General features: G+C 51.9%; 2 protein-coding genes across 6 annotated transcripts; one reads left to right on the top strand and one right to left on the bottom strand.

The window, feature by feature from the left end:
* The first annotated feature begins 14,748 nt into the window (after positions 1-14,748).
* CIBAR2 (CBY1 interacting BAR domain containing 2) lies at positions 14,749-24,796 on the top strand. Of its 5 annotated transcripts, none has more exons than XM_019803989.2 (9): positions 14,749-14,912; positions 15,938-16,172; positions 17,840-17,908; positions 17,983-18,084; positions 18,201-18,296; positions 18,970-19,074; positions 21,703-21,816; positions 23,571-23,672; positions 24,482-24,796. In XM_019803989.2, exons 1-9 carry the CDS (start codon positions 14,893-14,895, stop codon positions 24,593-24,595), a joined length of 957 nt encoding a protein of 318 aa, XP_019659548.1. In that variant the 5' UTR covers positions 14,749-14,892; the 3' UTR covers positions 24,596-24,796. The 5 variants fall into 5 exon arrangements, with proteins under 5 accessions (XP_019659548.1, XP_034495593.1, XP_034495590.1 ...); XM_034639702.1 differs by having other exon boundaries at positions 15,923-16,172; positions 18,201-18,206; XM_034639699.1 differs by having other exon boundaries at positions 15,923-16,172.
* Positions 24,797-29,190: 4,394 nt separating this feature from the next.
* KIAA0513 (KIAA0513 ortholog) lies at positions 29,191-48,805 on the bottom strand. The gene is made up of 10 exons (XM_011229772.3): positions 48,316-48,805; positions 46,142-46,241; positions 45,013-45,086; positions 41,677-41,747; positions 39,629-39,836; positions 38,706-38,746; positions 38,093-38,171; positions 36,714-36,794; positions 36,137-36,231; positions 29,191-34,907 (listed from the first exon to the last, which is right to left on the bottom strand). Exons 1-10 carry the CDS (start codon positions 48,642-48,644, stop codon positions 34,858-34,860), a joined length of 1,128 nt encoding a protein of 375 aa, XP_011228074.1. The 5' UTR covers positions 48,645-48,805; the 3' UTR covers positions 29,191-34,857.
* Between the last annotated feature and the right edge of the window lie 21,479 nt (positions 48,806-70,284).

Here is a 70,284-nt window from a genome sequence, read left to right as displayed (position 1 = left end):
AATTTTGAATTCCGCATTATTTTATGTTCAACAGTTTATACAGAATGCCTTTATGTTTGGTATACTGTTGTTATTGAGAATATAGTACAACTTAAACTCTTTCTAAGGAGCCTGGGCCAGACTGTTTGCCTCTTTGAGCCTCAGTTTCCCTGTCTGTCATGAGCCTCACGGCCTGTCCCTTGCAGGGGGTGCTAAGGATTCGGGAGTGTACTGGAAGTCTGTGGTGCACCGCTGGTGCTCAGCAAGCGGTACTGATGCTTACTCTCCTTAGACACACAGCCCTCCAGGAAATTTGCTCTGCAACATGGAGGCATCTTCGTGCCTCAGTTTACCCTCCCAAGAAGCAGACGCAGCTCTCCCCAGGATCACGGTTGCAGGAGGATGCTCTGCTCCTACACAGTCCTGTTCCGCCTGGGCTGAAATTCTTGCCCCTGAGTATCTCCAAATTTGGTCCTGTCCAGACTCTTGACCCCGTTTCCTGTCCCCCGCCCCCGCCCCTCTTGTGCTGGCCGCCAGAGGGACCGTCATTGATGGGGGCCCTCCCCCGGAGCCCCCAGAAGCTGCCCAGAGAGGAAATCCTCTTCCTCCTCTTACAGGCTGGAAGCTACAGAATGTTTCTTTCGGAATTTTTTGCCTTCCACGTTGCAGAATGTTCTGGCCTCATCAGCCACAGGTCAGCCACAGTCTCCCCCCACCCCACCCCTTCCCTCTGGGCTGGCAATTCTTTGGCCAAAGACGTGCTTGGCCCTTACCTCCCCTCTTCCACCCCCCCACCCGCCTCCGCCACCCCTTCTCCTATGTTTGTTGCAACCAAAACAAAATATGCCAAGGAGCCCAGAAGAACCGACCGGAAATTACCCAAACTCGCCCACAGCTGATCCTTTCCAAAACTAGAGACGCCGGAGTAGCAGAAACATGACAGCTTGTGGCCCCCAACGTGACGAAGGGGGGGGGGATGGGGGAAAATCCGAAGGGCTAGATCGGATCCTGCCTTGGCCTTTGAAAAGAAAAATCCAGTTCTTTATTCATTTAGCTTCTAACCCTCCCCTCTTGGCAGCAGAATAATTAAATATTCATGCATTTTCTCCTTCCCCTAAGTAAGTGATAAGTCAGATTTCTGCACACACATAGAAAAAGTGCCCCAAGGCGAGGGGTTGGAGCCAAATTTCAGTTGAAGACAAAGCCTCCACTTAAATTTACGAATGAAAACACCCTTCACCTTTACTGCTGTGAATTTCCCAGATACACACGGTCAAGACAATCGGAGAATTATGAGGCTCCAGGACCAATTATGGCTGTTTGTGTTGACGTAAAGTCTGGGGGAATTTTTTCTTCCCCTTGCAAGTATTTATGATACTGACAGATGCAACAGGGGAAAAAAAAAAAAATCCCAGAGCAGGAATAAGCCTGTAGGGGCCACGTGGATAAGGATTCAATGTGAAAAGCAGTCTCTGGTTCTGTGCAGGCCGCCAGATCTGTCTGCACCCCAGTTCGGCCACTGCCGGGGTCTCCAGCCTGGGAAAGAAAACAATGAGCATATGCCTACTGTGTGCTGACCCATTCCCAGGCATGGGGTGGGAAGCAGGCCGTGGAAGTCACACGCCAGACCTGAGGGCAAGCTGTCCAACGCATTTTGCAGGTGAGGAGACCAAGATCTCAGGTACTTTCCTCAAGGCGGCACAACCGGCGAGTGGGAACTGGAAAACTGGCTCTTGCAGCTACAGAGACTCCTGTGCTGCTGGGAATTCCACTCCACTTAGGGCCTACTATGTGCCTTTAGGTCCTACTATGTGCATGGCTCGGTGGGGGGAAGGGACGTACAAGTAAGGCTCTCAGTCCTACAAGGGGCCATCCAGCGGGACTCTGTCCAGTAACAAGCCTCTCCTGGGCACAAGGAACATCAGGGGAAGCCGGGGAAGAGAGGAAGGGCCCCCACCAGGCTCAGAACTGCGTGGAGAGGTGCTTGGCCGCTGGCTTTCGTGCACCCGCCACCCTCAAGCAGGCATTTATTCAGCACCTACTGTGTGCACAGGGACAGTGCAACAGTGTAAGTATGGCTTCCTTCACACTGGGCCTGGAGCTCTGGACAAACGCCTGATGCCTCTGACGTCAGGGTCCCATCTGGAACATAGGCACAACGAAAGAAGCCCTGGATGGGTTGTTGTGAGGACTCCCTGAGATGAAGGAGCACGGGATTCTCAAGCGGTTATGTAGCCAGATGCCTGGGTTCAAATCCTGCCCCTACCACTTACTGGATGATCTCAGGCCTGCAATTTACCCTCTCTCTGTCTCAGTCTCCACATCTGGAAAATGCGATGGTAAAAGTGGCTACCGCACAGGGCTGCTGTGAGATTTAAAAGTGTTTATAATTTGTTAAACAGTATATACACGTTTTATATTGTTTTCTGTATACGTGTTGTGCTTCGTAATATAAAGATTGTGTGTGATGGTGAGGAAGGAACACTGCATACAAACTCCCTTAGCACAGTCTGGCACATAGTGAGTGATCAGGAAATCTGTTGTTATCATCATCCTATAGGTCAGCGAGAGCCATGAGGAGTGAGGAGGTCACCCTTAGTCAAGCTCTGTTTTAGGCATATTAGAAGGAAGAGGAGCCAGCATCGCTAGCCCGTGCAGTACCGTTGTATGTGAGGGAAAGATGGGGTAGCTGGGTAACAGAGCCCCATACCAGGACACAGGGCTTGTTGGAGTGTACCTGCCTCAGGTACTCTCACAGAGTGAACAACCTGCCCAACTATACTCAGCAACCCTGGCCAAGAAGAAAGGACAGAATGATAGTTGATTAAGGCCTTCACCTCTGAATTTCTTGGCCTTCCTGGCTCAGCCCCTACAGCCCCTTCCACAGAGCGGGCAGCTCTGAGACTAGAAGCCCACGCAGCAGATGGAAAGGCTCCCCAGCTGGCATGTGTGTGTGGGTGGGTGGAAAGGGGGAGGACATAGCGATTTCCTGTGCCCCAATCCCAGCTCGCTCGCTCTCTGACCACATTTTTCCACCTCACTTTTTTCCCCATAATGCGCTCACACGTCTGAAGATCTAGATTGTTTTTTGTGAATGGAATGTAATTTGAGAGCTGAAGAGGCAAGTCCTGGTGAGGCTGTACAGACGGAGAAGGTGCCCCTCTCCATGTGAAAGGCAAACTGGGCGGTCCTGCAGGGTCCCTGGTGGCCAGGGCAGCCAGTGAGACGGACAGGGCCAGGTGGGGAAGGTCACGGCGCTGGCAAGGCCGGGACGGGAGAGGCCAGAGCTCCCCCTCGAGTTCCCCCACTGCGCGGTGGCCCCTCCAGCCACATTTTCTAGGCTTTGTGCTGATCAAACTGCAGTGCAGGACCACCCACGGAGAGCCCGACCTCTGCCCAGGCGGGGGCACCTGGGGGCTGTGGCCTCTTCTACCAGGGGTCTGGTGACTTCCAGAGGCCTATCCTGCAGTCTCAGGCCCATACCCTGCGCTAAGGAGAACTCACTCATTCATTTGTTCAAAAACTATTAATTTCAGGCTTCCCATGTGCCAGGAACTGCAGGGGGCACTGGGTACCCCTGTGAACGAGACAGCTGAGCCCCCTGCCCTCGGGGACTGGTGGTGAAAAGCAGCCAACATGTGATTCTGAACATTACCATGGACTGGGGTTTCTCCGTCTGTGTTAAATCGTTCAATCCTTACAGCAACTCTAGAAAGATCTTATCACTGCCCACTGTATACAAGAGGAAATAGAGGCCCAGAAAGAGTGAAGAGCTCCCAAAAGAATAGAGCCAGCAAGGCTGGACCAGGTCCTGCTGTCCTGTTGATGTCTGACCTGAGCGGTTCACCACTGCCCTTCCCAGCTACAGGCAGGCTGCAGGCTCCCTTGGTGACCTGGGGTGGTAGAGAACTCCCAGCCCCTCCTGGTGGTCAGGCAGGACCTGCTCTGCAGGAAGGCCAGGCTCCTGCTGGAGTTGCATCCCTCCCAAAGCCACTGTGAAAGGAGGATGAATTTGGGGGAATCGTTAAACTTCCCAAGAATCCTGTCTTCATAAACTGAGGATAATAACTCCCTCACTGAAGGGTGAATGGGAGGATTAAGCAAAGTTCATCACAGGTAAAGTGCTAAGTACAGTTTCTCGTATATAGCAATGTTCAATAAATGTTGCACAGTAGACAACCTGTCCAACAGTACCTGGCAGTACTGTCTCTATTCTCTTTCATGAAAAGGCTATACATTTAAACTGAGAGGAGCCAGCAAGGGCTAGCTTTGAAGGGCAAAAGGCTTTTGCTGGCGTTTAGACCTTCAGAGAGAAACAAAGAGGTGGCCATCTCAGACTTCCCTGCTGTTCCTCACATGCCTGTCTTTGTGGATCACTTAACTATGTTCAAAATGCACCAGCCCCTTCCTGGACAGTCCAGGCCATAGAAATAACCCCCAGCAAGAAGACCTTGAAGAAGAGGTTGCAGTCATTGGCTTTGAAGGCTTGGGAAGTTTCAAAGACACGAATATTGTATATACTTTCCGGAACTTATGAGCGGAGAGAGCTGTGAGAGATTGAAAGCCCCCGTTTCCCAGCTGTTTCCTTTGCCTTGTATTTAATATTAAGGCATAATTTATATATTATAAAATTCTCCATTTTAAAGGGTACAATTTAGCAGTTTTTAAAAAAGATTTTATTTATTTATTTGAGAGAGAGCATGCTCACATGTGGAGGGAGGGGCGGAAGGGAGAGGGAGAGAGAATCACTCAAGCGGAGACTGCACTGAGCACCTAGCCCGACCCTGAGATCATGACCTGAGCTGAAATCAAGAGTCAGACGTTTAACCCACTGAGCCCCTGAGGTGCCCCCCAGGCAGTTTTTAACACATCCACGAGGGTGTGCAATCACCACTATGTAGCTGAGAGCGTCTTCTTCACCCTCCAAAGAAAGCCCATGTCCTTCAGGCTCACCCCGCTCCCCCTCCCCCAGCCTGGCAACCATTAATCTACTTCTCTCTCTGATGTCCCTATTCTTGACATTTCTCATAAATGCAATCATACCATATGTAGGTCTTTTAAAACTGGCTTCTTTTACTTAGTAGGGTGTTTTTAGAGTCCGTCCACGTCATAGCCCGTGTCAGAGCTTCATCCCTTGTGAGAGCTGAATGACATCCCGTGGTGAGGTCAGGCCGCACTTGCTCATCTGTTCATCCACGGATGGACATGGGGGTTGTTGGCACTTTCTGGCTATTGTGAACAGTGCTGCTGTGAATGTTCGCGAACACGTTTCTGTGGCTGTTTTGCCCTGTCCTGGGCAGAAAGCTGGGAGGGAATTGGCTGGGTCACATGGTACGTCTGTTTAACCCCTGGAGGAAGGGCCAGGGCGACTGCTCCTGTTTCCATGCCCGTGGGTGGCGCACCTGGGTTCTGGTCTCTCTGAAAACCTGCCCACGTGGGCTATTGTCCGTTTTTCTGATTCCAACCATGGTAGTGGGGGTGACTCCTCTCCTCTCAACTCCCTTCCTAGCTGATCTTGCTAATGTAGTCCTCACCCCCCAGAACTAACCATGGTGCTCTGGTTAGGGGGGCTCCCACTAGCCTGAGATTCGGGGAAGTCAGGGCGCGCACCTGTCCTGTTGACCACAGTCCCCAGGGCCCAGCCAGAACAGCTGCTCCACACAAATGCTATGGAATGAATCCTCACTGCGTGCTGCTTTGATCTAAAGATTTTTTTTTTTTAATCAGTGGGACATCCGAAAGCCAGAGTGACAATGGTGTCGTGTGGAAATTTCCAGGTCCTCAGCAAGCTCTGCTCTGACAACTTGCCGCGGCTTCGGCCCAGCCAGGGCGGACCCCGTCCTCAGAGTGACCGCCCGGGGAGGGACTTGGTGTCGGGGCGGGGTTGACGGCCGGGCCCCAGGGCTGCAGTTTTGCTCCTGGATGGCGCCCTGGCCTGGCTGGGGCCCAGCCCCCGCGACTTGGCCTCAGAGGTGGTCATCTTGGCCAAATGTGGCGGGATGTCAATTCATCGGGGTGGATGTGCCGAGGCCGCCCTGTGAGAGAGGAAATGCAAGCGCTCGGCACTTACTGTTTCAAGAAAGAAGTTCTGTCCAGCGACACTGAGTCGTCCCCATGGGATCGGGGAGCCTGCAGGGAGGTCACCCTTGTTCCCTCTGACAGAGGCAGATTGGACGGTGGCCGCGAGTTTCAGTGGAACTCTGATGTCAGCAAAGTTGCTCTTGGGTGCCTTCCCACTTTCCTGGCTCACACCCCCTGCGCTCCCCGCTCTGCCAGGCAGCTCCTACCCCAGGCCCCGCTCCTCCTCCTGCTGTGGGACACTTGGGAGCCCTTCCTCTGCGCCAGACCCCATCAGAGTGCAGTGGTGGTATTTACTCTCCCACAAGGAAGGGGGCTGTCTTACTATTCCCATTTTACAGGCGAGGACACTGAGGCCCGGAGCAGATCAGAACTGGTCCACAGTCATCTGACTGGGAGGCGGAGGAGCTGGGATTTGAACCAAGCACTTCGGCTGTGGCAGTCCCCAAAAGGTGGGTTGGGGGTCAGTGAGGAATAGGCTGAAGTTACCAGGAGCTCAAAACAGAGGCAAAAAGTTAGGACCCCACATGTTTAGAACACATCTGTGGGAGGGGACAGCTGTCTTCTGAGCTCAAAGCTTTTTTTTTTTTTTTTTTTTTGGTGTTACAGCATCCTTTATTTGAATAAAATGCTGTGATAGGAAGACCTCCAATTTGGGGAGCTTTTAAAAAATATTCTGACTTGGCCAAATAGCAAGCTGTCAAGTCTGCATGGGTTTCCCCCTGATTATTATTATTTTTGTGTTATTTTTGTATTTGTATTTTGTATTTGTATTATTTTGTATTTTCCTGGTGGAATCAGGACGCAGTGGAGAGGGGAGGCTTGGGCTTTGGTGCCGGCTCTGGTCTTCCCAGGCACAGAACAGACCATTCCCAACTCAGTTTCCTCCAGGTGGAGAACGGGAATGAATGTGCCACATCGCCTGTCCTACGCAGCCAGATTCCTGGCACTGAGTGGGGTTTCCCCACCCCCTCACAGACCCCCGTAGTTCACCTGTGTCCCAGGTGGTTCTCCCGGTGGACCCTGGGACAGGCTGGGCAGTAAGAGACTGACAAGATATACCAGATGGCAGTCCCCAGCCTTTAAATGCCATACGTTAGTGATTCTTTCTTTTCCTCAGTTTTGGGGACCAACAGAGGGTTGCCAACTTTGTGTTTTGCCAAGTGAGGACATTTTTCAAAATACCACTTTCAGCCACTGCCATTTTGCACCGAACAGGAGACATGTGACCCCCAAAAGCAAAGGAAATCAGCTGTTCGGGAATTTTTTTAAAAAACTGGGATCAGCCCCACTTTGTGAGTACGTTGTTGCATTTTCCATGTTCTTCCCCGTTTGTTTGCTTTGGACCGTAGAAATGCCAACCAGGCCCACTTTGGCATGTGGCCGAGTGGGGGCCATGGGTGGGGCCCCCCTGGTGGTGGCGTCCTACCCACGGCCAGTGACCATCATGGAGATGTGGCTGGAGAAAGCGTGGGAGCACTCGGCGCTGGATTCCCACTGGTGGGAGGGGAGGGGGGACTCCCTGGTGATTCCCTCCCACTGAGGGAAATGGTCCCGAACTGATGGGCCACAGGCTCCTGGAGACCTTCCCCCACCCTAGAGGTGCCCTGGGTGCCCAGCAAGGCTGCTGGGATGACTTTTGCACTGTTAGAAATTTGACCTCTCCCAAACCTCGATGGTAGATAGACAGACTACGGTGTCCTACTGTTTCCTGTTGTTCTACATATTCAAAATCTTTCTTAATAAAAAGGTGGAAAATAACAAAAATCACACCAATGTGGAGTTTGTACTGAACAACCTGGGAATGCCTGTGACATGCAAAGAGTAGAAGACTGCAGATTATTTACCAAAAAGATGGTAAAGAAATGTTTCCACATGTTACTAATGGACACGTCTGGATGGCGGAGTATGGGCTTTTCTCTCTACCTACGTTTCTGGATCTTCTGTAATTAGGGAAAAATGCTTTGTAAAAAATACGAGTAAGATGTGTCTCGGGGTTTTATGCTCTGCACCACCCTTCCCTGTCTCTCTTCCCTAGGGAGCTGCTAATTGCTCCTCCATCGTCTTCCCTTTGGCTAGGAGGGATAAGGCTCTCCCGTTCTACAGAAATGTCTATGTGTCCACAAGTCCAGCAGAAGAAGGAAAGAGAAGAACTGGGGCCCGGCTCCCAGGAGCCAGGGGTTCCAGGGATGGTGCTGAGCTAGGAGGGGAGGGCTTGCTCTTTATCGGAAGGCTATATGAGGGTCAGAGTATGTGGGGCTGTGGGGTGCCGGCTAGATCTCCAGCGTTGCAGAGATGGGAGGAGACGTGATCCTGCCCTCATACAGATCAGAACATGAGATTCAGAGAGGGAAAGTGACCTGCCCCCGGTCACACAGCACGGTCTCCCCAGGGCAAGATTTGATGACTCCTGAGACCTCCCCTCTGAGGGCCCTTCCCCACAGCACTCCTGGACTTTTCTATCTGGTGGGCCCGGACAGCAGTGACTCCAACCCCTTCCCGAATTGTGCATCATCAGGTTTTGAAATCATCCCTGGGTTTTCCAAAGGAAACATATTTTGGGTTTTCTTTCTTTTCTTCTGCTCATTTGAAGAAATCTGAGAGTCCTTTCTAATTGTTTGGTCAAGACTGCAAACAGGCAGTGAGGCATGCCACAAATATGATCTTGAGCCCAGGGAACCCGCTGGCCTGGAGAAAGATAGGACATCGGGCCTGTCACTGGTGCTTGGTCAGCACATGAGCTCTGAGTTCGAGAGAGTACAGGGTGTCTGCCAAGCCCTGGATCCCTAACATTGGGTCCCCATCAGGGAAGGCCAAGGAAGTCTACATCAAGCTTCCTGAGGCTGGGGCTTTTGTGGGTGTGAGTGCCAACTGAGCCCATGGGGAGTTGGTAGATGTAGGTCCTTCCAAAAGTGGAGCCCTGTAGCCTAGACTACATTCCCTAGCCTCCTTTGCAGCTAGGTGTGGCTGTGTGACTAGGTTCTGGCCTGTGGGATATGAGCACAAAGTGATGTGTACAACTTAAGTAAAGAAAGGGGCATGGTTTTCTTTGCCCCTCTCTTCTTACTGACTAGATAGATGGTGGATGTGAGAGCTGGAGTCCCAGTAGCCATTTTGGACCATGAGGCAACTCTAGGAATAGAAGCCAATAGAAGAATAAGATAGGAGAAATCTGTATTCTAACATCATGACTTCACACAAGTGAGAAATAAATGTCCATGTTCTTAAAGCCATGATTATTTGGGGTTTCCTTTTACTTGGGCCAATACTATTTCTAAATGATGTACCATTTTTTGGTTGGGGGTGGAGTTGTAGTCAGGTGCAGAGGGGCTGAAGGGGACCTACTATGTGTGAGGCTGGGGGAGACTCTGAGATGAGACTGAAATTATTAGGCATAATAGCAATTGTGACATGTATCAGTGTGTATGTGTAAAACATGTAGCCTAGTGCCTGGCCCAGGGTAAGAGCCCGAAAAATTTTATCAATTATATTGTCATTATAGGTGAGTAAACCCTATATCCTGGTACATGGAATCCAAAGGGCTGTCTGCGGTCAGAGGGAAGAGCCCAGGTGCAGGAGGCATTTGAACATGGCCTTAAAGATGGGATAAGAAGAGCAAGTGACGTCATCAGGTACGGTGACAAAGAGCTTCATAGACATTATTTTACATGACACCCTGGGAACGCAGAACAGACGCATTCCATCCTTATTATACTGGTAAGGGAGCTGAGCCTCAGAGAGAGTAAGTACCTCCCCAAGGCACCCAGGAGGGCTGGATTTGGACTTGGACACTCTGGCTCCACAGTCCTGCTCCCTGTGGGTCTGTGGGCTGAGAATCAGGGCTCAGGCAGCGGAAAGAACAGGAGCACAGTGCCAGGGGTCAGTCTGCAGCTTAGGGCCCACGTCCAGGAGGCGGAAGCGTGAGAAAGCCCGTGAGGGCTGTGGGGGCTCCATGGTCAGGGCCCCCTGGACAGGTGCCCCCACCATTCTCTGGTCCTTCGGGGTTTGTATTACTTCTGTGTCCTCTGTGGCCAGCTCCAGAGAATGAATAAGTGTCCAGGCTTGGAATTTAGAGGGAGTTTCCTGTGGCTGTTGCAGCAAATAACCACAAACTTAGTGGCTTAACACAACACACATTTATTATCTCATGTCCTGGAGGTCAGGAGTCAGAGCAGGAGGCAGAGTCTGGGGGTGTGAAGGGCAGGCAGGAAAGCAATCCCACCCCCACCCCTTCCAGAGGCTGCGCATCATGTGGAACTGGGACACTCTGCTTCATTTTTTATCACTCGTTGCCAATTCAAGGCCCAGCACCTGGGGAAGCATACTCTGCCATCTGCTTCCCCAACGCCCCTACGAGCCATACCCCTCCTGGGCTGGCCTGATGTCCCCCAGTGCATCCCCATGTGGGATGGAGCTATTTCCCGGGGGTCTGGACCACCCTGCTGCTTTCACCAACCAGGACCCAGCTGGGGGGCTCTACCCAACCCCACTCCCCCTGGGGCCTCTTAGCATGACCCCCAAGATCCCTGCACAAATCCCCCAAGCGAGACTCAGAGTCAGAAGAAATGCTGGGGCCTGGCAGGGTCACAAAACCGCTGCCAATTGTGAGGTCTGCAGCAGCCCCGAACTGAGCCCCCATCCTGAGTCCGTGCATTACCCTGTTGGCTTTGCACAGTCTGTGAAATGTCAGCACAGTGTAATGTGGCTGATGGAAAAAAAACAACTAATTCAATCTTTGGCTGCGCTGAAAACGTCTGAGGCTTGGATCCTGGATGGGAAGGGCTCCCTGAGTCCAGCAAGGTTGGACTACATGTGGGGATGGGGCCCCTCCAGGCCCTGGCAGGCCCTCTGCCCATTTGGACCTGACACCTCCATCCTGCTCTGGGTTACTATGGCCAGACACCAAGGGTCCTTCCCAACATCTCCCCAAAGTGACCTTTTGAGGGCAGACGATTACTATCCCTACTTCACTGAGGCTCAGTCAGGAGTCCTGGCCTGTCCTGGGTCCCCAGCCAGGAGCCCAGACTTGGCCCCCTGAACAGAAAGTTCCATAAGGCAGGGATCTGTGTGCTCATGGAGGGAGGTGTCCCTACCGGGAGCCCGGAGCTGGGGTGGAGGGGACCCTCAGCAATGCCTAATCCCAGATAGAGGATGGATTGAGCCCAGACCAGGACCAGCTCTGACTGCTCCTCCCAAGTGTGCAACCTGATGTTCCAGGAAACATCAATGACCCCAAATGGAACAATCTCCAAAACAAGTGGCTCGGAGTCCACAAAAATATCTGAGTCTGGCCCGCTAAAGACAGCAGGTAAGCCTGGATCAGATCCTGGAGCAGGAGAAAATGACGTTTGCTTATCGACTAAAACGACATTATTAGGACAAGTATGAATTCTGAACAAAGTCGGTAGATGAGATAACAGAATAAAATATGTGTTAGTTTCCTGATTTCGCCATTTGTCCTGTGGCTGCGTAAAGGCCTGTCCTGCTCTTAGGAAACACCCATGAAGTGTCTGGGTAAAGGGGCATCGGGTCTGCAGCCTGCCCTCAGAGAAAAACATTCACGCACAGAAAGAGAGAGAATGGTGAGACAGACTCAGTAAAATGTTCCCAGTTGGGGAATTTGGGTGAAAGCGTTCTTGCATTATTTCTGTACAACTGAAATGATTTCAAAATAAAAAGTTACAAAATAGAAAAGTCAGTATCTTGAAAGCAAACAAGGTTGAGGAGCAATTCCCAATTTAAGGAGACCAAGTAGACTCAGGCAGGAGTTGCAACCCCTCCCGCATCAGCAGGAAAGCCAGCTCTCAGGGACATGTGTGGGACCGTAGGGGACACGGGAATTTCGAAAGCAGGTATTGCATCCGGGTTAATTTCCTGGGTGTGACAGTCCCATGAGGGCTCGTAGGAGAATGTCCTTGCTCTTTGTAGGTGCACGCTGGGGTCTGGGCAAAGGGTGAGGATGTCCGCATCCCTTGCGGGGTCTGGCAGAAATATTTACAGGAAAGAGAGAGTCCACGGGCTCTACACCTGCCAGTTCCAGAGGTGGTGTTCAATGTTTCTCAAGGACTCAGGGCAGCCCACCCCTGAGAAGGGGTGTCCGGTGGAGCAAGGCAGCGGGAGACGGCAGGAGGGGGCCTCTGCAGCCCCGCCCTTCCCTGTCCCCCAGCTGTTCTCTCTCTGGCCGCAAGAGGTCTCCATGTGGCCCTATGTGAAGGGGTTTTCATTTTTCAAAGTTCCTTAAAGTTTCTAAGGAACTTCTAAGGGTAATTAAAACATCACCCTTTTTCTCCGACACCCCCTCCCCCGCTCCTTCTGCCATCCGTGTTAGGTGGGGTTTTCTGGGCTGTGCTTCCTGCGCTGGGTTTCCATGTCCCTGGCTACGCGGCCCGCGCTCTGGAAGTCCCCATGAGGGGGTCTCTGCTGCCCTCCTGTGGCCATTGCTGACAACACAGAGGCCCCTCCTGGAGGGCAGAAGCCTGCAGAGCTTCACAGAGTCTCCTCGTCCTACAAGTCCTTCAAGAGCTGCAGTGTCCAGAGAAACGGAACCAGGCCCTCAGAGAGATGAGGGGCTTATTCTAAGGAGATGGCTCGTGGCATTGTGGGGACTGGCAAGTCCAAAATCCATCGAGCAGGTGTTGGCCTGGATGCTGCTGGCAGGGGACATGGCTGAGGAAGGGCACTGGATTTAGTGACAGTGAGGAATGGAAAGGCATGAGGGAGTGAAGGGAACTGCGAGGGAGGAAAGGCCACTTGTCTGCAAAGTTTCACAAGGCGGGGAGTAGAAGAGAGGAGGGATGGGAGTGTCAGTTGGGGAACATTTCTCCATAAGGACGAAAGGCTTGCTCACGTTGAAGCTGGCAGGAAGGAGAGTGGAGGGACAGGGACACAGAGTGGGGACGCTTGTTTGACCAGGGACCGGATCCAGAACCCGTCGTGGGCACCTCTCAATATGGAGGAGACTCTCTTTCAGGCTTGCTCCGGGGGGGATTCATCAACCAAAGGGATAATCAAAATATAGGGTGCAGGTGTGAAGTCAGAGGACCCAGAGAAACCAGCCCCTGTGCCGAGAGGGGCTGATGACATGAGAACACAGTGGCACTGCGGGGAAGGAGGGGCGTGTGCCAGTGTCCTGGGGCCACGATACCAAACAGGTATTAACATGACAGAGGCTTATCCTACAGCCTGGAGGCCAGAAGTCCAAAATCAAGGTGTGGGCAGGGCTGAGCTCCCTCTGAGGGCTCCAGGGGAAGATCCTTCATGCCTCTCCCAGCTCCTGGTGTTGCTGGCCGTCCTTGGCCCGTGGCCACCTCCCTCCAGTCTCAGACCCTGTGTCAGATGTCCCTCTCCCTGGGTCTCTGCTTTCTCTTCTTATAAGGACACCGATCGTTGGACTAGAGCCCATCCTACTCCAGCATGACTCATCTCAGCTACTTCTATCTGCAAAGACCCCCTTTCCAAATAAGGTCACTTCTAGAGGTTCTAGGAGGACATTTGGGGGAAGACTCATAGCAGCCCCCAAGAGTGAAGGGGGCCAAGAACGTGAGAGAGATGGGACCAGGTGTGCTGCATAGGGCAGGGGCACAGGAGACCCTGCCTGCCCAGCGTCCTGCAGGGAAGAGCCTCATGATTATGGAGCTGCCACACAGAAGGACGCTGAGTCATATTTAGGCACTGCCCCGGGCCTGAAGGGCACACAGGGCACAGAAGAGTGTAGGGAGCCAGCAGGCAGCAGCACAGCGTGGCGGGGCGCCCAGGACCAGCCACAGGGGAGCCATCACTACCCTGGGCCAATGCGCACGGAACTGCGGTGGGTGTCTTGCCCTGCCCTGTCCCCCTACCCTCACACCAGAGACTTCTTTCTCTTAATGAGGACAAGGCAAAGAGATATTGTCAGGATCCCATTTTACAGGGAAAGTGACTTGGCCAAGGTCACACAGCAGGGCTGGGGTTTGGGATTTAAACTTATTTAGCTGACTCTGAAAACCTGCAGACGTACCAAATGAATAGACTCGTCCGGGGAGTCCCGCCGCAGCAACAGTTGCCAACGTTCTGCTGTGTGTTTGGTCCACACCTGCCCCTCTTCCCACCCCATCTCTTACAGTGTTCCTACCTTCATACTTCTTTAGGTAAAATGTAGACACAGTGAAAATACACAGTGCACACTTAGTAAAATGTGTTGTACTTTAGTACAATTTCATCATGTGGTCTTGGATTTTCTGTGTCTTTACTTTCTTAGTTTTCTAACAATAAGCAAGAACCGTTTTTATAAATAAGGGGAAAAATAATAAGATGATGTTTGAAATGTTAAAGAAGTCCCTTTGGGCTGGGGTTCTGACCCCTCCATTCAGCTACAAGGCTTCAGGACCCCCCCCCCCCCATTGACTCTGTGCTTTCCCATACTGCCCTTCCTGAGTAACCAGGTATCCTAGGACCCTGCCGGCTGCTCCCAGGCTTTTGGGGAAGGCTCGGCGGCAGCCCCTCATGGCCGAGCCCCAAGCAAGTTGTCCTAAATTCTATATCTGTCGCATCCTAGGGAACCCCCACACTGCCTGGTTTCGCAGAACTTCCACCTTCAAACGAAGGGTAGGGGGCTCTCTGGGACCCCTTCCCCCAGCCAATGCAAGGCTGGCCTGGGGAGAGGTTGCCAGGCAACCAGCTGGGGCTCCTCCCAGGGTGGCTGTGGGTGGCCACGTTGCCTGGCAACCAGGTGGCAGCGTCCCTTGAGCCCAGACCACACAGCTGCGCCCAGCCCTGCCAGAGTCTCCCTAGCCTGTGGGATCCCTGGGGCCTTGTCCTTATTCCCCTAGCCTAAGACAGCTGGTGCCTCCGGTCACAATGAGCATTGTTCTCTCCAGGTGAGTGGCCCTGTGCTGGCCTTGGCTGGGAGGGAAGGGGAAGCAAGGTTTGGGGGCCTGATGCACCAAGAGAGATGGGCACAGCCAGGCCTGCTGGGGACAGGTGGTAGTAAAGGGTGCTCTCCCTCCCACACCACCCCACCTCCAGGTCAAGGGAAGCCCAGGGAAGCTTCCTGAATCTGACCTCTGCTTCTCCAGCATTATTGCCCACAGCTCTGGGGTAGCCAAATTCACAGGATCCATACCCTTTTTTGCCTCATTCAGCTCCACCTGGAAAACCTCTCTTGGAACCTCCAAGCCGACCAGACACCAAGACCCTCTGGCATGGTCCTGGGCCAGATCTGCCTCCGGCCAGATCCTATCAATGCTGTCTTGCAGCTTGCCTGCCCCTTACCCATTTGTTTTGGCGACTGGTTCCTCTGAGCGTCGCAAACTCGAGGGTGCCTCTGAACCCCTCGATGTGTTTCTTTAAAAATGCAGCCCTTATTAATAATAACAGGGAAATCGTGTGTACCCTGAGGCGAGGGCATATGGGAGCTCTCTGTATTTTCCACTTAGTTTTTCTGTAAACCTAAAACTGGCCCCCAATAAAGTTTATTAATTTTTTTAAAAACCTTCAGGATTCGGAGAGGGGAGAGAATTTCAACAGCTGGGCGGGGGGAACGGGGAGACAGAATGAGGGGATTTTGGAGGGAAGGGGCCATTGCAGCTAGGGATGGCTGGAATACAGAAAACTCCGCCAGGAAGATCAAAACCCCAGGAAGGGTCCCAGGGAGGGTAAGACTGGATTTGGAGCCAAACTAGCCTTTGCATTCCTGCCAGTCATTTGACCAGCCTTGTGACCCTGCTGGTTTCCCAAATCTGCCTTGACAGAACCGTGAGCATTATCAGGGGAAGGGGAGCAGACACCTAGCAGGGTGCTCGACAGCTAGGTGGGGGGTGATGCATGGGTGACCCCTATGTCGCTGTCCTGACCTGCCTGGGTGTCATGGCCTAGAATAGCTTCTCAGTCCCCTCCTCCCCAGGGACAGCCAGGTGAGGGTGATGGAGAATACCGTGACCAATGCCGAGAAGTACTTTGGCCAGTTCTGCTCGCTCCTGGCCGCCTACACCCGCAAGACAGCTCGGCTGCGGGACAAGGCTGACCAGCTTGTCAAACAGCTCACCGACTTCGCCAACACCGAGAACCCGGAGATGCGGGCCACCATGAGGAACTTCGCTGAGGACCTGGCCAAGGTGCAGGATTACCGACAGGCTGAGGTAGGGGGGTCGCCCAGGAGGACTCCAGTCCCCTGGCTGGGGTCGGGTCCAAGGGTGGAAGCCACAACACGGGGACCACAGCTAAAGAGCATGTCTCTGCCAAAGGCATCCCTGAAGGGTGGACATACACCACTCCATCCCCAGGGCCATGCCGCCCTTTATGGGACTGAAAGCCTGAAAGCTTTGCAGTGTTAGGCAAAGGCCAGATAAGGCAGGGGCCCCAGGAACCAGGCATAAGGACTACAACTGTGGGCAGGAGGCATTTTCCAGGGCCCAGGACCCGGAGCAATCCTGGCGGATGAGGGCGAGGAGGCAGTAGGGTGTTAGGGAGAGGACTAAAAATAAACGTCACCTGCCAGCCCAGGAAAGCACTCTGTGTGACTGTTGACAAGATCCAACCAGCTTTTCTTTTGAAGAAGCACAAAACAAGACACACTGTGGGCAATGCATAGGTGACAGCAGCCAGAAACCTCATTCCCCGACGCAGTGGGGCAGAAACACCCCTACGCACACTGCCTCAGGACAGGGGACCAGACGACACCGTTTGTCCCACGGGACTTCCGAATTCCACCTGGTGGCTGGTTGGCTGCCTGTGTCAGCAAAATGCCTCTCTCCCAAGGAAAAGTAAAACTTCTCCTATCTCTGTGAACAGCAGGTCTTCAGAGCTTGGAGCCAGGCCCCAGAGCCAACTCCCTGGAGACCTGTCAGTCCTTGATGTTGACGTTTCAAAGAGATGCCTGCCATTCCCAGCTTGTAAACCATCAAGAATCTTATTTAGCTTTTAAAGCGTTTACATAAGTCCCAAAGGGACAGAGAAAGGGATTTACAATTGCAGGTTTCCTAAAGAAAATGCTGTAAGGAAAGCAACGGGGAAAGTCCCTTTTCCTTTGACTCCTGGGAAAATTATTATTATTTAAGATTTGGGTTTACCCAGCAGGGTCATAAGCCTTGACATGGAAAAGGAAGGGGCTTGGTGGGGATTCCAGATCCCCTGGCCCATCTGGGAAGCCAAAATTTCAGGGGATCCCCCCTGCCACTGGTCCTCAAGGCATCAGCCTCACCTGCAAACTTGTTAGAAATGCAGATTCTTGGGCCACACTGAGGACCTGCTGATTCAGAACCCCTGGGGGTGGTGGCCAGCAATCAGGATTTTCAGGGGCCCAGGGGAAGGATTGGGGGCTCCTACGTCTGGCACTTAGGCACCGACTCCGGGGTGTGAGGCATCCCCCTCACAGGCCCTATGTCCTCAGGAGATGCAGAGCGTGCTCAGCTCAGTCAGCTCTGGATCCCAGGCTATTTCGTGTTCCAAGTGAGTCCCTCTAGTCCCCGCAGTGAGGTTGTAAGGCAGTCTGGAGAACTGGAATCTCAGCGGCTCCCAAAAAACAGTCATGACACCCTCAGTGGGCATAGTCATTATACCCATTTTACAGGTGAGGAAACAAGGCTCGGGAGGTGAAATGTATTGCCTGAGCCTTCGGAAGGCAGAGCCCTGAGTGCAGGCCGGTGCTCACAACTCTAAGGGGTGAGGGAGGGTGTCTCGTGCTTCCACAGCCCCCCACAGGCTCCTGTCACGCAGCACTCTCTAAACGCAGTGGGACGCCCCACAGGCTCCGCGCACCTCTCTGTTTCTGCCTGCTCTGACTCTCTGCGTATCTGTGCTCCCCCAGGTCGAGAGGCTGGAGACCAAGGTCGTCAGCCCCCTGAAACTCTACGGGGTGCACATCAAGCAGACACGGGTGAGCAGGGGACACTGCCTGACGGGGTCTGGCCTGCCCGCACACCTAGGAAACAGCCCTTCTCTTTCCTCTAGGCCGAGATCAAGAAATTCAAGCAAGTCCAGAAGAATGAGATCAAACAACTGGAAAAGCTGGAGAAATTGAGGCAGAAGTCCCCTTCGGATAGGCGAATGATCGTATCCTTCCCTGGAGGTTGGGCCTGAGGCTGCCGGGCCGGGGTGGCCATTTCTCACAGGGGTCCTGTGGGTCGGGGCTGCTGGTTAGCCTGGCTCCTTAACAGCACCTTTCTCAGTCCCAGGTGAGTGCCCCAGGTCTGTCTGGGAAGGCAGGATCCCGTGCAGGGGTGAACGACCTCGCAAAACAGCCCGGTGAACTTTTACCTGGGCAGGTGTGTGCACAGCCTTGTGCTCAGGATGCCAGTCGAAGGTTCAGGGCAAGCAGTGGGCTGGGGGCCAGGAGACCTGGGTTCTGTCTCCTCATTAACACTGTTCAGTAAGCCAGCCACTGTTCAGTAAGCCACCCCCTCCGTGCCCCCACCTCCTTGTCAGGGCTATCACTGAATGCTCACTGGATAGACGGGGAAATTGAGACCAGGCAAACCTGGAACTCCACTCTGAGGGTGTCTGACTAAAATCCAGGTTCTTCGTGTGCCTGGCAAGGAGTTGGGTCAAATGAATTACTTAATTACCTAAAAACGTTCCACATGCAGGAATTAATTATTGAAAGTGGAGCACCTGTTATATACCCAGCAGGTGCCCACTGTTTAATTCCAACAACACCCCTGCAAAGCAGGTGTTACTACTGTCCCCTGTTTACAGGCAAAGAAACTGAGGCTCAGAGAGGTTTAGTGACTTGCCTAGGGTCACGCGGCTAGGAAGCAGGTCTATCCAAGCAGCGCCTGGCCCTTTCACCATGGTGCTACTTGGCCTTTCCTTCGACAACCCAATTTGCAAGAGATGTCCATAAGGCAAGAGAGATGACCCAAGGGAAGAACGGAAAATGACCCAGAATAGTGTCTAAAAGCCAGAACCACCCCATGACACGTCTCCCTCTGGAGCCAGGCAGAGACCAGTGTGCAGAGGGCCTCAGTGGATGCCAGCCGTACCACCCACCAGCTGGAGGAGATGATCGACACCTTCCAGAAGCAGAAGCTGAAGGACCTACAGGTAGGCGTAGTCGGCCCTGTGTTAGAAGTGCTCTGGCCTCACATATGTTTTTGTACACGCATGTGTGTCCGTGTGAACCTGAACACATCTGTGTGAGTGCGTGCATGTGTGTGCATAGTGTGTGTGAGCACGTATGTGTGTGAGCATGTGTGTACACCTGTTTGCCCAGACAGCTCTCAGAGCCTGGGCTCCCAGGACAGTGCATCTTGGCCTAATCCTGGCTGCAGCGGGGAGGCTCTGCCTCTGAGCACCAAGGCCCAGCTCCCCACCAGGAGAATTTGGCAGAGTTTGTCCCCCCAAGCCCCCATCCTTTCCACACAAGGACCCACGGATTTGCTCTGACTTCCTCCTCCTTTCTTTGCTCTTCATTGAGCAAGCCATGGTTAGGTCAGCAGGGGGGCCCAGGTGCTTCCTCCTTCCACACCCCCACACCCCATGGTGCAACCCAGAATCCTGGGCCCAGAGCCCCAGCTGGTCACAGAGATCCCTGCAGCCACTCTTGACAGCCCCCTCCCTCCAAGTTGCCGCCCCAGGGATCTCATAAAAGGCGGCTCCAATTTGTCACTCCTGGGTTAAATGCCCTCCCATGACTTCCCGTATTCTAAGGATAAAGGCAGTATCCTCCCCAAGCCTCTGGAAGCCCCAGCCCAGCCTTATCTTGGACGCATCAATCCACGCTCAAGTGCACCGAACCCCAACATACCTCAATGCCTTTGCACAGGATGTGCCCGCTGCCAAGAAGGCTTTGCCCTCACTCTGCATCAAGTTAACACCTTCTCATCTTCAGGGAAACTCACCTGGACCCCTAGCCCAGTCCAGCCCTGATGTTAATTCATTGCTCTGCTCCCTCTGGGGGCAGTTATCTCAGGGGAGATGAATTAATGGTGTCTTTAATTCACTCATCAATCCAACAAATGTTGAATACACACCTACAATGTGCCAGGCACTGTGCCTGGTGCTGGGACACCACAGCCAGAAAAGCAAGGCCCCTGTCCTCATGGAGTTGACACCTTGGGGAGACCCATGACGCATGCCAATCAATACAGAGTGAAAAGTGTGGGGGCACCTTGCTGTTTCACACCTGCCCCCCACACGCATGTCACTGCCATGGGCATGCACACATGGGGCACGAAGGGGTGCCTGTCTGCCGTGTCCTCTGCTGGGTCCCTGCACTGGGTCCAGGGCCTGGCACTTCACAGTACTCAGTCAATATTTGGGAAATAAATGCACAAGGAGAAAACCTGTGGTGATAAGTGCTCACGCATCTATGCTGCAGGCAGGACCGAAGACTACCAGCAGGCCAATATTAAGCACTTGAGGTTTATGGGGCCTGAAAGCAGGGCTCTGCGGGATGCCAGCAAGAGTTTGGGACGAGATTCTTGGCCTCCACAGTTAGGGGCCAACAGGTGCATGCAGTTTAAAATAGGCATCCTTTAAACTTTGGGGATTAGGTTTGTAAGAGGCACTTATGCAAGCCATCCCCGAGGGAGCCCTCCCAGTTCTGAAAGAGCAAAAACTCAGAACTGCAGATAATGATAGGTGTAGGTCCTATTTCTAATTAAGTGATCATATTTACAAAAGAGCTCTCTGGCTCCTGTGAAAGCATGGAAGTGATGCTTTCTTAGAGGGGTTCGCATAGCTGAGCGTGCAGCAGGAATCTCCTGGAGGGCTGCTTAAAATTTAGATCCCCCAGCGATGGGTCCACCCCAGAGTCCCATTCTGTGGGGCTGGGTGGGACTGGAGAATGTGCATTTCTGAAAAACTCCAGGTAGGGCTGGGGCTGATTTGGGGAGCCAGAAAGAACAGCTGCGCTAACTGAATCTCACAGGGCTTTGTAAACTGGAACTACCCTTGACCCTGTTGTGCAGACGAAGACGCTGGGGCTCAGAGAGGATCAGTCATCCTCTTGGGCCACGTGCCACCGAGCGGCAGGGGAAGGCCTGGGCCCTGCCTCTTGATCTGCAGAGGTGACCACCAGGCCAGCCTCCCAGGGGCAGCAGGGAAGGGGCAAGGAAGCAGGTGTTCCCATCACAGTCTTGGCCCCTCTTCCCTCTCCTCTCCTGCGCTGGCTTGGGCACTTCCCCTGAGCCTGCCTCCCCCGCCAGGGACTTCCAATGTTTGTGTGAAGCGGGGTTTTTCCAAACTGCAAGCTCCTCCCCCACACCAAGCCTGTGTCCTGTGGGGACCCAAAGCAAAATGGGAGTCTCTGCGAAGGACCGGCTGGCAGCAGGGGCCCTCACTGGGGCCGGGAATGCAGGAGGAGCCTGTAAGAGCTTGCGGAGCTGAGCAGAACCATCTGATCATGAAAAGCCAAGACTATGTTTTGACGAGCTGGCTCATCAGGTTGTGAGGCCTCTCCCGGAAGATCCACTCACAGCCCACAGGTGACAGAGGCCAGAGGTTTTGGCTACAAGAAACAAGCCCTCTGCCTTTCCAGAACAATTCATGTGCAAGGCAGCTTTTGAAGGGGAATGTATTGTCTGTTCAAACAAAATCAGAAGTAACACAGGCCTATGACCTGTCCCCATAGGAACAGCTAACACCCCCCCATTTGTCCACATTCACGATGACCCCAGGACTCCCCTTGTGACAGTGTTGTTTATGTGATTTGGGCTTCTCTCCCCATAGAAAATTTTTTCAGACTTTGTCACCATCGAGATGGTCTTCCATGCCAAAGCAGTGGAGGTCTATTCCAGCGCCTTCCAGATCCTGGAGAGCTACGACCTGGAGAGAGATCTGGAGGTATTCCCTGCAAATGCCCCATTTTCTACTTGACGGTGTGGGGCTCAGTTTGATTTTAGGTATCTTCATAGAAGCCATTTTTATTGGCAACATTTCACAATTGTTATGATTTTGAAGACTCATTCCAAAGAATTCTTTTAAACATCCGCCCCTGGCAGCCAAAAGTAGAGGTGGGGGGATTTTCCCAAGTCTGTCTTTCAACGTGTTCAGCATCACTTGGGTGTTTAAAAACAACAGGTGAGCCAACACTGACAAAAAGCACCCCAGGCCAATGCTGGCTGTTTGGAGGCAGACAAAGTGCTATCATCCCCACCTGATCTGATGACTATCAGGCAGGAGCTGATGTATCTACGACACACTGCTCCAAACCCTGTGCCCTCAAACAGCTATCGCCCGCTGTGATTATCTTCTGTGGTTCTGGGGTTGGTGGGCTCAGCGGGATGCTCTTACATGGGTCCTTCCTGGGTTTTCAGTCGGCTGGTATCTGTGGCGGGAGTCATGTTAAAGGCGCCCTCCCCCGGATCTGATAGATGATGGCTGTTATCTGGGTACAGGACAGGCCTCTTGGTTTGCACCGTTTGCTGCAAAACGAAAATGTGGGCCCTTCGTTCAATGATTATTAAGAATTTCAAGAGAGTGACAGCAGAGCACTGGACCAAACACAGGGCACTTCCGAGCTCAGGGGCCCTGGGGCACTTACTGCAGGAGCTGGACACCCACACAGCCCCACCTGCCTGGGTCCACAGGGGTCTGCAGCCCGAATGCTGGCCTCCCTGAGGCCTCTCCAGCTGGCGTGGGCTTCCTCATAGCATGACAGCTGGTCTAAAGCGAGCATCCTGGGGTGCCTGGGTGGCTCAGTGGGTTAGATGTCTGATTCTTGGTTTTAGCTCAGGTCAGGATCTCAGGGTTGTGAGATGGACACCCACATCCGGCTCTGTACTGGGCATGGTGCCTGCTTCAGATTCTCTCTCTCCCTCTGCCCGTCCCTGACCTTAAAAAAAATTTTTTTTAAATAAAAAAGAAAGCCTGCATCCCGTGACAGGGGCAGGTAGAAAATGTATCACCTTTTATAACCTAAACTTAGAGGTAACTTAGTGTTGCTTCTGCCACAATCTATGCCTTAGAAGTGAGTCCGTCATGAAGGACATATTCAAGGGGAGGAGAATTATATTTCAGCTTCTGATGGGCAAAGTGTCAAAGAATTTGTGGGTAAGCTTTAAAACCACCACACGAGGTTAAATGCAGACCAATAGGCTCTGGTGTGTTCACTCATCTCTACAATATTCTTTTTTTTTAAATATTTTATTTTTATTTGAGAGAGAGGGAGAGAGATTGAGAGAACGAGTGGGGGGAGGGGCAGAGGGAGAAGGAGACTCCACACTGAGCAGGATATGGGGCTCCATCCCAGGGATCATGACCTGAGCTGAAGGCAGTTGCTTCACCGACTGACCCACCCAGGTGCCCCACTCATCTCTACAACATTCTTTCAGGGCCAAGAGCAATCTCTAATTTTCCCGTGTGACTATGGGTGCGTTGCTTGGCCTCTCTGGGCCCGTTTGCCCATCTATAACATGGGATGATAATGCCCACTTACCGGGCTACTGTAGATTACCTAGAGAAACACACAGGAAGCTCCCAGACAGGGCCTTGTCCGGGTGGGGGTTCTGGTAATACCAGCTGTGCATCAACTCCCCTGACCACCACTTTCTTCATTTCCTGATTAGCAATAACCCATCCTGGTCTCTCCTGGGCAGGATTTTAGAGCCCAGATGAATGGGGTTTATGGACATTACGATGCTCGGCCACTCAAGGATACCATGCCTTCCCCAGCTGTCCCGTGGGCTCTCACTGGCCAGGTGAGCACTGGGGGTAGGAGTGTGACTCCTGCGATGAGGGAGAGGTCATCTGAGGACAGGGATTTGCATCAGGTCCTGAGGAGGAGACACTGCCTGGGGAGTGTGGAGATCTGCCCCAGGGTCTGACCTGGACTGGCCTGGAAGTGAAATCAGTAACACAGGGAACCAGCACAGGGTAGCCACGACGTGTCCTGAGTGCACCCTAGAGGCATCCTGAAGTGTGTCCACTTGAGAAGCAACGGCTCTCTGGACAGGTCACTCCTGTTTCCCAGCCCTTGGGCCCATAGGTTTCAGAAGTCCGAATTTCTCAGATTTTCGGTACATAGTCATACGGTACATAGACTCCAAGTTCTCCGACAAGCTCAGCAAAGCACATTTCTATTTCTGCAGGAATAGTGCTCTGAGTGCTCAACCAAGTAAGACAAAGATCTAAGCAGCCTCATGCCTATCAGGGAAGGTTTAGTCACTCAGTGAGTGGGGGGCCCGGGGGAGCCTTGCCCCACAGTGGAGGGGACAGGCTTCCTGAATAATTCTCTCTAAAGGCAGTGAAGCAAGTACGGCCCCCAGCTAGACCACCCGGGTCCAAAACCACTGCTCCCAAGATGTGTGGCCTCAGGAAAGTGCTTTAACCTTTCTGTGCCTCAGATCCCTCCCCTGTAAAGTACGGCTAATAACAGGACCCCCCTGGTAGGGTTGTGGTGACTACTACGTGAACAAATCTACAGGAAGCTCTTAGAAAGTGCTCGATACTTGTTGCTGCCCTTAAAATTACTGATGCCGTTGCTGTGGTGATGACTGGTATCGTGCAGAACGCTCAGACCACCATACAGAACCAGAGGAGAGACGAGGAGAGCACGGAGCACTCTGCTGAGGAGGACCCTGTGGAGGACCTCAGGGGACAGGGGCAGGCACCCCAGCCATAGGATGGAGCTCCCCAGCCAGAAAGATCACCCTGGATGCTCAGGGCTGGGGGCTCTGCTCTCCCTCCCCTCCCCCGCCACCGGGTGAGTCTTGTATCCTCTGAGCCTCTATTCCCTCGTCTGCACAACAGGGACAATCTTGCTCACCCCACAGGTCACTCTGAGGATCCATGGGCTTAGCATGGTGCCTAATACACCAGAGGTGCTCAATAAACACGAGGTGCATCTTAACCTGAATCGTGCTGGGTCTCATTTGCCACCTTATGACCTGGGGACTCAGGTGTTAAAACCCTTGCTAATGCTGAGAACAGGGTGGGTTCGTCTCCCAGGGATGCTGTAAGAAAGCACCGCAAACAGGTGCTTTACTCTCTCACAGCTCTGGCGATCTGACATCTGAGATCAAGATGTGGGCAGGGTGGGCTGCTGCTGAGGCCATGAGGGAGAACGTGCTCCAGGCCTCTCCCCCAGCCTTGGTGCAAGCTGGCCATCTTTGGCATCCCTTGGCTTAGAGACGTGGCACTTGGATCTCTGTCTTCATCTTCACATGGCATTCTCCCTGTGTGTGTGTCCAAATTCCCTCTTTTTATAAAGACACCAGTCTTATTGGAGTAGTAGACCCAGTGTGACCTCATCCTAACTAAGTATATCTACAAAGACTCTATTTCCAAATAAGGCCACATTGTGAGGCCCTGGAACTTATGATTTCAACACAGGAATTTTGGGGGGAAATGAGTCACCCCTAACACATGGCCATGACATGTGGGGATAATCTTGGGACCAGGGACACATCACACAAGTCTAGGAAGGTGAAAGATTGACGAAGGTGAAGGAAGGGGGTGAGTACCATGATTTTCTTCTCAACTAAGTGGGAAACACAAAACCTTCATGGGATCATTGCAGGATTAACATCCTCACCACAGTGAAAAGTTTATTACCCCAAATCCAGCTCCACGGCACTTCCTCCAGGAAGACCACCCTGATTCTAGCAGGGAGAACACCATTCCAAAAATAACTGAAACATTCTATATTTTCTATATGACAGATAATTTGTAAAACAACATATAGATTGTACCTTACATGTAGTCATGTTTTATACTATATATTGTATCTCAGTTTTATATGCATATGTATGTGCACACACACACACACACACACACACACACACGCAAATGTACCTCTTCTTCAATTTCAGCTGTGTCCCAACCCCACGGACAGTTTCTAAAGAAAAATGGCCTTGCTTATTCACCTGGTAGGCCTGGAGCCCGATAGCTCCTGGCACACAGTAGGTGCTCGTCCCTTCCTGCTCTGACCCCAGTGCACCCAACAGACCAATGGTTCCTAATTTCAGGGTTGGACTCAGCCAGAGCCTTCCTCGCCGCCATCTCTGTGGATGGTCACTTGGGAAGTGGCAGAAAAATTCAGAGCTTCTCTCTTCTGGGACCCCGGAGGCACACGCAGAGGTGGGGTGGGCAGGTGTGGAAGGAGCATGACTTTGGGGCCTCTCGCCACCATTGTATTTGGATGGTCCTCCTCCCTGTGAAGGTTCCTCCTCTTCTCCCGTCCTCACTGAAGGCAAGCTCAGCCACTGCTTGCCAGAGCAATTTGTACAGGTGTCTGCGGGGGAGAGAGAATGCACTGACAGCACGTCCAGCCGGAAGGACCCACCTGGTCAGCGGGAGCCTTGTCCGGGCACAGGAAGACAGGAGCTGTTGCTTCGGGGGAGCGGGGCTTTGGGGGAGCAGGCGCATTTCTGGCACTGTGGTGACTGGGCCCCGAAGCCCATTGCAGACACTGCTCAGACGGCTCAAGGGGACCCCCTACCCAGGGCCGTGCAGAAGCTTTACGTGGCGCGCTTCGTAACTTAGCCGTGGAGGGGAAAGGCTGCACCCTGCAAACTAGGACGCAGCAGATGGTGCTCACGGACGTGAGGAATCCATACGTCAGCGTCTACACAACCCAAAGTTGGCCAGACTCCGTGCGGCGCCGTTCAAGGTCCAACGCGCCTTCAAGAAACACAACCCAGCCCAAACGCGCGTGGAGCCCGAGGAGCCCGAACAGCCAAAGCAGAGCAAAGACCAGCACGCCGGAGGCGCCACAATCCCAGCGCCGAGCCACACGCGTCTGCATACCACCCGGGCAGCGCGGCTCCGCGGCACGACCAGGCCACCGGGGGCCCGCCAAGAACGGCGCGCGCCCGCCAGCCCGTCGCCAAAGCCGCGCGGGACACGCGCTCCGGCCGCTGACGCACGAGCCCCGCAGTTTCCGCACCTCGCCCTTCCAAGACTCCCTCTCAGCCGACACTCACCACGCGCAGGAGGCTGCTCCCTGAGCGTCCTCGCCTCCTCACCTCCTCCTTCTACGTCCTCACCTCCTCCTCCTTCCTCATCCTTGCCTCCTCAGCGTCCTCACCGCCTCCTGTCAGCGGGCACGTGGAGACGGGGCGGGGCGGGAACACGCATGCGCAGTGCAGGGCGGAAGTTGAGGGGCGAGGGCTCGGCTGCCCCCTGCCGGCCCTCGGGGGCAGTGCGGGACGCCCAGCCACAGTTCCGCACCAGGGGCGGGCCCGCGGAATCCCCCAAGTGTTGAAATTCAAACCGAACGGAGCCAAATATCCCATGCCTTATCCAAATTTAGTTAAGGGACCATTAATTGGAAACCCTATAGAACGAAATGAATGCAGCTACGAACTTTACAACGTACACCAAAATTCACTGAGAACTATCCACCGATAAACGTCAAATGCAAATCTATAGCAATTCTAGAATAAATACAGAAGACGATCTACATGGCCTTGGGTTTGGAGTTTTAAAACACCGAAAGACTAGCCACACACAGGCGCAAATCGGTAACGTGTACTTCATAAAATTAAGCCTTCTACTCCGTGGAAGGCCTTGTCTGGGGAACCAGAAGACAAGCCACAGACTAGGAGAAAATACCTGCAAAACCCCTAACGACAAAGGATTCATATTCAAAATGCACACAAAACTCTCGTAACTCCACAATTCAAAGACAACCCACCCCATCAAAAACGGGTACAGGTCTGAACAGACAGCTGAGAAGACAGAGGGTCAACCACGATACCAACATAGGCTCTCCATCACGTACCACGGAATCAAAGATTTGAACAACGATGAGCTAGCAGGCATCCCCTTCAGAGCTGCTGAACGCCCAAACAATGACATTGACGGGATTTGCTGGAGGGTGAGGCACAGGGACGCTTCTATTAAAATACAAATCAGCCGAATAAATTAGAGGATCTAGTTGGCTTCCTTAAGCAACTTGTAACTTTGGCAGAGCAACCTCTCCAGAAGACAGAGGGGTGTTCCCTCAATGATTCCATAAAGTCAGAGGGAGAAAGGTTACAACCCACAGAGAAACACCATTTGAAAGCCTCACTATTTAGACTTTATGTTTAGTCTTGTGAATCTTCAATCAGACACTTTAAATTTATTCCTATAAAGTTTAGACAGAAAAGCCTGGGGTTTTATTCTGTCTTTCGTAGGTGGGAGCCCTGCAGGCACAGCTCCCTGTTGTATTTCGTGGGGATAATGAAGGCAAGAGCAGCAGTGAGCAGCAGTCTGTGCTTTGTGTACACCACGTTTGGTTCTCCCAGGACCACCTAGGATAGGTGGTATGTTCCTTCCCATTTTACAGATGTAGACACCAAGGCTCCCAGGAACGATTTGGCCGCTGGTAGGGACGTGGAATGGAACCTGGCCTCTTTCCGGGGGCTACCCCACCCTGCCCCATGGTCTTCTGGGTCTCTGTTGCCCTAAGTGGATCCCTCCCCTCCCACAGAGTTGCCTCCCACCGTTGGCCTGCTGCTGCTGGCGGACTCCCCCGAGCACTGTAAGAAGAGTCAGAGGTGACAGCCTGGGGTTGGGACTATCCACCACCCAGGCCATCCCTCTATGTTCTGCTAAGACAGGGTGGCGTTCTCCGGACTGGGTGGGAGCACTGGGGACATGGAGGTCAGGCCCTCACCCCCATCCTGCTCCTGGGCCCCCCTCGGGCTGAGGGCCCTTCCCCCAAGCCCTTCACTGCTCCCCAGATTTACCTCCCTCATCTGTTTAGGCCATTTAGAACGTGGCTACTGACTTCTTATAATCTTCTTATAATTCACAAAACACGTCTGTCAAACCACACCGGAAAGGACTGATAAAGGCACCCCGCTCCTGTCAGGTAGGAGATGCAATTGGGTTCCACCTACAGCCCCGACCCCAGGCCCCAAAACACAAGAGGGAGGCAGCTTGGGCTCAGAAGAAGAGCAAGATCAGGATTCCAGCTAGAAGGCGTTGCAGGCGTCCTGGGGGCCTGGGCTGAAGTCCTGTCCACGGGCACCACTCCACCAACACAGACCCCCTGTGCAGACCAGGCCTGGCGGGCCCTCACAGGGGTGCTCCCCCTCCTCCTCATGCTCCCACGAGATGCACACACATCTGCACGAGACCCTCGAGCTCAGCCTAGATGGGGAAAACATCTATTTGACCCCAGGGGGAAAATGCTTTCTTCTGAAAACCCTTTCTTGTCATTGAGAATATTGCAAATTCTGAAGAAGTCCTCACCGATATGTGAAAACAAAAATTAAACAGACCAGCTTTTTTTTTTAAGATAATTTATTTAAGTTTCCTCCTTCTGACAATCTGAGGTGCAATATAGAGACATAGATTTTTTTTTCTTCACAGGAAACAGTTTTGATTTTAGCACTGTTCTGAGATCTCCCACCTTGAAACTTCCTCAGCCTTAAAATACTGTTTGTAGGATGTCACCTGGTGGGACACAGGATTGCGTTAACGGTCACACCAAGAACACCTGCGTCACGGGACTCTACTTTGGGGCTACTAAAGGCAAGGTCTAGGTGTGGCAATGGCAAGTTCAGGGTCCAAGACCAGCTGGCTGAAGGAGAAAACGCAATGCACATGTGTAAACCATCCACGAAAGCCCCCAAAGAGGCCACGGTTTATAACGAAGGCGGCAGACGGGTCTTGTTCTAACACATTTACATATTTGTGGGGGATCTATGTCTAATGTCTGAATTTCTAGCATTTCCTAATGTTCAAAGGTTTGGCTTGTCTTCTTCAAGGTGCCTTACAGAAGTCATAGCCCCAGGCTCACTTGAGACCTCTCGGACAGAGGGAGCTAACCCACGCGGTCTCTAGCACAGAAGAGAACAGACCCCACCCCGTCAGAGCTGACATGTGGGGACAGAGCCCGCAGTGCCTCCCCGTTTTCACGAGCACACATCCAGGACCAAGGAGGGAACAGATACAGCCCCCCAATTCTAGGACTGACCCATGGGTCAAGAGGGATTTGCCAATAGGCAGTCCATTCTAGCTAAAGTGCAGACCCCTTCAGGCGCAGCTCAGGAGGGCTCCAGGTGGTAGTGGGCTCTGCTCTGACGCTGCCTTGTCAAAGCCTTGGAGTCTGGGGGTTAGGCGAGGATCTGGGGGTTAGGCGAGTTCTCCTCCAACTTTGGACACCCTGTGGCAGGTGTGTGTGGAAGTGACGGGAAGATGGGCAAACCTAGACCATTGTGACACTCTTCTAGAAATGACGTTTATCCCTTTCCATTAGTAACCAAGACCCCTGCATTGAGAACACCGCCCCACTTGAATCCTGGGGACACTTGAGTCCCCTGGGCACAGGCGGGGTGGGATTCCACTCCTGGGCTCTGGTCGACTCAGGGAGCATGGGCCAGCATCCAGGGACCAGAGCACACCGGCCCCCACGAGACCCTTTTGTCCCTCCCCGTAGAGTAGGAGACTCTCGGGCCCAGGGACAGCAAGGCACATGATGAGGCCCCACCGGGTCTTAGCGTCTAGAGTATTTGCTGAAGGCAAACAATCTGAAAATGACTCATTCATTTGCTATCAGGTGAACCAACACACCCCTATTCCCAGCCCCACGACGGAAAGGACGTATGGGACACGTGGCCTGTGTGGCCTTGCCCCAGGTCTGAACATTGCACATTACTCAATTAGGGGTGCTTCTAGCTGATGCGATTCCCTTTTTGGTGAAACTCATCCCCGAGAGTCATAAGTAACAAATGATTTACAGGGAAGCTAGGGGGAGGCAGCAGAGAGGTGAGAGCAAGGGTTCAGAACTACAAGGCTGGGGGACTGGGGGGCAGGAGGGACCCCCACCTGGCAGCTGGTCCATGACTGAAGATGGGGAGAGAAGAGAGCAGCCTGAGCTGGTCTGAGTGCTGTACCCCGTCTCCCGAGGCTAAGGGCTGGGTCTCGCTCCTTCCTGGCCTCCTCCCTCTGGACTACAGACCCTCCCTCCCAAGCTTCCTCACTGTTCTGGGAAAAGCACTGCACCACAACCCCCGCCCCCGCCCCCCCCCCAGCTGCCAGGTGTCTGCAGTTTTAGGTAATCTGGTAATAAAGCTGATAGGACCTCACAGGCCCATCTGGATTCGTCCCTAAATAAAAGCCAACCATTAGGCTGCTGGAACGTGCAGGAAGGTCAGGCCTGCAGCTCGCGGCCCTGACTAGCGGTCGCAGGCACTGGGGTTAGACAGAGCCTCGCACAAACTCCTTCGTGGTGTGAACACTGTACTTCTCACATCCGGAGTCTGGAATGCCGGGTGCTCTGTGGGACAAGATTGTCACAAAAAAATATTCCATGGGGGAGCAAACCTCGAGGCTGGGTCTCCTCTCTGCGGCAGCAAACTCCGCTGTCCAGCTGGGCTTGGAGAAGTAACAGACACTCTGGTTTCGACTCCAGCAGAGGAGCACAGAGAAAGGTGAGGCATGCCGCTGACTCTTGCCCTGGGCCTCTGTCCACGGGGGTTCACCAGCTAACCTGCCCCCCAGCTGGGCTCCCCAGCTAACCCTAACATCCTGGATTTTAATTTGGGTACAGAACTCAGGAAATGGGACTCTTTCTTATCCTCTTTTGGTAACTTAAGAGCTTCTTAGCAAACCCTTCCCCCTTTTTTTGGCAACAGGAAAATCACAGTTCATTCCATTTTACTGTACAAACAACTTAGAATATCGGAATCCGGTTCTCCTACCTTTGGTTAAACACACATGCACACAGCAGATGTGATCCGAATATTAATGTGCCCCCCCTTACACAGCTACCAATACTGCTAAAATTAAAACAAAGGCTAAACACATACAAAGCTGCATCTTGGGGCGCCCGGGCGGCTCAGTCAGTTAAGTGTCTGACTCTTGATTTTGGCTCAGGTTATGATCTCAGGGTCATGAGATCGAGCCCCAGGTCGGGCTCCACACTGGGCATGTGATTCTCTCCCTTCTCCCTCAGCACCGCCCCCACCTCCAAAAGCTGCTTCTCAACATCGTCCTGTTTTCCAAGCAGGGAACTTTTTATTGGAGAGGATGAGCTGTCCTAGCTCACGGTGATCCGCACAGCCCCGAAGGACAGCCAGAGAAAACTGAATCACCGCTGCCGAAGGGTGAGCCTTCTGAGCTCCCGGCTTCGGACGCCCTACCTGCTGGGACGGGAAGCTCTCTTCTAGGGTACGACCTGACCCTGCACTGAGCCTACGGTTCCCGAGTTTACAGGAGGGCCTCGCAGGGCTCTCACACCAGTGTGTCCCTGTGTGTGCACCAGAGTGAGGCCTCTGCACACGCTGGGATGTCTGAGCATATCCTGTGTCGGTCTGCTCTGGCTGGGCACCCTAGGGGAGAGACTGTGCCACAGGGACAGAGGAAACCTCAGCAGGGCAATCTGCCAGCCTTCTTTCTAGGGATGGGACTCCTCTAAGTGACACTGGCCAGAGGCACTGTGAGGTGAAATGCTGCCACCTGGCATCAACCCTCTGGGGAGGGCCCAGGTCTCTGGCACCGTCTGAGCAAGCCAGGCAGCCCAAACCCGCTCTTCCCAGTCAGACCCGGAAGCAGCAGCGATGGGAGGGGAGAAAACCCCAAGCAGGCCTTGCTTCCACCTTCAACTGCTACTTTGAGCCCTACGGGGGATCAACATCTCAAGAATACTTTTAAGTTAAAGTGCTTGGAAAAGCCCGAAGAAGTCAAAAGGGCATTTCCCTCCAAAAGCAAGGGGGTCCTGTGGGCCCCACCCCAGGGGGAAAGGGCCACGCTCCCCAGAACTCTGGAAAGAGCCTCAGAACCCACTCCACTCCCTCCAGAAATCAGAATCAGACTTCTATACAAAAATCTTATATACACAAGGATAAGTCTTTTGGGCACCTTACAATACAGTTGTAACGCATTTCAACTAACTACTGAGAAATGACGAATAAAGCCAATGACACCGCAGCTGAAGGGAGAGCCTTGCAGGGGCCTCAGAGAGACCCCTCCCCACCATGCAGCCCTGATTCTACAGAGGGGAAGGGGAGCACAAGGGATTCAGAGGTCATGGTTGAGATTGAGCATTTGAGGAGGGGATGCATTATCTGAACGAGCCATTGGACGAGGGGCCTATATACCCATTAATTTGACCTTATTTCTCTGGAACGCATTCAGTAAAGACATGCGCTGTCCCTGGGGCCCAGCACTAGCCGGGAGTCAGGAGACCTCTGGTCTGTGGGAGCTGCCCCAGCAACGTGGCTGTGCTTTGTTTGGTGACATCGCCAGACGGGCTGACCTCTCTCTCTCTTTCACACATGCACACGCTGCCATCATAAAAACAGGCTGAGTTTCAGGATCCAGCCTTCGGACACCAGCCCACTCCCATCACATCATGCTTCATTCATGTTGCCTCTCCTGCCCTCATGAAGACGCGCGGCTACAGCTCTGTTGGCGCATGCTCGTCTCTGGAACGTTCCAGGGAGGCACCCCACGAGGGAAGGTGTTCCAGCACTGGCCAGGGGAATGACTACCAGGCACATTTTTGCCGTGCTCAAGAGGAGACCGTGATGTAATGACCAAGAGGTAAGGAGGTGGAGAGAGAAAACAGGAGCGGAGGACGTGGGGAAAGGAGAGCGCCCCCGGGCCTACTTCCAGGGTCAGTGCCCAAGTGCAAGGGGCTGAGGCAGAGGGAAGCGGACAGACGGGAAATATTCACACCAGAGGAGCCTCATGCTGGCTGCTTGCTGTCACACGTTAGTCCTCTCGGGGTGGTATGAACCTGAGAGAAAAGCCAGGGTTCCCAGGCACCAGATGCGGGACAGGGGATATGTGCCGAGTGTGCAGGAAAGCGGTCAGCCGGTGAGGGCCGAGGCGGGCAGAGGCGCCTTCCCAAGGCTGCCGGGGGCGGAGGGCCCATGCCTCGCGGCCCCTCCGCTAGCGAACCTCACGCAACTACCACCGGAAGCCGGCTCTGCCTGGCTTGTCTGTAACACCCCCATGGATTTTTCTGTCTTCCCTGAAATACGGAGCAGCAGCGTCTGCTTGTAGAAAGGGTGGCTGTCTTGCAGCTACTGAAGAAACTTCTTTTTTCGGGGCCTCTTTGTGGGGCAGACAGCCCATGCTACCCCCAGGGAGGGAGTGCAGGGCTCTCTCTGCTGCAGAAGGAAGCTGTCAGCTGACCAGGCGTGTTTCACACCGTCTGACACCAACGGAGCTGGTGTGATTGCCAAGCAGCCACGCAGATCCCACAAGGCCTCTAGGGCACTCACACCCCTCGCTGGGCCTTCTGCGGCCATGGAAGAAGGTCCTCTGCCGCGGGCTCTCTCCCTCCCTAAAATAGGAAGTGTCTCTTTCCTCCTAGCAGTTCCTGTGCCTCCAGTTCCTGTCACACGGTGGGGAGCTGGCACAGAGTCAGCAAGTCATGGACGGACCCGGCCCACACAGGGAGGCCCACTGCCCCCTCCGCGAGGCTGTGGCTCAGCAGGAGCCCCAACTGGGGGAGTACCCCTACTCCATCCTGCTGCTGATGAGGGTCCCAGACTGTCACCCGTGTCATTGGCGTGTGCCAGCTCATGATGCCCCCACCTGCACTCCCACGTGCACCCCACCCCCTGTCTCCTGCAGGAGGCTGCAGCAGGCACTGCCCTGAGCCCACCTCGGCTCTGGTGTCCTTCCTCCTCCTCCTGCTCGGTCCTATGTCACGGGCCTGACACCCAGGAGTAGGGACAGTCACCTTGGTTTTAGCCATGTAATCCCAGGGACCCTCTGGCACGCAGATGGGGGGAGCAGACAAGGCAGAAGGGAGGACGGGAGATAGGCAACCAGGTTCTTCTAACCACTAGTTGTAGGGCAGCGTGGAGTGGCTCTGGGTGCTGCCAAGGTCATGCAGGGTCATCAGGTGGGGTGACAGCCAGTCGCTGGCCCAGGAGAGGGGTGCGCACCCTCAGTCCTCCTGGAGGGTGCTCCAGGCGACCTCCCGTGGCCTGCCTACTCAGTGGCCATCTGCTCAATGTGGTCGCTCAGCAGCTTGTATTGCTCTGGAAGAAAAAACAGTGTGAATTCTTGGAAGACAGAGGTCAACACCGGCAGGTAGGTCCTGCTCTTTTCATTCGGGCAGTAACAAAGCCGGACCACACCAGGAATGGTGGTGTCACCAGTGACACCGAGCCCTAAGCCACTAGCATGCTGCATGCCTGGCCCCCGGAAGTGGGCTCCTTGGAAATGGGATGCATCTTCCTATGGAAAGGACGTGAAACCTGCGGAAGGCACAGCGCTGGTGCACGAACCTTGCCACAGTATAGCCAGGCCTGAGTCCTATGGGCTGCACAGGGCTGCATGGTGGGCAAGGGGACAGCGTTTTTGCCCAGTACTGTGGGGCTGATGACAGCATTCTGCAATTTTCCAGGGAAGCATCGAGTACTTTCCTGCCTCCTGAGGCCGCAGCTCTGTGGCCCTTTTAATTTGGTGCAGGATGGGGTTTTTTAAAAAATTTATTTATTTATTTGAGAGAAAGTGCGAGTGGTGGTGGTGGTGGGTGGGGAAGGAGCAGAGAGAGAGGGAATCCCAAGCAGACTCCCCGCTGAGTGCAGAGCCTGACACGGGGCTCGACCCCCAACCCGGAGATCAAGACCTGAGCTGAGACCAAGAGTCTGACACTAAACTGACTGAGCCGTCCAGGTGCCCCAGAGGGAGGTTTTTGGTTTTTTGTTTTGTTTGTTTTGTTTTTGAAAGAACACTGTGTCAGTCCAAATGTACGCTTAAGTGGAAGACTTCTTAGGCCATGCGGGTGGGATGACACGTGAAGGCTGACTCTGATAGATTAGGGGCCGGATGTGCCACGTATCCTCTTTCACTAAAGAAGTCAGAGGTTCTAGAGAAACCTCACGACCCCCATACCTCCCAGGGCAGTGTGGTTCAAGAAACAAAGGCAGGCCATTTAGAAGGAAGGGCAACTCAGGGTCGGAGCTTGGCCATTTTCAAGTTCGGAGTCTGAGCACCCAGTCCCATCTTTACCTTTGGCCCTGTTTGGAAACACTGGGGCAGGTAAGCTCCCTGACCCCAGCCTGCAACACCCCACGGCTGGCAAATGCCACCTAGCAGAAACGGCCTTCCAGATACAATGAGAAGTGTCCCATGCATGTAGGGAGACAGGAATAGAGGAGGGGCGAACGTGCCCGATAGACCAACACCATGTTCCTCATTAAGGCAGCAGCAATCCTTGGAGTGGGGCGGGGCAGAGCACTGGCCGCCGCTGGCCACCGCTCACCTTCATCCAGGTTGCCGATGACGGCCTGCTTCTTCAGGAAGTCATTACATAGCTTCTTGTTGAGCCCGAATGCCAGCATGTTGTGAGTGAACGTGCTGCAGGACAAAGACAGCTGTGAGCTGGCGCCCTTGCTCCTCCCTGGGGAGGGGAGCTGGGGGTGCCCACACGTGGCCCTCCTGGAACGGTGAGAAGTGGAAGCGAAGGGCGGCTGCCTCGGCCCACTGCTACTCTCACTGCACAACTGCCTGCCACCGGGCGTGGGGGCGGGAGGCGCTCGTCCGGAACTGGGAGCCAGGCCAAACGGCGCTAACCGTGGGCTTGTAAGCTGCATGAGACTACGGATGTGTGACACTGTCAGGGCCAGCGCCCCCCCCACCACACCCCCCAGGTGGGAAGGTCTCCTTCGCGGGCCTCTCGTCACCGTCTCTGGGCATCAGTGCCCCCCTCTGCCCTGTTTCCTCCTCCATGACTGGGCATGAGGACAGGCCTTCCGGCAGGAAAGAAACCCAGGCTGGGCCCCCCAATCTTCCCCACTTGGTCGGGGCCCCCAGTGTGGGGTCGTCGTCCTTGCCCTCACCCCAGCTGCCCGAAGGTGATGTTCTCATTGAACCGCAGACTGTCGTTGCGTTCCTCCTGGGTCATGTGGCACCACTTCTCCCTGTAAGCACAGGTGACAGGAGAGGGCTCTGGAATGCCGCCGCATACCCTGCCTCTCGCCCCCCTGCTCTGATCTACAGGGGGCACCCCCACGTTGCCTCCCTGACACGGAGTGGGGAGCACCTCCCCCGAAGAGCTGTTTGATCTGCTTTTCCACGAAGCCTGCCCAGGGTTCTGACACTCTGCCTGACAGGTCCCAAGTACAAACTTCATCACTTCATCCTTCCTGAAATGAGGAGATCCAAAAGCTCATATGCTTTCTACCGACCCAGAGATGACGTGTGCTTGGTGGCTCCCCAGAACATTCTCTAGGAGACAAAAACACCAACCCCCGTGTCCCCTCTGAGGCTCAAGGATGGGAGGTCCCGGTGCCACTGGGGAAGCAGAAAGGCCTGCAGAGAGGACCTGGCCCTGCCAGCGTCCCAGGGGAGTGGGAGCTGAGAACCTGTGCATCCAGGAGGCCCTCAGGCTGCCACTCCATCTGCAGCCCTCATGGGATCCCCCCTGGGGAGCAGGGGAGGCTGGCTGTGCTGAGGGCCACGCTGTCCTGTCAGGTGAGGTCTTGGCTCTGCTGCATTTCCTGGCTCCTGCTTCCTCAGAGGCCAGGTTCATGTCCACGCCCCTCCCCAGAGCACACAGATGAGACCCCGATCTTCCCGAAGGCCCCTGTGAACTGTCCCCCCATGACCACGGTGAAGACAGCACAAAGCCTCTAGCACAAAGTGCAGAAACCCCCAGAGAAAGAAACGCAGTGCGTGTCCGGCACTTTAAATGGCATCAACAACCATGTGGTCTTTCGTGTCTGGCTTTTTCACTCCATAAAATGTTCTCCAGGTTTACCCATGTCTGAACCGTCAGTGTCTCACTCCCTCCCGTGGCTGAAGAAAACCATGAGGCAGGGATATATCGCGTTTTACGTATCCACACATCATGTGTCCACGTCCGTGGACATTCAGGTTCTTTCCAGCTTCCAACTATTAGGAGCCTGTATGCATGAGTCTTTGCTTGAGTACCTGTTCTCAGTTCTCTGGAGTACCTGGCTAGAAGTAGAACTGCCGGGCCACAGGCTAACTCTCCGCTAACATGTTGGGGAACTGCCAGACTGTTTTGCACAGCAGCTGCCCCCTTTCCATTCCCACCGGCAGGGTATGAGGGTTCCAGTTTCTCCACATTCTCACCAACACCTGCCATGGTTCCCCGTTTTAATTCTAGCTATGCCGTTGGGCGGAGTGAGCTCCATGGGTGACAGAGCTGCCGGTGCCCGGAGCCGCGGCCCCACAGGTGCGAGGGCGGCCTTACCAGATGGGCTGCTGCTTCAGGTGTGTGTACAGGTAGATCTTCTCCCCCGTCCTTCCTTCCTCTGGGCTGCACACGGTCACTGCGGGAGGGCGACAAAGACCGCCCGTCGCTCTGGTGGCACCACATGCTGATGAACCCCTCGGCAACCCTCCCGGCAGGCACTGCTTCTCCCCAAAGGTTACAGAAACAACAGTGGAAATCCAAGACTGCTTGCCCTCTGTGGGCAGGAAGGACGCTCCTGCCACCTGGTGGCGGGGACTCCTTCAGAGGGAAGGTCCCTGGCACAGCTCTCCCAGCCCCACCCAGAGCAATACATTCCTTCACTTCCCTGGGACGAGGAATTTAGTTCCCGAATCTTCTCCCCAGAGAAGAGGTTTCCCCCGGAAATTCAATAGGCAAGTCCAGGCCAGGTGGAGAGAAGTCGGGAGTCATCTACGGCAGCATCTCGTGCCCCGGGGGGAGGGGCCCAATGTTGAGGGGCCTGCTTGGTGGTGCTGCTGGTTACTGGGGGGCCGGTCGGAGACCCTGTGGGGGCCTGGCTGTGGGACCAGGGGCATTGCTGTGGCCACAGCCGGGCATCCGCTGGGCCCGGAGAGCACTGGGAGGCACTCACCAGTCTTCTGCGGCTTCTCCTTGGGCTTGTTCTCATCCTCCCTGGGAGAGAGAACCACAGCAGTGACAAAACGACCCCCCTACACATTTTCTCAGCTCAAAGGAACTGGCCTCTACCTGGCTGAAGCGAGATTATGTCTCCTAGCAATGGGTGCGTTTCACATGGTTTCCTCTGAAAAAGTGTCATAAGTCAATGCTACATTTACCAATTGCCAAACTTCCAGAACAAAGGAGATGCGGCATGGAGGCTCCTTTGCACCATTTTCTCTGAATCCAAAACTGTCTGGACCAGACGAGGAAAAAGCCAAGTCACCCGGCTGTAAGCAGCCATCGGAGGGGACAGTGGGGACTGGAGGGGACTGGGAGGGGTGGCACAGACATCGGGATCCTGGGGTACTCTCTTGCTGACGTGCCCCCTTTCTTGGGAGGTCTTGGCTTAACACCCCGTTCTCAAGCGCCCGGTCCTGGAAGGCTCCTGAGCTCCCGCCGGAGAACGGCTGTCCCGGGGGACAGGGGTCTGGCCCTGCCTACCTGGTTCCGTTCACACTAGCTCTCACCACACTTCCAGGAGGAAGGACCGAGAGGGTTTGTAATTCCCCTCCTGCCCGCCGCAAGTTTCCACATGCATCCTATCTGTCCCAGAAAACCCCGACCCCCAGGACATCCCTGCCTGTCAGCCAACCCAACGGCATTGGTGAATCACAGAAAACTCGGTGGGGAGGGAGGGGCTGGGGAGTCAAGCGGTGCTGGCAGCTGTGCTTTCCAGGAGCAGCTCTCGGGCCCCAAAGGTCACCCAGGGCGGCCAAGCGGACTCCTCCCTGGCCAGGCCACAGCCGCCCTGTCACTGTCACCGGCAGACTGAATGCGGCTTCTGCCCTCAGTCATACCTGCCCCTCCCCCCACAGTTCACCTGGTGACACTTACTCGTGTTTCCTGGCCAGGGGTCCTTTCAGCTTGGTCTCCAGTCCCCCGAAGAAGCCCTTGACATTCTCTGTCTTGGCCGAGGTGTTCTTCAGCAGCCGTTCAGCAATGTCCTTCTTCTCGGCCAGCCAGCTGTTGGCGGACTTCAGGTAGGAGTCGATGCTCCCTGCCGGCTTCTCCTTGGACTCAGAGGGCAGCAGGCACGGCTTACCTGGACGGGGTGAGGGGTGGGAGGGAGCAGGAATGGAACCACGCTGTGTAGTAGGCACAACAGGGCGCTGGAGCCTCTCAGTGGCAGTGGTGACCAGCGAAGGCCCCAAGACGCCGCCAGGGGAAGGCGGAGGGCCGGGCCTCTGGGGACCACAGCTAAGCACCTACTGTGCACAAGAAGGCAGCCAGGTGCACCCGGACTAAGGGAGACACAGAAAAGGACCCAGCTCTGAAGAAGCTCAAGGACCTGAAGGAAGGCAGCAACGCACACACAGGGATACACGGTCGCGGTGGAGGCCGAGGGTTACAGGGGGACTAAGGGCCACTCCCCGTGCAAGGAGGAGGCATGCTGACTCCAGACAGCTCTGGGCCCCTGCTGTGGCCTGAAACTGGACAAAGAGAGAGTGGGCATCTTGGGAGAGAACAGTAAGGCCAAAGGGTCTCCCACAGGCCAAGGCGCCCCCTACAGGTCAGAGTCTCTGGCAGGTCAAGGTGCCCCCCTTGGGCCAAAGGCTCTCCTGTAGGTCAAGGCGCCCCCTGCAGGCCAAAGGGTCTCCCTCAGGTCAAGGCTCCCCCTACAGGTCAGAGTCTCCTGAAGATCAAGGCACCCCAGCAGATCAAGACCTTACCTCAGGTCAAAGATACCCTCTTTGGGTGCCTGTGTGGCTTAGTCGGTTAAGCCTCTGCCTTGGGCTCAGGTCATGATCCCAGGGTCCTGGGATGGAGCCCCACATCGCAGGGAGCCTGGTTCTACCTCTGATCCTACCCCTTCTCATGCTCTCTCTCTTGCTCACTCTTTCTCTCAAATAAATAAAACCTTTAAAAAAAATCTTAAAAAAAAAAAGATAGCCCCTTCAGAGCCTTGCAGGTCAAAGGGCCCCACAGGTCAAGGTGCTGAGTGTCCCTTACTAATTTAAGCTGCTCTGTGTTTAGATGTGATCCCCACTCCTTTGAGAAGGAGGAGCCATCGTTTGGATGAGGGGTTCCCATTTGACCCAAAGGTCTGGCATGAAGGACCGGCCCAATGGTGGCCTGGCCTGGAGCTAAGGCAGTCCGACCAGCTGTGGCCAGCAGGACTGAGGCACGGGGAGGATGGGCAGTTGGGAGTGAGGGGAGGACTGAGCAAAGCTGCAGAGGACACACGGTTTCCACACAAGAGCAAAACTGTGTATCCTCAGAGAGGTGGGAAGGGAGGCCGTGCTTACTGCCACCCTGACCCAGCTCTAGACCACATGGGGCCCCCAGCAGCCCTCTGCTTATAGCGGCCTGAATGAGTCCCTGCTGTCACACCCAAGAAACTTCACACAGGGAGCCCTCAAGCTCTGATTTCCAGAAAGTTGCAGAGCAATGAGCCAGAGGAGCTGTGAGACATCAGGATGAGGAACAAACTGTGCTCTTCATGAGGGCGTCACCGGCCCACACACAGGGGCGTTTTCCACCCCAAGACCCTGCACCGCTCCTCCCACTCTCTTCAAGAGCCAACCCCGTGCTGTATTTTGCTAAAACGTGAAAGTGATGTCCTCACATCCAGCAATTGCTGAGTCGACCATGAAATTTCCCACCAAATGAACGTATTCTCTCATCCCCCAGCCGCTGGGTGGCTTCCTTCCGACCACGGATTGGCAACCTCATGACCCTCGATATGGACCACAGCCTCTCCTCCTGTTTCAGGAATCTCACTCCTTGCGCATCCCGCCCTAACCTCAGGTTCTCTTGTTTTCTGGAAGCCTCACAACCCTGTGCTAATAGGGAAGAAATCCTCACTCGATGCCACGTTACGAGGTGCCAAGTCTTGAGTTCCCACGTTTGCCCTCCACCGCAGCCGCGTCCCTGGGCCTTACCCATGTGGTAGTAGGTGAAGCACATGGTCATGAGGTTCTTAGCAGGCCCGAAGTCGTCCATCTGATGACACCTAAAATGACAAGGAAGCCCGATTAGCTAAAGAATCGTTCTACCCAATTTCCTCACTGCAAGCTCATGAAGCAAGACCTAAAAATTTTGTAAATATGTCCACATTCATACCTCACTCCCCAGATGCTACGTAGAAGCAACAAAAAAAAAAAAATCCCCAACTGGGTGAGTTACCCACAGGCACACAGCTGGGGTCTGATTCTGGGCGGGAAGGAGGTCTCGGTCCATCGGCCTGGACTCCATCCCTTTCAAGGCGAACAGGCAAGGCTCAGGAAGCCTCAATCCTACCCACGGGAGCAGCACCAGGACTGGAAGTCAGGCCTCAGGCCTCGGCCAAAATCAGTGGCCCCAGGCCGCGCAGCCCTCCAGCCCCTACTTCTCAGGAGTCGGCAGTGAGTTAGAGGGTACACTCAGTGGTTTTCAGACTCAGTTACATCAGAATCGCCCTGAGAGCAGTTATGATATGGATTGCTGGGTTCACCCTGAGAATTGGGTTCAGTGGGTCTGGGGAAGGGCCTAAGAACGTGCATTTCTTGTTTTGGGGTTTTTTTTTAGATTTTATTTATTTGACAGAAAGAGAGAGAGAGCGAGAGCATAAGCGGGGGAGCCGCAGGCAGAGGCAGAGGGAGAAGCAGGCTCCCTGCTAAGCAGGGAGCCCGATGCAGGGCTCGATCCCAGGACCCTGAGATCATGACCTGAGCTGCAGGCAGATGCTTAACTGACCGAGCCACCAAGGCGTCCCCAAGAACGGGCATTTCTAACAAACTGCGTTATGAAGCTAGTGTTCTAATGCTCATGGACCCAGTTGAGAACCACCGGAAATATGAATACCTACCCTATGTCACTTGCTGAAAATCAAATTAAGTTGCCAAATACAAGAACCTTTTATAGACTAAAAAAATGCTCTACAAATGTTAAGGATAATCACTATATTATACTTACTACATGAAGGCTTATGAGCTACACACAGATCTAGTCAACTTAGCAAACAAAAAAGGGGGGGGATCTTCAAACAGGGGTCCTGCCTGCCCCTAGGAATGTGCCCTGTGACAGCTGCAAATGCTACCCTGTTGCCCACTGCAGCGCTGTGACCCAGAGACAATGAAGAGGAATAATCCAGCGACCATTGGTGGGGCACGAGCAGAACAGACAATAATCCAGCGACCATTGGTGGGGCACGAGCAGAACAGACTACGGTGCATTTAGATATCAGACCACCACACAGCCATTATAAACGCAGAACTGTATGTGGACACAACGCCTTTTTGGGAAAGATACACATTCGCTGGGATGCGTGTCATCAACAGGGGTTACCACCGGGAGACCACAGTAGCGATGACAAGGTTGTGCAAAGGGGTCTCCTTTCCATTGAGGTGCTATGCCTCTCTAACCTGTTCTTCTGTATTTTTCTTTCCTGTTCAGTTTCTAACCTTGCACAAATAGTCCTTAAGAAAAAAAAAAGTCAATGGAATGTATCTGGACAGTGGGGTAAGGGCCACTTTTATCTTTTAATATAAAAATAATCTAATTAGGGGCTCCTGGGTGGCTCAGTTGGTTAAGCATCTGCCTTCGGCTCAGGTCATGATCCCAGCGTCCCGGATCGAGCCCCATGTCAGGCTCTCTGATCAGCGAGGAGTCTGCTTCTCCCTCTCCCTCTGCTGCTCCCCCTGCTTATGCCGTCTCACTCTCCCCTCTCTCTCAAATAAGTAAGTACAATCTTTAAAACAAAAATCTAATAAAACTTAAAGAATTCTGCCACTAAAATCATAAAGGACTATATATAAAAGTAAAAATGTAAGACACTAATAAACTAAAAATTATAAAACTCAAATTTTAAAAATTCATATTTTTAAAAGATTATAAGGTTTTTTCCTTTTATTCCCCCCAGCCATACACAAATACATATGCTCACCAAGAAATGGGGAGATTCTGTGTTTTGGTCGGGTTGGAATTTGAATTTTATCCCCCCCCCATTTTATTTGAAGGAAAAATTCAAAGTCAATGCAGAATTAAATACATGCTACCAAGTGGGACAGGTGCAACGTCTGCACAATATGGATTCGTGAGAAATCCTACGGATGGGAATGTTCAGAAGCCGAGGCGCTCTCAGTGCCTGCAAGCATGCCGCACACAAGACAACTGGGTCTGTTTGAAACCCGCTCCTTCCGTGATACTTTCTCGTCCCTCCACCCTTGCCAGCTCTGAGATGCAGAGGCCCCCCATGGGAGCCTATCCTCAACTTGGGACATTCCGAGCAGGTGCCGGAAAAACAGGGATCCTCCCCTCTTTGGTCTTTTCCCTCCAGTCCATGCTCCACGTTCACGGAATAAAGAGGTAAGGAGACACTGAGACACAGGGGAATTAAGGTTCGTAAGAGCTGCTATGTCTCTGCTGGGAGAAGGGGAAAGGAAAAGTAAAGAAGGGGGTTTTCAGGCCTGGAAGGACAAAAGGGACATGGGGACAAACCACGGGACCAGGACCTGCTTCGGGGCCACAATGAGGGGACGGAGGGTAAGTGGGGTACAAACAGCTGTCAGATCGGGGCTTCCTCTCCCCCGTCCTCTCCCACTTCTCACCCACAGTGCCCTCCCCCTCCCCCATCAGTAAAGCTGCTGTTTGCTTCCCCAAGGCAGAGACACATCCCCTCCTTCCATGCTGGTGGGGGGGCTGTCAGCTGCTCTGACGTAGGTCCTGGATGTCTGACGTGAGTCTGGCCGTCCCAGGGCCCCAGGGCCTCAGGAGGAGAGAGCCTGTGAGTCACATGGCCTGCCTCCCACAGCTACACAAAGGCAGAGAGGGGCCCTTTTCATCACCCTCCAGCTTCTAGCGTGCTGTTTGTGATAAAAGGTTCCAGCAGGGCCTAATTAGCATGCAGGGCAGGCTGGAGTCATCCGAGTACATCATTAAGTGGGTGGTTATCTAGTTGGAAGTACTTCACAACAAGAAATCCAGAAAAGGCCACATCTCCGCAGCAGGAGGGCAGAGTCAATCGTGTGTCATCCCCGCCTGTCATGATGGCCCTCATGGAGGGATTTACTCACACCCAGCTGCTGTCCCCTTACGTCCACTGCTGCGGGGTGGGGACCCTAACCCCCTCCCACGAGAGGCTGGTGCAACGCTGCTTCTCAGCGTTGGGGGGCGAGGGGGGCGGTCAGAGCAAGTGCTGGCTGACAACTCGTGCAGCTGTTACGACTGGGTTAGTACGGGGCACGGAAGGCGGGGAAGATGTGCTTTAGGACAAAGGCTTTGAGCACCGCATCACTTACTCGAACAGGACTACGGCGAAAGACTGCACCAGGCGGTAGAAGGTGGGCTCCGAGACGCACTTGGAGTTGCAGCGCTGCGCGGGAAGAAGGCAGACACGTCACTGGGCAAGCGGGTGGCCGAGGCGCGCTGCAGCTCGGACAGGCACCGGGCTCACCGCGCTGAGCGCCACTAGATGCAGCGGGACCGCGAGCGCAGGACGGGAGCCACCCTGCCTGCACCGTGGTAACTGGGCCCCCGAGCAGAGCACAGGCCAACATCTTCCTGCATCTCCTTGAAATTTTAAGAACTAGGAACCCCACACATTCACTTACACAACACAGAAGAGTTTGGAGGGATGAACCCCCTGGGGGACAACATGGGCCATTTCTGGGTTGTAGAGTTACGGGCCGTTGCTCTATTTGTGCTGGTCTGAGCTTTTTAATTTCACTTGGAAAAATAAATGGTGATAAAAATACTTTAAAAACTAAGAGTTTAAGCCAGTTTACAGGAAAAAAAAAGAACCTACTAGGTATTTACAAAAAATAATTCTTTTCTGAAATCGCATGGCTGTCATGCCCTACATTATCTTTGTAAAACCGAACATTGGGGGTTATTGAATAAAAGTACGCATCAACGATGGACATGCTTGCCCTTACAAAAGGAACTTTTCTGTAATTGCACGCAGTTGGAAAGGACTAGTGGGCTTGCTCATTCTTTCTAGCGGGGCATCCGGATGAGCAACTTCCTGTTTCCCGCTATTCTAACGAGGCCTTATGGGAACATCTTTAAGTAAGTTCTATTAGTTTCNAATCGCATGGCTGTCATGCCCTACATTATCTTTGTAAAACCGAACATTGGGGGTTATTGAATAAAAGTACGCATCAACGATGGACATGCTTGCCCTTACAAAAGGAACTTTTCTGTAATTGCACGCAGTTGGAAAGGACTAGTGGGCTTGCTCATTCTTTCTAGCGGGGCATCCGGATGAGCAACTTCCTGTTTCCCGCTATTCTAACGAGGCCTTATGGGAACATCTTTAAGTAAGTTCTATTAGTTTCACTGCTGGGTTGTTTCCTGCGGGTCTTTTCTCCAGAGCGAGAGCAGCAGAGGTGGCGAGAAGGGGCCACGCCTCCCGTCGCCGCCTCTCACCTGGGCGCTCACGTATCGAGCAAACCACTCGCGGCCTTTTCCGTTCTCACTGCTACAGTACTCTCCAAACTTGGCTTTCTCCTCCTGGTCCAAGTCCTCCCTGAAAGGAACACAGGAGGAAAATCAACTTTCAGTCCTCTGCAACAAACACGGCCAGCGCGGGGAAGAGGCAGGAGAGGGAACGGGGAAGTATGGCCCCCCAGCCAAGGGTGGACGCCTGACTTACACCGGCGCATCCCACCCTCGGCTGAGCCCACGAGGAAATGGGGTCATTTCTATGTCAAAGCTGAAGAGACTGGCTCAGAGGACCAGACACAGCTGGGGAGTGGTGAACAGGCGCTCCATCCAGACTTCCTGGCTCCAAAGCCCAGCCTCCGTCCCTGCGTCCTGCGTCCAGTGAAACAGGGGCACTGACAAAGGTAATGCGACCCTCTGAGGGCCTGGTCCCCTAGCTCCGCTGCCCTCCCACTCACTGGTGCTGAAGTCAGTGGAGAGCCACCCAGTGAATTCAAGAATCCCTAATTTGCAGGACACATTGGCTTGATGCAAGGGAGACTGGTTGGTTATGCCAAAGGCCAGTCTGCTCACCTCTCTGGCAATCCTGGGTGTGTATGTGAGGGATGGAGACTGGGGGACCCGGGGGGGTCACCATGGCCAGGGTGAACAGAATGTCTGCCTGACCCCAAACCACTTCTGATCACTCTTCGTGGGAGACTAATACTTTGCCCCCACATTTAAAGACAAGATAAAAAAGAAACAGAAGGCTGAAGATCAATTAGCTCATGCAATTTTTCATTTATTTAAGGTTTGGTAGAAAACATCTTGGTCTCATTTATCCCAAAATACCAACACCAGATGAAATAGGAGAATTTGCCAGCCAGTCTGCACTGATTTCTGGAATGCTCTTGAAAACGCATCCGGCTCAGTAGTCCATGCTCCATATTGCTGACAGGCTGCCGCAAATATAGATCGGCCTTCCTGACAAATTAGCAAACTTCTGTGCTTTCTCCCCTTTCATTAACTGGGTGTGCTCGGAGAAAGCTGACTAATTCCAGTGTTAGTCAAACAAAATTAGGAGGGAGCCGCATCCACTGCTCTCCCAGAATGCATTCAAAATCAAACATGAATGCGTTTTTCGATGGTCCACTATTTGGATCATCACTGAGCTCTCTTCCCTATTCTAACTGCAAAGGAAACTCCTGAAAAAGGCAGACATCCACTTTGCCAGGTTATAAACAAGGGACCTTAATCACGGTAGGAAATAATATCCTCTTTACAGAGCGTCAACAGGCAAAGATTCTTCCTGTTGCTTTAATAAAATGGGGAAATGATCCCTTCGGTCCCTGAGCTCTTCACACTGAAGTGCGTGCACAGAGAGTCCAAAGGTTTTGCTGAAATGCAGAGTCAGGCTCAGCGGGTCTGGGTGGGGCCCAAGACTCTGCATTTCTAGCAAGCTCCCATGATGTCGATGCTGTAGGTCCACGTCCGGCAAATGAGCAGCAAAGCCTTCCGTGACTAGCATGTGCCAGGGATGCAGGGCAAGGCTGGTATCAGAAACCCAGGAATTTGGGTTTGCGGGCTCCCCACCCTCATGGTGAGATAGTAATAAGAGTGGGGCGGGAACTGGAGGCCTGCCCACAGACACCCCCTCCTCAGTCTGATCCCAACCCAAACTCTGTTCCTGCTGCTCCAATTGCCAGGGCTCCTATTTACCCCTTCAGGAACCATCAAAGAAAGGCAAGAAAGAGGAGCAGGGAAGGGTCCCCATCCTGGCAGCTGCTTGAGGCTCGCTGCCATGAGCAATGCGAGGAGTATGGGTAATCGAAACCTTCCGGCCACTACTGCCCCTGCACTGGAAGTCCGCTAGTTGCAGTGGCACCCTAGCCCAGGGTGTCTGACGCTAACCTGCAAGGGCTCAGACACGGGGAAGCAAACCTAGAGTCCTGCTGGATTTAGCAGCGAGGACGCAAGAATGTCAGCAGAGTGGCTGGAGCCAGGGGTGGGGCGGAAGGGGCAGCGAAACTCCCCAAATGCTTCTACCTGCAGCCGGGGGTGGGGGCTAAGAACCACCTAGGTGGCCCACCACTGGCCTGTGAGGGAGCGGAAGCCAGGGCCCCAGGGGGTGCCCTGCCAAGGACAGAGCCCAAGGCAGAGAGTGGGTCCTGGGGGCTCACCCTCCAGAGAAGATCTTCTCCACGTAGCCGCGCATGAACTCCCGGAGCTCCAGGGTCTCCTCGTCCTTGGCCGACTCGGTGCTCTGGTTGGAAGAGAAGGACTCGTTGGAGGAGGAGCGGCGGTACTGGTCCCAGGACGGGTGTGAGGGCGACTCGCCCATGTCATTCTCGCTGTCCGCAGACTCTGTGGTCTCGCTCTCCGAAGCACCGTCGCCCTGCGAGCTGTCCCCATCCTGCAGCTTCGGAGGCAACGTCTCCAGGGGCGAGGAGGCAGACGGCTCAGTCCCAAAGTCAATCAGCGCACCCACAGGGACCTCCGGGACCTCCATGGTTCAGGGAGGCTTCCAGGCTGGAAGGCCAGCAGACGGGATTCCCAGATGTGTCAGTGGGAGCTGGAGGCCAAGTGCCTGAGTTGCTTGGGAGCTGCTGGCCACCAGGAGTCCTCTGGGGCAGCGCCTGTGGCCCTAAGGCATCTAGAACGGAAGACACAGAAACGTTATCACGACGAGAGCTACTCCCTGCGTAAGGGGAATTCAGCACTGAGAATCCGGACTTAAATGAATAAATGAGACCACAAATTCCCTGAAAAGAGAATAGGCTCCGAACTGCTAGAATCTGGGTCAGGACTACAGGGACGTCGTTTCCCTACTGTCTACTGCTAAACACCTGATACATGGTAGGCACTCAGTAAGTATTTGTTGAAATAATAAATACATAAATACCAACAATCAGGACTTCTCCAAACTACACACATAGACTTCAAAGCCACTGCACCTGCTGGCCCTCTCCCTGCGCTGGCCTACCAGACTGATGCCAGTAAATAAAAAGGCCAACCTGGGCTAGAATCAGAAAAACACCAGGGACACATCTGCCCGCTCACTGTCGTTAGGGTCAGTGGCTATGGGAGATGGTGCTTTCTGACACATTGGGAAAAGCCGCCTCTCCTGGCGCGTGGGCCCCTCCCCTCCTGGGCTGCCATCTCTTCCTTCCTGGGCTCCTATCTGAGGATTCTTCCACTCAAGACCCAGAACCTTCCCAGGTTGCGAGACAGATTCCCCTTTTCATATCACTCACCAGCCCTCCGTCGGCTTCTGAACATCACTGGCTGCCCAGACCCAGCCTCTCCATCCTGCCCTCTCCCTGCACTCCAGCCACCTGGATGATGGCATGCGTCTCATGGTGCCTGTTCCTTCTGCCACCCCCTCCCCTCCCCACTCCATCCCTTGTTCCTGCTGTTCATCCCCCAGGCGGATACAGTGCCACCTCTCCTGAGCAGCTCACGCCACCCCAGTCAAAACTATTCCCTGATGTCTCTGTGCACCCCCAGCATTTTATTCACCCCCATTTATAATTCTGCTTGTTTGACGGATCGATATTACTACTTCTGTTCATCCCACTGAAGTATAAGCCCCTCCGTAGCGAGTGCAGTCTCGACAAAGGAAGTGCTCGCTGTGTGTCTGTGAACGGAAGGACAGAGCTGCCCATGAATGTATTCAAAGAGCTGGGGTAGGGGCGGAGGGCAGGCAGTGCAAGAAGAGAGGTGGGTTAGAATCTTCGAGTCTAAACCGAGTTTCCTGTCTGCCAGCTGGGGAGTCACCTACCAGTTCTGGGACCCACCTTCCCCAGGGGTGAGCGGCAGACGGCTCAGCATGAAGCAAGAGCCCTCCTGCGGGCAAGAGCAGCCTCGAGACTGGGCCTGCCGTTTCCTCACCCTCTGCAGACCCTGAATATCTAGGACAGCCCCCCGCAGACAGGTGGCTGCCGATGCTGCGGCACTCATGCGTCTTCGGAGGGTAATTTGATACTCGATTGCGTTTGCTGTCTGTTAAGAGCTTAATGTTCACAAATCGATCATGGGTTCCTCCAAATTCCCCAGCTCAGGATATTTTTAAATGTCCTGAGTCAGAAAGACGGAACGGCTGGCTCCTTGTCAGAGCGGCAACGGTACACTGTCTGTATAGTCCTACAAAGCTTGCCTTGGTTCAAAAAAGAGAAGCATAAACCTGAACTCGAAAGAACCGGCTGGGCCCAGAGAGAAACACGGGGTTTTCAGGAGCTCAGGAAGACAGCAGCACCACTTGGAGAGGCAGAGACTGAGGAGTGGCTGTCTGAGGCTGGGTCAGCCCCGGCTCCCCNCACTCGAAAGAACCGGCTGGGCCCAGAGAGAAACACGGGGTTTTCAGGAGCTCAGGAGACAGCAGCACCACTTGGAGAGGCAGAGACTGAGGAGTGGCTGTCTGAGGCTGGGTCAGCCCCGGCTCCCCTCCTGCTACCTGTGCCCATGGCCTCTGTTCTCTGGGCCAGGGTTTCCCGTCTCAGACACTACGGTCGGGCTCAAATTCTAGGGTCCTTCTGGCCACCACATTCGCAGACTCTCTGAAGCACAGAAAATCACACCTATGACAACACACTGGGTGTTAAAAATGGAAAATCACACACTAGGAAGATGTTCACAGTCACTGTGATAGGAAAATTGGGTCAAAAATATCTGTATTATAAATTCACCCAAATCCAACTGAAAACTCTGTTTTCTAATAAGTAATACAAATGACTGCAACAGATGAGCCACAAAAGAAGAAATACTCTTATTACATGCTTAGACAATTCTTCAACCTACCACGATAACCACAGATGTAGATAGGCAAGTTAAAACAATTAGGTACCATCTTATACCACTAGATTAGCGAAAACTCTAAAATGTAATCTAAGGGCGCCTGGGTGGCTCAGTTGGTTAAAACTTCGGCTCAGGTCATGATCCCAGAGTCCTGGGATTGAGCCCTGCATCAGGCTCCCTGCTCAGCAGAGAATCTGCTTCTCTCTCTGCCCCTTACCCCACTTGTGCTCTCTCTCTCTCAAAAAATAAATAAAAATTAAAAAAAATAAAATAAAATAAAATGCGATCTAAATGCCGATGAGGTTATGGTAAAGTCAATATTCTCAAACAATCCTGGCAATTGGGATAAATATGACTCTAGAAAGTGTNTTTCTCTGCCCCTCACCCCACTTGTGCTCTCTCTCTCTCAAAAAATAAATAAAATTAAAAAAAATAAAATAAAATGCGATCTAAATGCTGATGAGGTTATGGTAAAGTCAATATTCTCAAACAATCCTGGCAATTGGGATAAATATGACTCTAGAAAGTGTTTGTTTGTTTGTTTATGTATGTATGTATGTAATCTCCACACCAAGCATGGGACTCGAACTCACAACCCCAGAGATCAAGAGTTGCATGCTCTTCCACCTGAGCCAGCCAAGTGCCCCTAGAAACTATTTTCTATAATTTTTATTTTTTTATCCTCTGATCCAGGAATTCAGATGCTTGAAATTTATCCTAAGAAAATAATTTAAAACACTCAAAACCAGTTACATGGGGGAAAAATGTTCCTTATAATAGTATTTCTAATCCTGATAAATTGGGGGGGAATCTAAATATAGGAAAATGGCAAATAAATTCTAACAGTTTGATGCAACACTAATCAGTGAATGGTGCAGTTGTAAACAATCAGAACATCAGTGAATGACGCTCACTTTATAGTTAACAAAATAATCCACAGTCAGTAAGTATTTACTGAATCCCACAGCATGCTGTCCTTTGGTGTGGGTGCTGGGAATACTGGAGTGCAAGAATTTTAATTTTCTTATAATAACAATAAAGCGTATGTACAAAAAAGGCTGGAAAAGAAACACAAGCCTATTACAGTCCCAGCACTGAGGTCATTTTTCCTTTTGATTTGTTCTTGATCATAATGATACAGTTTGTAATAAATAAATATTCAGAGGGAAAAGGAAACAAATTTCTGTATCTTGAAACAGTTTCAAGCAGTCAGAAGGGCTGCATCTATTTACCCAAGCAGAACACCCCAGCATCAGGGCTGCAAGATTAGAGCAAATTATCACGCCTATTTCTGGTCCAGCCTGAGGCTGGCAAGCAGCTCTCCCAGTGTCTCCCTCGCTCGAAATTCTGGGAGCGTGTGAGTCATGCATTCCCAGAAGCCTCCTCTGTGGGCTCAGGCAGGAGGGACAAAGTGACAGGGGGAGGCACAAAGTGAGAGGCCTGTCTAGGAGAAAGAAATCCTGGGGGAGCCTGGCCAGGGTGGGTGAGGGCACCGTGGGCTGCGGTGTGCAGAGCATAGCACTGAGCCCCCTCAGCCCAGGGAGCTCATCTTGCTTGGGGAGAGAAGGCAGGGGTGCTGAGTCTGTTTAGGGAGCTGAGACACCAGGGGGAGGCGGCCGTTTGTGGGTAAGGGCTTTGGAAGCATCCCCACCGTCTTCCTTCAGGAAGGATATGTAATTATGGGCCTCGGTGCAGGACAAGGTGACAGTCACTCTGAACACACCAGGATCACACACCTCCCATGACGACCTGTGTTGAGCCAGCCAGAGAACACAGCAGAAGTGGGCCCAATGGGAACCAAGCGCACGGTACCCAGGCAGAGCCACCGAGGTGCTACACTCAGGAGCGCAAGCCCGGCCACACCAAATCAAAAGCGTTTTCCAAAGAACGGCTGAAACACACTACATGAAATCCTCCAATTCCTCAACACTGGCAACTAATTTACATTTATTTTGAAACATGTTGCGGGCCAAAGAAAACACATCTCTGGATTGCGCCCCAATCCCTTTGCCTTGTTCCATGCACAAGGAAGGTCCCAAACCCACTGCAGGGCCACAGGCTCTGAGACTCGGTATCAGATCACAGCAGGATCTTTGCACCTACGGGCCGTGGATATTAAAAATGCTCTTCTATAGCCTTGAAGCAGAACAAACCTTCCTGCCATTGTACTTCTGCCATTCATTCCCTGGACCTTACGGCATGCGTTTCTACCAACCAAATCAGGCTAAAATTCTAAGTCGACCATAACCGGAAGGCCTTAACCACCCACCTGTTCATTCAACAAGTATTTGTTTGCTTATCTTCTCTTTAAGTAGGCTTTACACCCACTGTGGGGCTTAAGCCCATGACTCTGAGATCCAGAGTCGTGTGCTCTACTGACTGAGCCAGCCAGGAGCCCTTGGCAATATTTGCTGAGCAGCTACCATGCATCAGCTAGCGGGCCAGCAGCTGGGAGTGCAGGCATGAGCAAGCCTGTAAGGGGCACCTGGTCATGTGTGGGGGGTGCAGGCTAAGAGATGGGGTGGTGGGGGTGGGGAAGGGCAGGGGGAGGTCTTGTAAGAGACAGTTAATAAAATGGAAACCCAAACAAGAACTTCAGCAGGGCACTGAGCGCTACGGAGAGTCTCCAGGCAACATGTGAGAGCCCCGAGAAGGGCTTCTTTGGACCAGGAGCTGGGGAGGCAGACATGAGCTGAGAGGGAAGGAGGACTCTCCAAGAAGACCCAAGGGTCCTCTGACAGGAAAGAGGTCTGGGCAGAGGGAAGAGTCTGCACAGAGGCCCTAGGCAGCAATGACCTTGGAAAGTTCAGGAACCAGGAGGCTGATGAGGCGAGGGGTGCCACTCACGAAGACGTCGGCCAGGTGTGCAGGGAGGGCTTGTTGGCCACCCCCGGGGTCTGTGCTGACCGGCAGCTACGGGAAGAGCTTAAGTACAGGCAGCATGCACAGGACAGGAGCAAAGGGTGGGGGGGGGGAGGCTGGCCAAGGTGGTCACATCCTGGTGGGAGGCTTCCTGACCTTCTCTCCTCCCCTCACCGCCCCCCCAGCCTCTGCGGCCCCAGCTGCAGAAGGAACTGGGAAGGAGATTGCCTTCTTGCAGCTGCTCAGCCACATCCCCACGGGGCTTTGCTCAAACTCTGATTTCCCCAATACCCCAGAGCAACCAGAGCCAGGACTTCTCTAGCAGGTGGACCTTGAGCAATCAGAAGAGGCTCCCTGGGCAAGAATCCGGAACTTTCTGTAATTCTGCCCCTTGCCATCCACCTCAGGCAACTCCCTCTCATTTAGTGTCTCCAAGAGCGATCAGATGTGCTGCTCTTCCCACAAGAAGGGAAGGGCCTGCAAAGCCTCGCTCACCTGGCGTCTCTAACACGCTGGCTCCCACTCGAGTCCATCCAGCTCGTCCCTCGTCTTGTGACACCAGTGAATCAAGGCTCTGAGACCCCCCCCCAGGCACACAGCTAGGAAGCAACAGTGCGCACAATCCAAAGGCACGTCAACTGCGAAGCCCCTGCTCTTGACCACCTACAGCAACCTCCTCGGTGCTCCCCTGCTGCTCCATTTCTAGAAGTGGGGTTGCAGGGTCAGAGCTCTGCACGTGACTAAGGCTGACGAAGGGTGCTACCAAATGACCTTCCCCCAGGTCTGTACCGTGGCTATATATACCCGGTGGGTTTTACATCTGCACCTTCCTTTCAACTGTAAGGTCAGAACACCACCTGGCCTCCCGGATTCAGAACTCTGATTCATTTGTTTCACTCTGGGTCAAGTGTGGGGCAGTGTGCAAGGAAGGGCAGGCCCATTCTGCAGACAAGGGAACTGAGGCCAGCTGTATCTCTGCAGCAGGAACTTCCCACAAGCCCCAGCCTTCCAGGACGTGGGGCTTGACTATTTTGTCTGATGACTGGCCCAGCCCTGCCACAGGCTCCCGCTGCACTCAGACTCACACCGGGAAAGTCATTTTTTTTTAAATTTTATTTTTAAGCAATCTCTGCACCCAACATGGGGTCTGAACCCACAACCCCGAAATCAAGAGTCACACGCTCCACTGACTGAGCCAGCCAGGCGCCCCGGGAAAGTCACTTAAGTCAGAACCAGTTCCTATTTTTGGAAAATGTGAATGTGAGTCTTTCTTCTCCCAGACTCATGGGGAATATTATCAAGATAAATGAGATACTACATGGCGGGTCTTACGGAGAGATGCGACTGTCCTCCTGGCCCATGAGGAGATACCGAATGTGAGCCAGTCACAGCAATATCGACGGCCGAGAGACGACACTGAAGCTGATATTATCAGAACAGTCGACACTTTCCAAGGGACAAAGATACACAAGAACATTGTCTTGGACTACTCTGTCAAGCTGCTGGGCAATACTGCGTTTTTATTACCATTTTAGAGATGAGATGTCTGAAGCTGGGGGAGGCAGGTGCTGTGGTTCCCAAACTGGTGCCAGGGCACCCCGGGATACATGAGCAAACTCAGAGGGGTGCTGTGGGGGGGGATATTTCAATATTTTGAGGGAAACACAGCAACACTTGACATCTTCCAGACACAGATCAAACTACTAGCTCAAAGTAGCTCACAGTTTCACCATTCGGTCATGCTGTATTCCTTTCTATGACCTTGTATCTTTGTGAAGCTGAATTTTCGGCAGCTTGCCATTGTAAAAAAGCAAGTAGTGCCCAAAAACCAACACAGAACAAGAAAAGAGAATGGCCATGTCCAATGAAGAATGGAATAAAAAATAGTTTTTCAAATGGTGTAGTAGGCTGAATAGTAGTCCCCCAAAGATGCCCACGTCCTCATCCCCAGAACCTACAAATACATGACCTTACACAACAAAGGGACCTTGCAGATATGATTAAGTGTGGGACCTTGGGATGATCCTGGATGATTCAGGGGGGACTATCATAATCATAAGGGTCCTTAGAAGACAGAGATAGGAGGGTCAGTCAGGGCAGGAGCTGAAGCAATGAATGCTCTGCTGCTGGCTTTGCACCAGGAGAAGGGGCTGCGTGTGAACCCAGAAACTCAGGTGCCTGTAGAATGTGGAAAACTTGAGGGATGAGAGTCTCCTCTGGGGCCTCCAGAAGGAACCCACCCTGCCCACAGCTTGTCATTAGCCCCATCAGACTGATTTTGAACACACCTACAAACGCTATCTCCATTTGTGTCTCCCCTTCTCGTCTTTGTGCTTGTAATGCGACCGTGCCGAGGGAGGTCCAAATGTCTGCTGTATGCCGAGTGCCTGGCTATCCCTCTCCCATCTGCAAACATGCAAGTGACCTCCCCGAAGAGCCTTCTCTCGTCCCCCAAAGAGCGTTTTATTTCAAGTTGACCTAACGGCAGCTCGACAGGGTTTGGCAGGAATGAGGGGAGACAGACCCTTGGCTGAGATTTCTGGTCTCCAGGGCTGCTTTGAAACAGGTGAACCCCAGCAATTATGAGGTTACTGTTACCTGGTTTTGTTCTGCTATTATGAGATATAATAATGGACAGTTTCCAGGAAGACTGTGCCTATTGAAACTGTCGGCGTGGTGGAGAGGGAGAAGTAAGAGAAAGCGAAATGCGATCATCTTGTAGGGAAAGGCACGGCTGGGAACACCATGGCCGAACGCGTAAATCACCAAGGTTATCCGGAAGCCCCTTCGCTTCACGGCCTCTCGGCCTCTCCTTTTGAGGCCAGGAGCTGCTTCCACAACCCCCCTCCCCCACCCAGCCTGCCACAAATAATCGGCCTCAGTGCCAGGGCTCTTCCTGCTCAGTCGTCATCTGCTCCACACACTCCTTGCTCCCCCCACGCTCCCCGCCCCCCACAGTGCGGAGTCAGAGAAGGGCCCCAGGGGGCTGGCCTGGGGCGACCTACGGTGAGGAAGCCCCCTGAGCCCCTCTGCACAGCGGGCCCTCCAGCGCCCCAGCCAGAGCTCAGTCACTAGCCCAGGCTGGTAAGAACACGCTTCCTGTCGCTCAGAGCCTCTCACACCAGGAGACCACAACAAGGGCTCTCATCAGCCTCCGCGGGGGCTGAGCCGCTCAGCCTTCGGGCTCCTGACAAACAAATCTGCTCATCACTTGCTGACTTTGCCTCTGAACCAGGAGGAGAGTTTTGGGCCATCTGGGGCTACGAAGCAATACTCTTTTCAGGGAATGAATCCGTGTCCAATCTGAAATGTCACCATTGTCCTTTTAGATGTCAGTGTGTTCGGACAGCGGCTCAGACCCAGATGTGTATCTAGTCCATGCCGATCTAGGGCAACCGACAGCGTGGAATCAAAACATCAGCACCCATTCCCAAAGCTGGGCAAGGAGCTTCGTGGAATTCCCTGGCAGCAAAAGCAAAAAAGGGAAGTGATGTGGGAAACAAAGGCAGAAGAAAAATTATTAAATTTCCTTACTCCCTATAGTCCATTGACAAGTCCTTGAAACAGGCAGAGTGACATTCCTCTAGGAACTCAAATGCCTCCGATGCGGACACTTTGCTGAGGGCAAAAGGCAATCCTAGCTGACCCCCAACCCNCACCCCCCAGCCCCAGGCTCCTGTAAGTCTACTTTAATGTATAAAAATTCCTTTGGAAACTTTCCTTTATCTCTAAACCCCCCAAGATACGTGTTGGCCATCATCCCCCAAGCATACAGCCCACCGATACACGTCTGAAGGGTCTCATGACTAAGGTTTTATTAGACGGTAATAAATGACTTTTTCCCAACAATAGCTCAAGGGCCCGGAAACCTTGCTTCCAAATTCCTTAGGGACTGATGCGATCCCAAACCCCCTCCCAACTTGAGAGTATATAATGGGCCACTCCTCAGGACCCTGGTGCAGCTCTTTCTGCCCATGGGTCCTGCCCCCGTGCTTTAATAAACCACCTTTTTGCACCAAAGACATCTCAAGGATTCTCTCTTGGCCACCGGCTTTGAACCCTAATGTTCTTTCCTACATCAGGAAGCATATTGGGTCATACAATTCTTTTCGTTCTGAAGTTCATCTACAGAATAACTTTTCCAGACACTAAAGTTAAAAGTGAAATTGTCAAGAAAGTCCTCATATGAAAAATGCTGATTATTTTAATGAGGTCTGTAAGTTACAAGGCTCCATAAAAGAAACAGAGATGTTGAAACAAACATTTTTAAATGCCTCTTCAGAAGTCTGAAGGCATACCTTAAATCAGCTCAGCACAGGTGTTAGTTAGTCTGGTCGGAGCACACGACTAGGGTGAAGACAAGGTGTTCCCGGTGAAATAGAATGAACTGTCACAAACCTGGAGATGTTATAATTAATGCGTCCATGAGGGCCACTCTCCCTCAAATACTGCATGTCTCCAAGGGCTTTTGGCAAAGCACCAGATCAACCACTCTGAAGGGCTGACGTTCTAATGTGATAACCCAAACAGGACCCACGTGCTGCCGTTCCCAGTGGGGAGAGGACTGTCCTGCTAGCTCCCTCCCTCAGACACGGACAGCAGTGGAACCGCAGGCGGCTGCAGGGGGACCCCTGTCACGGCGAGGACGGTGGCAGCTCCCGGCCCCATCTCTGCAGCCATGTGCAGGCATGCCTGGCTCCCACACGCTGGCAGCCCCCTACAAGGGCATGTATCTGAGCCGGGCATCCTGCAGGAATGTTCTGACTCCAGAGTGTCAGGGAGATTCTCTAGTTGGCTAAGCCTCTTCACAGCCCGAGGTTAGTGACCTCAGGACTGCGCTCCCCCAGGAGAAGCTCCCTGTAAGCCCACAGCCTCGTCTGCTTTCTTCACTATAGGGTTCTCAGGGCCAGAACAGGGCCAGGCACATAATAACTGTGCAGTCAATATCTGTTGTTTTGAGAATCTCCCAGGTCAGAGTTCAAAGCTTGAGCACAGGTCACAGGCTGCATTTGCCAAGTCAGCTGGCCCACCCACCCAGTCCTAATCACGGGCACACACTTCCTGCACTGCCCTTGGCCTCCGTAAAGGAAGCAGCTGAAAGACAACAGTCAGAAAAAAAAATGCCACTGCCCATGTTTTTACAACTGAAAGCAGGAAAAACTGTAGGGTCACTACTGACCTTCCAGTCAATAAAGTTGGTAAGTCCTGCCCTAAGCCATTCTGCTGGGCTGCACAGGGAGACCACATATTCCTGACTTCAGTGGGCTTCCAACATAACTGCAGAGGCAAGGAAAACATTCCACAATGCAATTGAAACAAACCTGATTTCTGCGTTGGTGCAAAGAGTGGTTTGCAGACCCAATCTTTACAAAGTGCATGCCTAGTAGGGAGAGTAAGATGAGGGTTTAATTATTGTCCCGACAGGCAGGGGACACCAGCACACGACAGGGTACAGGGCTGCAGGAAATTAAGGCTTAGAAGAAGCAAGACCACACCCAAGTGCAAGGAGAATCTCAGAAGGCTGGGTCAATTTCTGCTAAATAGAGACTGGGAGGAAGCGGCCTCGGAGAGTCCTGACGTTTCCGATGGGGCGGGCTGTGGAATGCAATGAGCTACCACTGCGGTACGGCCCTGGGGTAACTTAATACAGTCTTGTCCAAATCTGAAACCAAAGGCTTCCCAAGGCATTCAAACCGATGGGCAATGTGTCCACAGGTGGCCTCCTAGAGGTGGGCTTTTGTAATACGTCACTGACGGGAGGAGCACAGGGTAGAAGTCTGGGGAGGAGCAAGGGTGCCCGTGGCCTTTTGGGATCCACATTCTGGACCCTAGATCCCAACCACAGATCCTCATGTCATCTGTCCCAACACAACGCTTAGCTCCCCTGCGCGAGGACATACCTGGCACACAAACATGTGACACTGGATGGCTGTAGCTCCCCAGAGAGCCCAGGCTAGACATGCATTTGGGTATCATGAGGCAGGAGCACAGCTAGAGCATGGGACCACTCAGAGGGCAGAGCAGGGGAAAGCCGAGTGCCGGCGAGTAGGGAAGCCATGTAAGAAAGGGGCACCAGCAGGCGCGGGAAAAGAGGAGCACGGGGTCAGTCCAAAGCCCAGCACAACGCACCAGCTTAAGGGCTTTAATGGGGCCAGAGCCCAAGGCTGGTCGAGGGGACTGGCGTGGAGTGCGTGGCTGCCACAGATGAATTACAGCTCCCAGCCTTTGCAGGGGAAGCCTCCACAATCTCTCATCTCTGGAGAAGTGAAGATGACACCTGGGGAGATGTGACAGGGACAAATGTGTCAACCTCACTTCTAGCGGGGAAGGCAGGAGACGCTGTGAAGAGATTAAGGGGGGTAGCCATGCCAGGGAATATCTGGCGGTAACTAACAGGGCAGCTCTGTGAGCCCCGAGAGAGGGAAGTGGTGAGGACCAAGGTCACACTCGGGGCCAACCTCATCTCCGGCACTGTGTGTGTGTCTTACACACTCACAGATCCAATGGATACTGTGCAAATTGTACACTGGGGTTTACTTTTAGTAAGATGCTTGGCAAATTCATTATAGCTTTGAGGATGAAATGGACAAATGTGGCCTGAACACTGTGTAAATTAGGCAGATTTATAAATGCTATGTTTCACAGCCCTGAAATACAGTTCTTTGCATTTTATTTATTTTTTAAAAGATTTTAAAAATTTACTTACTTGAGAGAGAGCGAGAGACAGCAAGAGAGAGAGAGAGTGCACGAGCAGGGGGAGGGGCAGAGGAAGAAGAGGCTGCCCACTGAGCAGGGAGCCCGACACAGGACTCGATCCCAGGACCCTGGGATCATGACATGAGCCGAAGGCAGATGCTTAACCATCTGAGCCACCCAGGCGCCCACTTTTTTGCATTTTAATATCTCTGAAATGGGATGCCTCATCATCGCTCTTAGGTAGACTTATCATGGTCCATTGTCGTGCAGAGACAAGAGTGGACCCTCTTTTATTTTTCAAAGTAATTAAAGCAATAAATTCAAAAAGTGCATAAATGATAATTGTATCACTCCCTGAATTCTCACAAGTGAATAGTCCCATGTAGCCCCCACCCCTCCCTGGGAATGGAGTATTATCAGTCCTCCTTATTGCCCTCCTCTGATACTCCCCTCCTCCCCAAAGGGACATGGACAGGACACCCCAGAACGAGCACACTGATGGCAGAGAGGATATTTTACGGAAACCCTTGCACTTCAGAAGAACGGGTCTCTGAATGCAAAGAAGTTTTAGAAGTACCTTGAGCAACTTGTTTTGCTTGCATTTTCCTCCCTGGAATGGACCAGAGTGATACGTGATAATAATCCAAGTAATTCTAAAGGCGTTCTTTCAACAAGGACAGGATAAAAAGTCTAAGCGATAAGAAAGCATTGTGTGAGAGTAAAATGGCAGTGTTTAGTCCTTCTTCATTATGCATAAAACAACGGTGAATCTTACAGGTGATGAGGTCTTACGTTCGATGAAATACGGTGCCTGGCTGCCCTACCCGACAGTCACCTTGGGAAAGATGACTGTCACTAACGGCCAAGGGACTCCAGTCCCGGCCCTACCCTACACCTTCCTCAGTTACTCAAATTTGAGGGCAAATAACGTGGTGATGGAGAATGTGGAGAATCTAAAGCCAGACAGACAGTTAACACAGGGAACGACACAATCAGGACCCAAAAAGCCTTTGGCAGCCTGCAGTGCTGGGTCTTAAATGACACCTCTCTAGAGTAAAGCTGCTCATTCACTGGGCATCTGCTGCGTGCCTTCCATGTGCCAGGCATGACGTGGCAGCGAAGAGGTAAGGGTAACGTGGTTTCTGCCCTTGAGTAACTCAAATTATTAGCGAGGGAGTATGACACTTTGGCACAAAGTTGTCCAAGCCCAGTACGGGGGAGGCATTGCGCTCGCTATGAGTCTGTGCATTTGACATGAACAACAAACTCCAAACTGACCTCCAGCTGCATTGATGAAAGTGAGCTGACCCAAAACAGGAGCGGCGGTTCCGCCCCACCCTGCTTCCGCCGGTCAGGCTGCTCCCGGCATGTTATGCCCAATACCACAACTGGAAAGAAATGATCGGTTCTTCATAGGGCAGCAATACCAAGGACATGTGTCCAAGAGGCCCCACACATTGTTCTCCTCAATCGTTAAGTCCAAAGCGACCCATGAGGATTCCTTGCTTGGGAAAAAATTATACACTTGCAAGGGCATTTTAATTCAATAAATGCAAATGCTCGTTAAGACATTTAAAAAAAAAGAAAAAAAGGAAAGAAACAAGGAGAGAGCAACTGAGACTCTGGAGAGCATCCAAAAAATAAAGACGAAAGCGAAAGCCCATCTGATAATCATGTCACACGAGCAACAGTGAGGACGTGGAAGAAACCGGGAGTAGGTAACTTGGGGGACCGGAAAGGAGTCTTCAAATTGGTGAGGAAGGAGCACCTGACTGAGGTACCAGATTTCTATGTGGCTACAGAGGGAAGAAGTGAGTCTAAGGGTGGAGGCCCCCCAAGGCAGCAGTCTCCACCACAAGGGTGCCCCAGTCTCGTTCCCAGGGCCGCCGGAAGCAGAGGGTGGACGTCTGCTCGTCAGCAGGTGATCCACAGGAGAGGCCACTGGACCTCCAGGGTTCGTGCCATTGGCATTCTGAGATAATGTTTTATGATGCTTAATGCGGGCTTTACCCCACTGCAGCTGTTACAAAGCTTCTATCCGAAGAGGACTCCTACTTTATGACCTCCAGGAAGAAAGAAACATCTAAAGCGTCCACAGTTCACAGGAAAAAGAGATAAGGGACCATCTGCTGGTTCCCCAGTGTGGTCAGAGAGTGAGACGGGTTCAGATGTCCACAAAGACTTCCCCACAGAATCGTAACTCTGCTGGGTCAATTTTCAATCCACGATGACCAGCCAGGTGCTGTGCTAAGTGCTGGGAATAGAGCCATGGAAGAGACACATTTCCTGCCTCGTGGAGCTTGCAGAGGGCTCCGGAACAAATCCTATCTCACCACGTTGCCAAAAAGCCAACGGGTCCAGGAGTTCTATTAGCCCCAAGTGGATTAGGGAGGCAGAGAAGGGAACTAAGGTTGCCCACGAATGGCTTGGCTCCTCCATAGTCTAAGACTTTAAATTTCTTCATTCTTCAAAAGTCGTCCTAAGTCTCAAACTGAAAGTCACCTCACACAAGCATCTGGATGTACATTTTGCACTATGTTAATGTTTCATTCATCCTCAGTGCCCTGGTGAGCTCTCTAGTTTGAGGCAACAAGGAGGAATCTGGCGAAAGGTGTTTCCCGTTAATTTTCGCTATTGACTTCTTGAGTTGGTGCCACTATAACCAAGTTAGAATTTACTGCAAAGCACATCCCTCCCTTGGTGAGCAGCTGTACTTCTTTAATAAAAGAAGGCCACAGCTGACGATTCGGTGACAGCTGGATTCAATTTGGGTATAGAATGACTTGGCTTTCCATGCTTTTGGATAATTTGATAAAATAAACTCGTACTGCTCCAACCCCTGGTATGGAGATACCCACACTGAGTCAGTGGAGTGGGATGGGCTCCCTAAAAGACCTGGCACTTGGTCCCTCTCCAAAGAACCCAGGGGAGAGAAGGCTCTGGGCAAATCCCCCTGGATGCGGTTCACCTGGCAGGCCAGGTCATCTCTGGCTGGCGGTCAAGGTGCGCTGCAATCTGGAGTGGGTCGAGGCTGCCCACACAGCTCTCCAATGGCCACACGCGGAGGGGACACTGCCACTATTCAAAAGCAAGCTGCCACAAGCATTCAGTTGTCGGCCTCTTCAAGACACAACTTCTGCTTTAATCGGGCTGGTTTCCTCGCGCTCTCTGTCTCTCACACACATACACGCACCCCATGCCTTTGTTACTGCTTTCCTCACTTCCCTGTACACACCACCCACCTTCCTCTGGCTAAATCTCCTGGCACGCCTCAACCCCGCCCTTCGACATGGAGAAATCTGAAATTTGTTCACGTGCTATGCTGATGTTTTCTCTAGGTCCTTTGTGGTCTTTTGAAATCTTGAATGTTGAAACACGTTTGACAGTATTTTTATTTTTTTTTTAATTTTTTAAAGATTTTATTTATTTATTTGACAGAGACAGCCAGCGAGAGAGGGAACACAAGCAGGGGGAGTGGGAGACGAAGAAGCAGGCTCGCAGCAGAGGAGCCTGATGTGGGGCTCGATCCCATAACGCTGGGATCACGCCCTGAGCCGAAAGCAGACACTTAATGACTGCGCCACCCAGGCGCCCCTTGACAATATTTTTAAAGTGTATCTAGTTTATCCTAAGGAAATAACCCCAAACATGGCCAGGTAGACGAAGGGCAGCATGATTTAAAACAGCAGAAGAAGTGACAATAACCCAAATTCTCGACGACACGAACTTGGGTGAGCTCTGCTGCACTGACTGTAGAGGCTTGTCGGACTGTCACAGCAGTGATGACAACACGGCATCGTGACAACACCCATATAACATGAAAATGACGTGGAAAACAGAAAACCAAGACTTAAACTATTCTGTGATAACAACTCTGCAAAAATAACACAGCTATCCTGTCTTCCCTGTCCCATTGCTACCAACATCCAATGAGCTAACAGAGCAACGAAAAAGGCTGACGTACAAATTCTGAACGGCATTAATAATCAGGCATTTGAAGAAAATTCAGGGCAGGAACCAACAGGAAAATGGAAACTGTGAAGATCGCATCAGCATCAGAGACCCGAGAAAGAGGCCACTTCAAAAGTTCTGCTCTACAATCTACAGACAGTCTTTGTTTTCATCTGTGTCGACACGTGCAGGTGGAAATTCAGGACGACAGTTACTGGTATTAATAGGCCACTCATTCAGAAAGTCTTAGCAAAGCAAGAGTTATTCTTGCAATAAAGGCTTGGCCTTATTTGAGTGAGAGAGAGAGAGGAAAGGAGAGACAGGTCTACTTTACGGGGTTAGCTTCTCTGTCGAGACCAGATCAGATTCTTTGGCGGGAGGCTGTGCACACCGGGGACTACCTGGTATCCCGGAAGACAGACTCTTCATGCACAGAGACCTTTCTCTGCTTCTGCGTGGGTATTTTCCCAGCGCTGCTGGTGTTGAGGAGGAATAAAGCTCATTTGCTTACAGTCAAACCAAACATTCACTTCAACCTGGCAGCCTGAGCGGGTGCCGAGGAAGCCCCGTCTCTCTCTGTAAGGGCAGATACATGAGGATGGGGGTGAGGAAATCTCTCAAGGGAGGGGCCCCATGAGTCATTTAGGGGACCCTGCATGCCCGGTGTTTCCATTAACACCTACCTACTCCTTCAACCCTTCTTTTCCTTTTTCCACACAAACCACTATTCTGCACCAGATACATCCCGACTTCCTCATTCCTTTGTTTAATCCTGATTTTCTTGTTGACTGCCTCTAAAACACATGTCTTCTGGCTTCCTTGTGGTTCTGAATCATGGGGTGAGGACACTCCACCCAGCCTCACCCACCAAACGTGGCTATAAAACCCGGCAGAGTGAACAGAGCAGAGACCGGACGTCCCGGAAAAGTAAACTGCAGCAGGTGGCTGAGCGAGGACGACCAAACTGGAAACACCACCCAAGTGGTGGCGAGTCTGCCATCTCCCCGGGCCAGGACCCCCACCTGGGCTAACTCACAACCTGACGCCCAGACGTGGGCCTCCGTGCAGACAGCAGAGCTCCAGGCGAAGCCAGCCAGTCCTGCTTCAGGAGCAGGAAAGGGGTCCCTGATTCTCACAAACAGTGAGCCAAATCCCAGGGGTTTTCCTTCTCTCGTACCCGGCCCCCCAGGGACTCTGCAGTAGCCGTGACAACAGCAGCAGATGGGGCCCATCGGAGGAGCTGTGCTCCAAAGACAGTGACAACCCCACTGGGTTTTTTTCTCTCAATCCTCCTCTTGCTTGGTCATGGAAGGGAGCTAAGCTTAAGGGGAGTGTAGCAGAGCAGGACAAGTAACACCCCTGCTTTCTGGCTGACGGACCAAGACGAGGAGTCCCCTGGAGCTGAACGTATCGGGGGGAGGCTGTGAAGAGGGAGGAGCTCAGGAGAACCACCCCATAAAGCTGTTTACGAGCTCCTGGGCTCACCCAGGGCTGTGCATATACAGATATAATCCTCTGCAGCATACCCTAGACTCTGAGTGCTAAGGTCCCGGAGAGACCGTTGCCGGGGTTCCACACTGGCCACGCGGGACAGCTCTGAAGAGCACCATGAAGGCTCTGAAAACACTGATGCTGAAGCCTGCAAAGGCTGGTAGGGACTCCGAGTCTGAGTGCCTGCTGAAACAGAGATAGCAACCTTCTCCATGGGATCTCAGCTAGGTCCAGAGTCTCATAATGTAACATCCAAATATTCGGGACTCATCTAAAATTACTCAACATACAAAGAACCAGGAAAATCATCAACTCACATGGGAAAAGACAGTCAACAGACACCAATGCCGCCAAGGTGACACAGTTATTGAAATTAGCTAAGACTTCAAAGCAGTTATTATTTTAAAAAAATACTCCAAAAGTAAAGGGTTTTTGGAATGAAGGGAACGATAAAGAGTCTTAGCCAAGAAACAGAAGATATAAAGAAGAATCAAATGGAAATTTCAGAACTTAAAAAAAAAATACAGTAACTGGAAAATTAAAAACCACTGGATAGGCTCCATAGCAGAATTAACAGAACAAAAGTAAGAGTCAGTGAACACAATAACAGATCGATGACAATGACCTAATGTGAACAACAAGAAAAATGTTTGTTGTTTTGTTTTTTTTAAATGAAGAAAGCCTTGGGGATTTGTGGGACAATTTACTAAAAGATGTAACATTTGTGTCATTATTAGAGTCCCAGAAGGAGAGAAGAAGGCAATACAATAAAAAATGTGAGGAAATAATGACTGAAACCCCCCAAATTTGGCAAAGGACACAAGCCTTCAGACTTGAGCAGCAACACTAACACAAAAAAGATTAAATCCAAAGAAATCCGCAGCCACAGGCATCATGATACACTAACGACAAAGGACACATCTTGAAAGCAACCAGAGAAAAGAGACACATTACTCATGGAGGAATAAGGATGCGGTGACGGTAGATTTCTCAACAAAAACTGGGGCAGCTGGAAGGAGGTGAAACATCACTTTTTCAGTGCTGAAAGAAAACAACTACCAGTCTAGAATTCTCTATCCAGCAAAAAAAATTGCTTCTGGAAAGAAGGTGAAGTGAAAACATTCACTACCAGCAGACCTGCTCTGTAGGAAGTTATAAAGAAACTTCTTTAGACAGAAGGGAAATAATACCAGAAGGAAATGGAACATCAAGAATAAAACAAGTGCAAAAGAAAAGGAGAAAATCTGGGTAAACATAAGAGACTGTTCCCGTCCTCTTGAGTTCTTTAAGACATGTTGAACAATAGAAAGCAAAAATCATAGCATTGGCCGATGAGGTTTTCGACATAAATAGACATAATATATATTAAAACTACAACACAAAGGGGAGAGAATAAAGGGACCTATGTGGTGGTAAGGCTTCTACTTTCCACCTGCAATGGTCAAATATTGATTTTAAGTGGACTAAAAGTTAAGTGTGCATATTGTAATCACTAGAGAAAACAGTGAAAAACCCAAAGCAAGCAAACAAACAAAAAACCAGCTACAGTTGACCCTTGAACAACATGGGTGTGAACGCCTGGTTCACTCATACAAAGATTTTTTTTTACAATAAATATAGTAAGTACTGTAATGTCTTTTCTTTTACTTACGATTTTCTTGATAACATTTTATTTTCTCTAGCTAACTTTATTGTAAGAATATATGATACATATAAAAATATGTATTAATCAACTGTTTATGTCATCAGTAAAGCCATTAGTAGTTCAGTTTTAGGAGAGTCAAAAGTTTTATGTGAGTTTTCAACCATGCAGGGGATTGGCACCTCCAATCCACATGTTGTTCAAGGGCCAACTGTATGCGTAGAGTAAAAAAACTCAATAGATAAATTAAAATGGAATGCTAAAACATTCAAATAATCCTGGAGAACATAGGAAAAGGAACACAGAGGACAGAAAACTCCACAGAACAAAGAGAAAACAAACAATAAAATGGTAGACTTGAATCCAAACTTATTAATAATTATATCAAATGTAAATTGTATAATATGCACCAATTAAATGACAGAGATGATCAGAATGGATAAAAAGACAAAACCCAGCTATATGTTACCTACGAGAAATTCACTTCAAATGTATTAGTAGATTAACAACGGAAGGAGAGACAAAAGAAATACGCAAACACTAGTCAAAAGAAAGCTGGAAAAGCTATGTTAGGGACAAAGTTTAAATCGGAGCTAAAAGAATTACCAGGAAGAAAAGGAAACAATACATAACGATATAAGTATCAATTCATCAAGAAGGTATAACAATCCTACATAGGCACGTGCCTAACAATAGAGTTGCAAAATACACGAAACAAAATCTGAAAAAACTCAAAGGAGAAAGAGACAAAACCAGCGGGAGACTTTAGGAGTTGTCTCTTATTTTTCTACAGAAGTAGCAGACAGAAAACCGGCAGGATAGAGGAGAGTCGATCAATAACATCCACCAACTGGATCTCACTGACATTTACAGAACGTTCCACCAAACAACAGAATAAACACTCTTTTCAAGGGAATATTCCCCAAGATAGTCCACATCATGGCTTATAAAACAAACCTTAGCAAATCTACAACAACTGAAAGCACACAAAGTGTGTTCTCTGACCGTAAGGGAATTAGACTAGAAGTGAACAGAAGCGTAGCAGGAACATCTTCGAACCTTCGGAAATTAAACAGCACACTTCTACACAATCCACTAGTCAAAAAGGAAGTCCCAAAGAACACAAGAAAATGTACTCGACTAACTGAAAGTGAAAATACAACAAATTAAAGTCTATGAAATGTGGCTAAGTCAGAGCTTAAAAAGACATTTATAGCATGAAATACTTAGGTTAGATAAGAACAAAGGTCTCAAATCAATAATTTAAGCTTCTATCTTAAAAACTAGAAATGGGGTGCCTGGGTGGTGAAGTTGGTTGGGCTTCTGATTCTTGGTTTTGGCTCAGATCTGATCCCAGGGTCATGGGACCAAGCCCCTGGGGCTCCACGCTCAGTGCTGAGTCTGCTTGAGTTTCTCTCTCCATCGCCCTCTGCCCCTCCCCCACCAGCTCTCTCTCTCAAATAAATAAAAAAATCTTTAAAAAAATTAAAAAATAAAAACTAGAAAAAGATCGAAATAACCCCAAAAAGGTAGAACAAAGGAAAAGTAAAGAGCAGAAATCGATGAGGTTAAAAAAGAGAAATAAACCAATGCAACCAAAAATGTCATCTTAGAGAAGATCATTAAACTTAAATAATCCTCTAGCAAGATCAATGAAGAAAGATCACAAATCACCAGTATCAAGAATAAATGAGGGAGATATCATCAGAGACCCTGTACACATTAAAAGGATGAGAAGAGGGTCTCCTAGGTGGCTAAGTCAGTTAAACATCTGATTTTGATTTCGGCTCAGGTCACGGTCTCAGAGTCGTGAGATCGAGCCCCACATAGAGCCTGCTTGAGATTCTCTCTTTCCCTCTCCCTCTGCCCCTCCTCATCTCTCTAAGAATGAACGAATGAATGAATGAATGAATGAATGATGAAGGCACATAGAAAGCCAACAAGCTAGATAAGATGGTTAATTTCAGTTCCTTAAAAATCACAACTACCTAAACTCACCCAAGATGACATGGATAATGCATACAGTCCCGTAAGTATCAAAGAAAGTGATAGTTTTGAACCTTCCAAAAAGAAAATCTCCAGGTCCAGATGGTTTCACTGGCAAATTCTACCAAGCATTTACATAAACAACACCAATTCTACACAATCTCTTTTTGAAACTGCAAGAAGAGGTAACGTTTTCCAATTCATTTTATGAGGCCAGTATTACTCTACCAAATCAAATGCAGACAGTGCAGTACATGAAAATGACAGGCCGGTGTCCCTCATGGACATAAATGCAGACATGTTAAACATCAGCAAATCAACTCCAGCAACACATAAAAAGAATAATATGAGCAAGTAGAGTTTATCCTGGGAATACAATGCAAAAATTAAACAATGTGATCTGGTGCATGGAAGAAAAAACACAGGACCATACTGAGTGATCCAACAAGATAGATTTGACAAAATTCAATCTTCATTCGTGATAAAAGTTCTCAGCAAACAGGAATAGTAGGGAACTTCTTCAACTTGATAAAGGACATCTATAAAAACTCTTTATCTGACATACACAATGGTGAAAGACTGGATGCTTTCCCTAGAACGTTGGGAACAAGGCAAAGATATTAGCTCTCACCACTTCTATTAACACAGTACAACACGAGTCTTATCTAGAGCAATAAGGCCAGGGAAAGATATCAAAAGGTACTGAAAAAAATACTGGGAAGAAGAA

Source organism: Ailuropoda melanoleuca, chromosome 12 (genome assembly GCF_002007445.2).
Source record: "Ailuropoda melanoleuca isolate Jingjing chromosome 12, ASM200744v2, whole genome shotgun sequence".
Lineage (NCBI taxonomy): Eukaryota > Metazoa > Chordata > Mammalia > Carnivora > Ursidae > Ailuropoda > Ailuropoda melanoleuca.
Note: the sequence above shows the minus strand (reverse complement) of the source record. Positions and strands in the feature narration are given on the sequence as shown.

Excerpts from the sequence above, each read along its gene's own strand:
- KIAA0513 (XM_011229772.3), bottom strand. The coding sequence starts at position 48,644 with ATGGAGGTCCCGGAGGTCCCTGTGGGTGCGCTGATTGACTTTGGGACT. Across the intron at positions 39,837-41,676 it reads CTTCACCTACTACCACATGG|GTAAGCCGTGCCTGCTGCCC; the intron begins GTAAGGCCCAGG and ends CACCCCGTCCAG. Across the intron at positions 36,232-36,713 it reads ATCACCTTCGGGCAGCTGGG|CACGTTCACTCACAACATGC; the intron begins GTGAGGGCAAGG and ends TTTGTCCTGCAG.
- CIBAR2 (XM_034639699.1), top strand. The coding sequence starts at position 14,893 with ATGAGCATTGTTCTCTCCAG. Across the intron at positions 14,913-15,922 it reads ATGAGCATTGTTCTCTCCAG|TCCCCTCCTCCCCAGGGACA; the intron begins GTGAGTGGCCCT and ends ATAGCTTCTCAG. Across the intron at positions 19,075-21,702 it reads AGAAGCTGAAGGACCTACAG|AAAATTTTTTCAGACTTTGT; the intron begins GTAGGCGTAGTC and ends CTCTCCCCATAG.